Raw genomic sequence first — 72,089 nt, forward strand, 5'->3', positions numbered from 1 at the left:
TACTTGTTGCAACTTACTTAACTGTCATGACCTGTCAAATGTCAATTATTCTATATATTACCCATCCAACTACCACAGTTCACGTACCTTGCTTAACTATCAATTAACCTAAATACATATATTTAACTATCGCCCATCCAACTTCTATCATTGATTCTATCATACATAACTTTAATAGTCCGAGAAATATTATATAACCTACATTCATATATTTATAAATTTAATCGTCTTTTCAACTACTATCACACTACTATGCAACACGTTTAAATCTGTTAAACGTCAAATCCGCTATATTTATATCAATCCCTGATATAAATGACTTAACTGTCTTGACCTGTCAAATGTCAATGTTATGTCACCCATTGCAACTACTATAGTTAATGCACCTTGCTTAACTTGTATGAGCTGTCAAACGTCCTTGTTTATATTAAAAGTCAAATACTATCAATCCCTGACACAACTGACTTAACTGTCATGACCTGTCAAAAACATCAAATAACCTATATTAACCAACAATTATTAAATTAAATTTGCCAACGATAATAATATTTGCGTTTAATCTAATTGCCTTAGAAAATATTGCATCAATATTTGTACAAGAATATTGCATATTGACGCAGGGATTAGGCGCACTTAAGATCGGTTTACGGGCATTCCATTGAGGTATTTTCTTTTTAGATACTCGAGGTCGTATGTATATATACACACATACACACACACGGAACGAGATTAAGAAAGATTCCCAGTATTTGTTTATATTTTTGCAACAATTCGACCGACGCAAATCCAAATATTTATTTTCCTTCGTCACCTTTTTTTTATTAATCGCACCGGCCGTAAATTCTGTACATATTGCACGAAATTCCCATCACGGATTAACGAGAAAACCAGATAAAGCATCGGTTTTGGATTAGCTTCCTGAACATGGATTTTCCAATTCTCAATTTTGTTATGTAAAAAAAAAAGACTTAATATTTACCAAGTCAATTAACCTACATACATATTTTGAATCATTGTACACATCCACCTAACTTCTATTCTTGATGGAACTTAACTCTCAAAAGCTGTCAAATTCACTATATGCATATATTACCTAACACAAGTGACTTAACTGTCATGACCTGTCAAATGTCAATTATCCTATAGATATCAATGCATTTTTCATAACTTTCATAAGCTGTCAAACGTCAATTAACATACATAAACATATTGAATTATCACCTACCGAACTTATACTTGATTCATACTCAATGACGCAACTTGCTTAACTCTCATAAGCTGTCAAAATCACTATATCTATATATTACATGACACAACTGACTTAACTGTCATGACTTGTCAAATGTCAATTATCCCATAGATATCAATGCAATTTTCATAAGCTGTCAAACGTCAATTAACATACATAAACATATTGAATTATTACCTACCGAACTTCTATACTTGATACAACATACTCAATGACGCAACTTACTTAACTCTCATAAGCTGTCAAAATTACTATATCTATATATTACATTGCACAACTGACTTAACTGCTATGACCTGTCAAATGTCAATTATTCTATAGATATCAATGCAATTTTCATAACTTTCATAAGCTGTCAACCTCAATTTACATTCATAAACATACTGAATTATTACCTATCTAACTTCTATCCTTGATACAACATACTCTATAACGCAACTTACTTAAGTCTCATTAGCTGTCAAAATCTCTATATCCATATATTACATGACACAACTGACTTAATTGTCATGACCTATCAAATGTCAATTATCCTATAGATATGAATACAATTTTGATAATTTCATAAGCTGTCAAATGTCAATTAACATACATAAACATACTGAATTATTACCCACCCAACTTTTTTCCTGGATACAACATACTCAATGATGCAATTGCTTAACTCTCATAAGCTGTCAAAATCACTATATCCAAATATTACATGACACAACTGACTTAACTGTCATGACCTGTCAAATGTCAATTATCCTATAGTTATCAATGCAATTTTCATAACTTTCATAAGCTGTCAAACGTCAATTAACATACATAAACATACTGAATTATTACCCACCCAACTTCAATCCTTGATACAACATACTCAATGATTTAACTTGCTTAACTCTCATTAGCTATCAAAATCACTATATCCATATATTACATGACACAACTGACTTAACTGTCATGACTTGTCAAATGTCAATTATCCCATAGATATCAATGCAATTTTCATAAGCTGTCAAACGTCAATTAACATACATAAACATATTGAATTATTACCCACCCAACTTCTATACTTGATACAACATACTCAAATTTTCATAATTTCATAAGCTGTCAAACGTCAATTAACATACATAAACATATTGAATTATTACCCACCCAACTTTTATCCTTGATACAACATACTCAATTATGCAATTGCTTAACTCTCATAAGCTGTCAAAATCACTATATCCATATATTACATGACACAACTGACTTAACTGTCATGAGCTGTCAAATTTCAATTATCCTACATATATATATATCTTCATAGATTACCCATTCAACCACCGTAGTTAAGGCACCTTGCATAACTTTTATAAGCTCTTAAACTATATACATTATATAATTTCTTAATTATTTAACATAATTAGATTATTTCTACAATAAATTGTTATTATAATAGCATAGAATGTGAAAAAAAATTGAAAATTAACTATTAATATTTTAACGATCAATAGATCTTGCTCGGTGTCAACGAAGAGTGATTGAGTTATGTGACTGCAATGCACATAATTCAGTTTTAATCAATTTCGGAGAAACTATAAAGTGCAATAATAATAATTCATGAACTGAATTATTCCTTATTTCAAGCATCCGTTATTGTCGTGCAAGTCCGTTCATGTATCACTGATATATATTATTAATGAAATAGGTTTATCTCAACTAATGCGTTTAGATTACAGCGTCTCATCTCTACTAAATAAATTAAACGAAAACAAAATGACAAAAAAAAACGAAATCCGTTAGCAATTGAAGAGCAGTTTAATTGCAGTCAATAAGTACATAAAAGAGATAAATTATGTAATCTAATTAATTAGTTCATAAAAGATGTTTACAGTAAGCAGCAGCAATAAAAAAAACGATGAGTTTTATAATTGCAGCTAATTTTTAAAGACAAATAATTAAATAAATTTGTTTGCAATTTTTTTTCTAAATTAATTAATATTTTAGATAGAAAATAGTTCAAAATATATTAGAATTGATGGGACAAACCAATAATATATTAATTTTAATTAATTTCGTTTAAAACTGAAGTATTAACTTTGTGGTTTAGGAAAGTTAATTCAGACTAAAAAATAATGGTTTATTTAGAATTGGTTGTTTAGATTAACTAAATCCATTATAGATTATAAAAAGTAACTAATTTAAAAAAAAATTGGTATTGGGAATTTGGCACTTAGATATTCTTGAATTTGTCGTTTAGATAACATAATTCATCGGTGAGACAATAGGAATTTATTAATTTTGAAGAGGTTTTACAACAAAAAAATATATAAAATGTTAGGAATTTCGCTCTTAAATACTCTTTAGATAACATAATCCATCTTGACTGAAGATGTTCCAACAACAACAAAAAAAAGAAGAGAGAAATATGTGTGTATGATGAGAAGAGAATTGATGTTCGTCGAATATTTGCGTAGTGATGCAACCGGGCAAAGTGCACCGAAGACAGCAGAGGAAGGTGTTATGCAAGAAAGAGATTATAAAGCAGAAACGGATGCAGGGAACGAGCGTCAAGGGCAAAGAACCAATAAAAAAGAATGAGAGTAAGATTTGGCGAGAATCCGTGTCCCGGAATTGGAGCAGTGGCGGCTCGTGATTTACTTTTTTAACTTTAACAAATAAAAACAATGTGAGGTTTCTCGACACAAATATTAATCCAATATGTTTATATTTTTTTCTAAAGAAATTCTCAGACTGTGCACAAAAATTGAAGAAAAACTATAATTAAATGAAATTGATCAATGTTCTGAAAAATTCGGATATATTAAGGGCAAAAACCGAAAAACTTTGGGAACTCCTGATTTATTGTATAAACTGTGGATATTAAAGCCGTTATTGATGATCCGCCGCTGTATTCAAGCTGTGAGTTTGCTGTGGTTTTAGTGACATCTCTTTGGATGTTTGTGATAATGGTTGAAAAAGGTTGATGATTCCGGTTTTCTTATTGGGAGATGATGGATCAATCATCGCGAGTGGAGGACACGGTGTTATCTCTTGTCGTCGCTGCGAGCCATTAAACAAAATCGTAGACGAAAACAAGCGTCGTCACATTTGACCTTTTTCCACGCATTAACAATAATAACATGTAATAATATTTCCGTAAGAAGAGGCAAAGAAAGATGATTCTCACTCGAAAAAATTCTACCTGAACACAGAGAATGCGAGAGTCATCATCGTCGTCGTCGTCGTCTAATCAGATTTCCGGAAAACATGAATTACCACCTACCACCCTAATTCCTGTGCAATTGAAAGTCAATTAGCCGGGTGGCGCCAACAGGTATATTAAGGGCACATTTCTTGTTTCACAAGCCGCTTCTCTACGACTTTTCTAACCGTTTTTCTCTCTCTCTCTCTTTGTTGCTTAATGCTTTGACAACGGTCGCCTTGGAAACAGAATGCAGCAGCAGCAGCAGCAGCGGAGCAGTTCGATAAAGGATGAAATTATCTGCGTCCGTTCGAACAATCGCCGCCGTTTTACGAACACAACTTTGAACCTAACGTATTTTCGAAAAAAACCCGAACCGATTCATTGATACACTGGAATTTAATATAATCGGTTACTGTAAACAACGTATTTGGTAAACGCTTCTCTATCTCTTATTCATTCATACAAGGACACAATCTGGATCACCACTGAAATATCATTATGAAATATGAAAAATAAAATGATATTGGTTATTTATATCAAAATAAATTGTCCTCAATAAACAACATAAATTAGATTAAGATTGAACTTTAATTAATTTAATTTATTCGAAATGAATTGAGTCAATGATCTAATTACATTTTCAGTAGGAAATTTCAGTCAATAAATGTACTGAAAACTTTCGAATATTATAATTTTGAATACTGTTGGGTTTTGAAATATTGCAATTCAAATTTACTTTACTTTCATTTGGTTTTATTTATTTCAATTTAGTTTTCTCTTGTTTCAATTTCCTTCAACTTCCTTCAATTTATAATTACCATTTCATAAGTTACAAATACATTTTTTTAATAACTACTTTAGCAAAGTTACTCATTTTTTTATACTCATTTTATGTTAATCGCTCCAAATAAATAGAATTAAAATTCATTCTATTTCTATTTCATTCCTTCAATTTCCTTTAGATTCCTTCAATTCCCATTTGTTTCCTTCAATATTCGTTAGATTATTTCAAGTTCTATTTGTTTACTTAAAGTTTCCTTTATTTTCCATCAATTATCTTTAGATTCTTTCAATTTATATTTGTTTGCTTCAATTCATTTGAATTCCTAAAATTTCCATTTGATTCCTTCAATTTGCTTCAGTTTCATCCAATTTCCTTTAAATTCCTTCAATTTCCATTTGTTTCCTTCAATTTTATTTAGTTTCCTTTAATTTATATTTGTTTGCTTCAATTTTCCATCAATGCTTATTTTTCAATTCTCTTGAAATTCCTTCAATTTATATTTGTTTCCTTCAATTTGCATTTCATTCCTTCAATGCAAGGAACCTAAACCTTCAATTCCCATGTGTTTCCTTCAATTTCCATTTGTTTTCTTCAATTTTCTTTAGATTATTTCAATTTCTATTTATTTACTTCAATTTATATTTGTTTTCTTCACTTTCCTTTAGATTCCTTCAATTTCCATTTGTTTACTTAAATTTCTATTTTGTTGCGTAAATTTCCATTTGTTTCCTTTAGTTTCCTTCAATTTTCTTTAGATTCTTTCAATTTATATTTCTTTGCTTCAATTTTCATTTGCTCTTCTACAATTTCCATTCGTTCAATTTGCTTTGGATTCCATCAATGCTTACTTTTCTTTTCAATTTCCATTTGTTTCCTTCAACTTTTATTTGTTTGGTTCAATTTCCATTATTTCCTCAAATTTTCTTTAGTTTCCTTTAATTTTCGTTAGATTCTTTCAATTTCTATTTGTTTAGTTTATTCTCCTTTATTTTCCTTCAATTTTATTTAAATTCCTTCAATTTCTATTTGTTTGCTTAAATTTCCTTTAGTTTCCTTCAATTTCCTTTAGTTTCATCCAATTTTCTTTAATTTCCTTTGGTTTCCTTCAATTTCCTTTAGTTTCATCCAATTTCCTTTAGATTCCTTCAAGTTCCATTTGTTTCCTTCAATTTATACTTGTTTGCTTCAATTTCCATTTGTTTCTTTCATTTTCCTTACGTTTCTTTCAATTTTCTTTAGATTTCTTCAATTTCTATTTATTTGGTTCAATTTCCATTGATTTCCTTCAATTTTATTGAAATTCCTTCAATTTTTATTTGTTTCCTTCTATATCCTTTAGTTTTTTCAATTTCCTTCAATGTTCGTTAGATTCTTTCAATTTCAATTGTTTGCTTCAATTTCTTTAAGTTTCATCCAATTACCTTTGGTTTCATTAAATTTCCTTTAGTTTCCTTCAACTTCATTCAGTTTCTTTAAATTTTCTTTAGTTTCCTTCAACTTTCTGCAGTTTCATCCAATTTCCTTTAAATTCCTTCAATTTCCATTTGTTTCAATCAATTTCCTATGGTTTCCTTTAATTTCCTTTAGTTTCATCCAATTTTCTTTCATTTCCTTTGGTTTCCTTCAATTTCGTTTAGTTTCGTCCAATTTTCTTTAATTTCCTTCAGTTTTCTTCAACTTCCTTTAGTTTAATCCAATTCCCTTTAGATTCCTTCAATTTCCATTTGTTTCCTTCAATTTTCCTTAGTTTCCTCCAATTAATTGTTTATAATTTCCATTTGATAATTCTTAAAAAACATTTTTTAGTAACAACTTTAGCAAAGTTACTTCCACATTTTTTTTTTGTACTAATATTATGTAAAAATAGAATTAATTAAGTAAGTAAAAGAAAAAAACGAAAAGTGAGGCGGACAATTTCGTTTAATAACGTATCATTTCCGATTAATTATTATTTCTAATGCTAATTGCACGGCTCGCACTAATTAGCATACGTAATTCGAGTCGCCGCAATCTTTAATCCATTTGAAAATACAGTAAGGAATTGCAAGTTTTTTTTATTTATTTGCTTATTTTTATTATTTGTTGATTTGTTGGTCTTTCAGATTGAACGAGTTACGGAAAGTAAAAAAAAAAATTGGGAAACGTGATGTATGGAATGGTAGCATTCGATACGGCGTTACGTAACGCGATATTCGCGGTAAAAATAACGTCAATACAAACAAACACACGCACACACACTTGGGTTTTATCTTGTTAGGCGTTTAGTGCACTGCAGGTGCAAGAGACAACATTCTATTATCAAGCACTTGATGAGGGTGTGGTCGAGTGCAGAACAACAAAAATTAAAATAAATACACTCGAAACGAATGGCAACAAACGAAATGGGATTTGCTAACGAATTTCATGTATACATTATTTCATTTTTTCATTAAACTGTTTAAATAGTAAATATTTATTGCGTTCATTGATAGCAATATTTTCTTAGAATCTTCAATGCTTCATCGAAATGAATGTAAATACGTTACTCGAACCGATCACCCATCCATGCAATGTCCTTAGTCACGCACGTTGCTTATCTTGCGTAACCTGTCAAACATCTATTACACACGACCCGTCTTTTAGTTACATAAGATAAGTTCAATTTATTATCCTTTAACTTCATTACTCATACGCTGCAATTACCCATTTTTTGTTAATGAACAGTTGAAAATCAAAAGTAACTGATAAGTATGTAACCAACGTTACGTTTATGTAAAACGTAAGTCAAAAATAATTTACCAATTGAAACATCAAGTTAACCTTGTTTATGTAAGATTACGCCATCTTAGAATTGTTGTCAATTGAAACGTCAAATTTAACTGTCAAAGTTCTTTAAGATACATGACATCATTTTGTAAGCGATGTTTGAAAATTCAAATTAATCTGTCGATGAAATTTATATTACGTGTATGTATTATAGAACGTACGTTAAGTGAACTCTAAATGTAGAATCTTAATATTAATTTGAAGGTTTTACTTTGTTTATGTAATGTTGCACCATCTTAGAGATAATATATTACAACTTCATAATTAATGTCAATTGAAACGTCAAATTTAGCTGTCAAAGTTCTTTAAGTTAAATGACATTATTTTGTAAGCGATGTGTGAAATTTCAAATTAATCTGTTCACGAAATTCATGTTACGTGTATGTATTATCGAACGTACGTTGAGTGAACTTTAACTATATAATCTTAAAATTAATTTGAAGGTTTTACTTTGTTTATGTAATGTGGCAATCTTATGGTAATCTTAGAAATGATGTGTTATAACTTCATAATTGTTGTCAATTGAGGCGTCAAATTTAACTGTCAAAGTTTTTTAAGTTAATTGACAACATTTTGTAAGCGAAATGTGATTACTTCTATGTTTTCAAGAAAATTCAAATTAATTTACGAACATAGTTTATGTTACGTGTGTGTATTTTCTAACGTACGTTAAGTGAACTCTAACTGTATCTTTTCAAGAAACGTCAAAGTAAACTGTCAACATAGTTCATATAACAACATTTTTATATCAACTGAAACATCAAATTAAATTGTCAAAGTTTTTTAAGTGATTATTTATATTGCTTTCAAAAAAATTCAAATGAATGTGTCAACGTTGTACATGTTACCTGTATGTATTTTCAAACGTACATTAACGTTGTTTATATCCATCTTAGAGATAAAATGGTACAACCTCATAATTGTTGTCAATTGATACGCCAAAGTTGTTTAAGTTTCAAGACACCACTTTATAAGCGTAGTGTAGTAACTTCTTTTGTTTTCAAGAAACTTCAAAGTAAAGTGTCAACTTAGTTCATACCATAGAGACGATATGTAACAGCTAATTAATATCTGTCAAGTAAAACGTCATATAAAACTATCAAAGTGTAACATAAATCAAATTAACCAGTCAACGTTTATTTTTTATTTAAGTGACGAAGTGTAACAACTTCTATTGTTTTCAAATTAAATTAAATTGTCAATGTTGTTTAAGTTATATTTCTTGATCTTACAAACTAAGTGAAACAACATGAAAATGTATTAACAGAAACGTCAAATTAAACTGTCAACGTCGTTTCAATTACGTGGCGCTGTCTTAGAGATGAGATAAAACAACATTATAATATCTGTCAACTGAAGCGTCAAATAAAACTGTCAAATTTTTTGAAACTTATTCAAACTTAAAAAAAAACACGTCAATTCTAGTAAGAAATAAATAACAATTATATATTTAGTACAAATGATAATAATAATAATAATTAAAAAATATTAGTAATAGTAATGAGTAATTCTAAATGTGACTAAGACAAAAAAAATTCTTAATAAAGTGACAGTATTTGTGGTTTTGCACTTGTTTTTAGAAGATTAGATTTCATTAAAATATTTGATTTATTAGTAATTGACCTCTAATACATTATATTTGCAAAAAATAGAAATATTTATGAATTGAACAGGTTATTTAGATCTTCATCACTATGTGCGTTACTCACCCACGCAGTTTATTATATTTTTTTTTTGTCAATATTCGGTTTGAAGAAGTTCCAGGAAATTTTTGATTTTTTATGGAATTATATGTTTTTTTCTAATAATTTTATAATTCTTGTAAAACATTTAATAAATGGTATTTTTTAATATCTAATAGTTAACTTGAACAGATAGACTAATACATCGATCCCAGTGTCATCATTGTACGTCTATTCGCATGTTTGTACGTTAGTTTGATCGCAGTGACGTCGTGTACGTATTATTGAAAGTACGTTAATCGAACGCTAATGTGTAATCTAAAAGCAGATCAAATCCTTTTCTATTATTTGTACGTTAGACAGAGAAGCATCATGTATTATCGTATTTACGTTAAGTGAACTCTAACTGTATAATCTTAAAAAAGAACAAATTTTGCATACTTACTTCTACCTTAGTTTGGTGCATCATACATACAATATCGAATGTACGTTAAGTGAACACTAACTGTATAATCTTAAATAAGAACAAATTTCGCAAACATACTTCTACGTTAGTTGTGCATTATATATGTATTGTCAAACGTACGTAAAGTGAACTCTAACTGTATAATCTTAAAGTACATCAAATTTTTCATACATACGTTACTTCGGTTCATCATGTTTACAATATCGAATGTACTTTAAATGAACACTAACTGTTTAATATCTTAAAGCAGATCAAATTCCATGCATCAGGTAATTGTTATTCTGCATTCCGTCTGGGATTACGCAATGTCGTTTTGTTGTTGCCTTCGAAGAGGCAAAGAAAGAATTCGCGTTCGGCGTGCGCTACCAAAAAAAAAATCAGAGATAAAAAGAAAAGAGTTGCCTGTGAAGAAGAAGAAGAAGAAGTTGAGGAGTAGAACGAAGAAGAGGAGGAGCATATTTGCAGGCCATTAAGAGCAATTATGCAAATTGGCCGCACGGCGTATAATCGATTACGCAATCGCTCGCCCGTGAACGAAGAAGGGCCTTAAGTGATCCGAACGGAAAACCCTCCTCTATCTTAAGATAGACACGAGAATCAATGTGCTTATTTTGTTTGTTTTTTATTTTTATATATATATAATTATACAAGAGTGGAATCCGCGCTTGAACTTTAACCAAACTCATAACTCGCAAACCGGATCACCGGTCGACAAAAAATTGAAAGTACCGCATATTTTTCTTATGTCACAAGTATTTTTATGATACAAGATTAATCGCGTTCACACATTTTCCATGTAGATGGAGGAACAATATGCACGTAGATCGAGAGTGCGATACATCATAATGGTTTTTTTCGTTCTGTAATTGTTTTCGAGCGGCTTTCCCCTCGGATACATCATGGGCGTCGGGTTCAAAACGCAATTTATCTTTTGCCGCATATTTGGCTATCCTGTTCCAACATCAATACCATTACGCATTATGAATAGTGCCTACGATCCAACCTACGCTCCAAATCTGACCAATCTAAATATAATTAACTTACACAAAAGTTTATGAAAATCGTTTAAAATAATTGAACTCGCAACTAGGCGAGCTGCGAACTAAAATCATAGCGTCCATTCGAAAATCTGACCATTTTTAGCTGATTTTTGTGGGTCTATATCGCAAGCCCGACAACCGAAATCCCGTCTATTGAAATCCCGACGTTCGAGATCCCGAGTGTATCGAAATCCCGACGTTCGAAATCCCGGCTGTATTAAAATCCCGACTATGTCAAAATCCCGACAATCTAATCCTACCTATATCGAAATCCCGACTAGCATAATCCCGACAATCAAAATCCCGACTGTATCGAAATTCCAACTACCATAAAAATGTTATTCTAGAAATTTATAATAATTTTTTATAAAACACTGTCGGGATTTTGTTGTAGTCGGGATTTTGATTGTCGGGATTATGGTAGTCGGGATTTCTATTTAGTTGAAATTTCAAACGTCGGGATTTTGAGGCAGCCAGGATTTCGAACGTCGGGATTGCGCTTGCCACCGGATTTTTGTAAATACCTTGATAGGTAATCATGAAAAAAAAATTAACGTGAAGAGGTTGCATTTTCAGCAACGACACATTTGTCAGCTCGTAACAGACGAATGGTTGACAACAGAAAGCTATCGGTATACTCGTTGGAAAGCTTAGACTTTCAGCTTTAATTGGAGTATTCAATGATCTAATTCGTATACGCGTTTGTCGAGTAATTCACTGTAAATGGAAGACATGAATAATTTTTAAAACCTAAATATCGATATTCGAATTGTTTCAGCGAGTTAATACGAAAGGTGACAGTCTCCAGTTTACGATTCTTATTGAATTATACAATTATCCTGCGGTGTTATCCTGAAATTAATGAATATGCTCCTTTTCAGCAACGAAACTTTTGACAGCTCATAGCAGACAAAAGAATGGTAGAAGACTGACAATGGTCTCATTAGTTAGGTGAGATTTTCAGTTTCAATTTAAGTGTAATATGACCTTTTAAAATAATTGAAAAGTCCTAATTGTGAAAACTAAAATCAGTGCGACCATTCGAAAAGTGGCTGTTTTCAATATACATTTTTAGCTGATTTGTGTAAATGACTTGATTGGTAATCCTGAAGAAAAAATGAAGGTGAAGAGGTTGCATTCTCAGCAACGACACATTTGCCAGCTTGTAACAGACGAATGGTTGACATCAGAAAGCTATCAGTATACTCGTTGGAAAGCTTAGACTTTCAGCTTTAATTTGAGTATTCAATGATCTAATTAGTATACGCATTTGTCGAGTAATTCACTATAAATGATAGACATGGAAAATTTTCAAAATCTAAATATCGACGTTCGAATTGTTTCAGCGAGTTAATACAAAAGGCGACAGTCTCCAATTTACTATACTTATTGAATTATGCAATTATCCTGCGTGGTTGTCCAGAAATTAATGAATATGCTCCTTTTCAGCAACGACACTTTTGACAGCTCATAGCAGACATACGGATGGTAGAAGACTGACAATGGTCTCATTAGATAGGTGAGATTTTCAGTTTTAATTTAAGTGTAATATGACCGTTTAAAATAATTGAAAAGTCCTAATTGTGAAAACTAAAATCAGTGCGACCATTCGAAAAGTGGCTGTTTTCAATATACATTTTTAGCTGATTTGTGTAAATGACTTGATTGGTAATCCTGAAAAAAAAATGAACGTGAAGAGGTTGCATTCTCAGCAACGACACATTTGCCAGCTTGTAACAGACGAATGGTTGACATCAAAAAGATATCAGTATACTCGTTGGAAAGCTTAGACTTTCAGCTTTAATTGGAGTATTCAATGATCTAATTAGTATACGCATTTGTCGAGTAATTCACTATAAATGAGAGACATGGAAAATTTTCAAAATCTAAATATTGATGTTCGAATTGTTTGAGCGAGTTAATACAAAAGGCGACAGTCTCCAATTTACAATTCTTATTGAATTTTGCAATTATCCTGCGTGGTTATCCAGAAATTAATGAATATGCTCCTTTTCAGCAACGACACTTTCGACAGCTCATAGCAGACATACGGATGGTAGAAGACTGACAATGGTCTCATTAGATAGGTGAGATTTTCAGTTTTAATTTAAGTATAATATGATGAAATTAGTATTCGTAGTTATCTAGAAATTCACTAAAAACTGAAGACATCGCAAATCGATGTAACGTTTCTTACATAATAAATTGCGAAATGGTGGCGCCCTTCTTATGCAGCAGTTAAAATGCTAAATAGTTACATAACTTTCAAGAAATCAATAAAAAAAAACTGAAAATGAAACTCGTATTATAAAAAACAAATTATATTTATAATGTATTTTGTGTACATCTAGAAAACTTATATAGAAATATACTACATTTCTTAAAATAAATCAATTTCCTTATCGATGGAAGAGAGAAAAAACTATATATGTAATGAGAGTGAAGTGGTTTAATGAATGAATTGTGGTGTGAGGTTTTTGTTGTTGTTGTTGTTCGGTAATTGCACGTTCTCGCAAGAAGCTAGAATCCAGGGCAGGAAACAATGCCATATAAATTATACACGCTGATAGCAATTATCATCGGCGCGGAGAGGAAAGTAAAAATTCCAAAGCCATAGAGAAGCCAACTGACAACAGGAAACATAAACCATGCGATGCAGGAGCAGCAACAGCAACCTTGGAGCGAAACCTGCTGCGAAACTTCCGAATGGAAGAGAGCAGAGAGACAATGAGCGTCTCTCTTAAGATCGCGCTCTCTTCTTTGGTTTGGTCTTTCATTGATTGAAAACTGCACGCACGGAAGAGGAATACTAATGTAGCTGGAGAATTAGAAGGATCAGAAGGACGACGATCATTGAGGATGAAACGAACTTTGTGGTGGCTCCGTTGAAGATCTCGATTCTGATAGTTCTTATAGAATGTTGATTAGATGCAAAAGGTTTTGGAGTAGTCGAAGATTTTCGTTGTACCTCTGTAGTTGGTATCGTGGTAGTCGTAAAGACAGCGTCACCTTTAACTAATGTAACTTCATCCTTCGACAAGAAAACTTCAAGTTTACCGGATTCCTTCAAAACGGAGCTTTTATTGTTCACAAGGAAAGGCACCTTGTACAACTTTTTATTCACCTAAAACATAATTTTATTATTGAAAAATTCATTAATTACTTAATTGTGTGTATACTTCAATTTGAAGAATGTATTGTCCAGGCAATAAGATTCTCCAAAATTCACCGAATTCTGAAGTCCTGAATCCGATATTTCTACCCTCGATCTTCAATTTAGCTTTAGTTTTGCTGTTACCATCGACGATGATCCTTCCTTTGATCCCATTATGCACTTGCAGGCAGAAATCAATCAAAGGCTGCAAGAAGACCATCAATCCAAGCACAAAATATTTAGTTTTTTATAAAGTACTTCTTTATTCTTCATCCAGAGATCTTCTAAATCTTTGGTCATTGGTGTCTTGCAGCAGGACAACTCCAAGGTCAACTCCATGCAGCCGTGATCCACGTAATTGTAATCTTGCATTCCGCCTGGAATTACGCAACATTGTTTGTATATCTTTCGGTGTGTGAAGCAAATTTATTGAAATAATTGTTTACCCGTGAAGGAATACCATTCAGCTCCGTTCGTGATGCCGTCTTTGAAGACTTTCTCAGTGTTATCTTTGTACTGACAACCTTTGACCATGGTGGAATGTTTTCGGGCGTAGCTCAACGACAAGTGTCTGAAGACGTCGTCGTCCGGCGTCAATGAAGGCTTGTTTTCTTATACAAACACAGAAGATAAGTTTAACAAAACATTAATTTCATGTTTGAAAAGAAACAGTTTAGTACAAAGCATTCAAAAAGATGGCGTTGCTAGAAACAAACTAGTTGAATTTTGACACAAAGATGGCACCATGTGTAAACATTTTAAAAAGCTGTAGAATTTGACTTTACTAACATCGTATCATCGGTTTGGAGGAGAAGGAAGAAGAGAAAAAACTGTTTTTTTTTTCTTCATCAGATTTACTGGTTTTTCATATATTTTTCTTTTAACCTGAAATTATGTTGTTTTTTCTAGGTTAACTTTGAACTGACGTGAATAATGTTTATATTGAAAGTACAGTTATGCAACCAACGTTGATTGTAAATAATTAATTGCCTAGTTTTGACTTTAATACAAAACAATTCTTATGGGTTGTCAAAAGTTATATTTAACCCATCCAATTATTTTCTTTATAACATGTTGCTTAACTTTTTTAAACTATTAAACATTAACTTAAATATTAAATTGATTATCGAATTTCAACGTTAATATTTATGTTTCACAATTTTTATTTGATAAATTGATAATACTCACTTTCCGTTGACGTGTCGTAAGGGTAATTAACGACGAGGGCGCCACTATGCAAACTCGCAGATAGAACAAAGGTGTTGTTCTGGAGCCAAGCTCGAACTGCTTCCGTTTCCGGTTGCTTAGTCTCGTTTCCCGTCCAACTGAAATCTCTATTCAAATCGACATTTCTTCCGTTCAACCTACCGTTTTCCCCTTCGCAAATACCAACACTGAATGGTCTATAACCATCCGGATTCATAGTAGGCATCACATGTATAACAGTATTATCCAAAAGCCATCCTATCGTAGAATTAGTCTTGTAATTTTCACCCAAATACTGCAAAAAATACTTATAAAAAAAAACACTTTTCTATCAACTTTAAGAACCTCAATGAATTGCAGCAAAATCTCCCTTCCAATAGCCTCGTTTCCATGGATATTTCCAATAAGTTTCACGTGTGGCTTCAACGTTCCCACGTTCTTTGTTAATCTCAGCACGAGAAGATCCACACCTGAAAACTGGATTGAACCAAAATCGCAAAGCGAATTTTCTTAAAAATCACCTTCGTTGGATTTTCCGATTGAGTATAAAGTGGAGATGTCTTTGTGCACTTCGGTGAAGTTCTTCAAGTAACTGGCGATTTGCTCGTTGTTATGGTAAACTAATGGTAAACAATTGAAAAGCCCAATTGAAACAGGAGCAGCAGCACGTACAACGCGTACATCGTCCGATCAAGAACAACTGTTACTTAGGGAATACTCAACAATAAAACAAAAGCTTTCAATGCCAATTAATCATATCAAGCGTTGAAACCGCAGAAAATTATAACAATTGATAAGATTATCTAAAGCTTAGTTACAAAAGATTCGTTTTAAATTACGACTTTCATTATATTCGATGCTATTCATTTCGAGTACAAATACAAATTTCAAAACGCGATTTTTATAATCAAAATAATGTAATTTTACAATATAATTCAATATCTCCAAACCTCCAAATAAGAATCATCGACCGCAGGACAAAAAAACCACAAAGATTAGTCATCATAATTATCAAAATGTTAGATAATTGTTATCAAAAAATATGAATTTGTTAATTTTTTTTTATGTAAACAATTAATTTTGTACTAATAATGTTTGTTGTAATATTTATAAAAAAAAAGTAAACAAAAATATTTGTATCAAGAAAACAAACGTCAAACAAATTAAATGTCAAGAAGTGTCAAATGGATTGCTGGAAGGAAACGGTGCTGCTCTCTCTGCAGCAGGATCTGAGTGAAATAACTGCAGTTATTTGGGAAATGCTTGACGTCGTTCCCAATGCCAACTTCAATTCTTGGCTCTTCCCAACGAAATTTTGTAGAGATTTGCTGAGCATCCAAATGAGGAACAGCGCTGATTACACCCATCACCTAGAGCACATCTTGGATCGGTATAGTTTGTATGAAAAATACTGAAGAAGTTTTGTAAAATTTCAACATTTCAGTATCTACTACGTCTTCAACATCCTCTTAATCCATCTGCAAGAAGATACAAGTAATGCGAAGAAAGGCATCTCGAGACCTATAAAGGTGACATTGGGAAAATGCGTATTGTCAGTATGGAAAGCCGTAGCTGTTTTGGTATCAAAGGTATTTTTTTCTGATTACTTGTCAAGTAACTTGGATTATTGTTTAATTACTTTTTATAAGTAAGTGTACTTGTTATAAAATAAGTTACTTGACAAGTATTGCGTACGCTCATTGGTTAAGTTTGACATTGACATTAAGTAAAATACGTTTCCTGTTGTTCCAATAGATGGCGTCTCAATTAAATTTGTTTATTGAGTTTAAATAATTCAATACTGTTTTTCTTCACAGAATAAAAGCAAAGATAAACGTTTACAATCAGAATTGGAATTATGTCATTGTAGTTCGCAAACTGATTACGTTAATTCGGGGAATTGCGATAGCTGCGACGTAGCGCTCGTTTGCTTGAAAAGTGTATCGGATTCGCTGGAAAGGAATCTAAGCTCTTCGCGAACTTCTCGGGCCAGGTGAGTTCACTGAAAACAAATTGTTTGTTTTGTATCAATTTGTCTTTCTTTCAGGGAATCTCTGCAAGCGAACGCGTTTCGCGTGAATTTGAGCAATTGCATGCACAGCATCTGCGAAGCTATAGAAGATGATGTGATGAGAATGGCGAAGGAGAATTATGCACACTATGAACAACTTTCAAGGATGTCTGGGGAGTTGTCGGAGGCAAGGGAAAAGTTGGCGAGCGAAGGAATTGCTGCGATGGAGAATCGTGAGGAGATTCGGAAGTTGAAGGATTTTTTAGCAAAAGGTACAGTAGTTAAGATACTTAAGTTTATGAGGACTGAAAGAAAAGTTATTTTGAATTTATATTTGTAATAAAATTAGTTAGATTTTCATATGCTGAAATTCCTCAAATCAAACAAAGATAACTAGCTTATTGAAAGTATCTAACCTAGTATAACCTAACCTATAACCTAAAAAAAAATCTTGTGTTGCTAACTTGATCCAAGAAACATATAACTTAACCTAACCTAAAGTATCTAACCTATCTTAAACGTTGTCCAAATGAAGTATACTTTTTTTTAGTAAATAAATATGTGATAATTAAATAATATGTAATACTAGATGTTTATGTTAAGAGAAATTCGGGAAGCAGAGTCTGCACTTGATGAACGAAGCTTTGAGCCGCGAAAAGAATAAGTTGAAGGAGGAAGTCAACTTGTTGCAGGAGAAAATCCAAAGATTGGAAAAGTCTTCAGAGCATCTAGAGATGGACAAATTTCGAACGGAAAATGAAAATGAAATGTTGAGAAAAGAAAATTGCGATTCGAAGCGAAGAGAAATGTTATTGGAAGAGGAATTGGATGGATTGAAGATGAAATATAGTGCTTTGCAGAGCGAAAATACAGATTTGAAACTACTCAACTCTGAGTGTCGTGTTCAGGTGAAATCTTTGAAAGAAACGATGGATAATTTCGATTCGACTTTGGGACGACTTCGAGGGAAGTTTGAGGACAACTTTGAGGTTTCGTTACGGTCGATGATCAAACAGGAAACGAGCTTGAGCAACATTGAGGTAATGTGCTGAAAAATTGTGGTTTTATCGTTTCAATTTTTTCGTTTTCGTTTCAGGATAAAATTGCAGATTTTTTGACGATGAGTAACCGGGGAACGGAATGCGCCGAAAATTTGCAACGACTCGCAGGTAATTTTTCTTCCTATTCTATTCCCGTCGTTTTGGAAACGTAAAAATAGCGCAAATCCAATGTAAAAATACTAGAATACGTAAGTTTAGAAATAAGTTGCTTAATTTATCACGTTTGTGAAAGAATGCGCGAATCGGATGATAATAAATCGCGGGATTTACAAGTTTTCGTTCAAATTGTGTACAAACATTCAATCAAAAAGCGCGAATTTATTGTGGCCCCACGTATCTCACTCACTGTTTGCTTTAGTTTAGTTTAGAACCTCTCAAAAGAGATCTTTTTTTAAATTTTTTTGGTAGACGAATCGTTATAAAAACTATTTCGGGAAAGGCGCGGGTTTTCCCGGATCCCACGGAAAATCCGATCGTAAAACTTATCGTAAAACGAGATTTTTTTTTCTGTTTGTTACGCTGATTAGATTGGTTGAGAATAATTGCAAATGTTGGATGTAAACTACGAGGAAAATGCGCTTCAATTTTTTGAGATTTGTGATTTGAAGGAATTTCCTAATGGATATGATCACAAAGTTTTGTTTAAACCCAATAATTTGCAAACTTTCTGAAAATCAATACTGAAAATATTAAGATTTTAAGATTTTAGTATTTTATGAAAATTTCATTTTCTATCCTCCATTTCAGACAACTAGATTATATCGTATACTATACAATGACCAATCTAATGTCAAGTACTTGTCAAGTACAAAGTAGTGTGTCGCGTAAATTTTCATTAAACCGGTTTTGTAAAAAAGTTGAGATTCGAAAACCGGTTCTTTCAAAAAGTTTGTTTTAGTATAAATCCTAATTTGAAGTTGCAACTGAAATTATTTCAGCACTTTCAAGTAAAAGTTTTAGGAAATCCATTGTTTGTTACGCTGACTCGATTGGTTCAGAATAATTGCAAATGTTGGATGTAAACTACGAGGAAAATACGTTTCAATTTTTAGAGATTTGAAGGAATTTCCTAATGAATATGATCACAAAGTTTTGTTTAAACCCAATAATTTGCAAACTTTCTGAAAATCAATACTGAAGATATTAAGAAAGATTTCAGTATTTTATGATTCATCCATTTCAGACAACTAGATTATATCGTAAACTATACAATGACCAATCTAATGTCAAGTACTTGTCATGTACAAAGTAGTAATTTGAAGTTGCAATTGAAATTATTTCAGCACTTTAAAGTTAAAGTTTTTAAAATTAAATTGTAATGACTTATGACTGTTTTTCCTGTGAATTTTAGCTTGTTTTCTTTGTTTTTAACGTCTAAATGATCTAAAAATAAATTAGAATACGAATTTTAAAATTATCCAAAGCAATTGATAAAAAATGTCCATGGTAAATCTAATTTCAACACTTTATGAAAATTCAATCTTATATTTCTTCAAAGTTTTAAGAATTAAAAACGTGCATTTAATAATGACTTATGACTGTTTTTCCTGTGAATTTTAGCTTGTTTTTCTTTATTTTTAACATCTAAATGATATAACAATAAATTAAAATAGTAATTTTAGCATTTTATAAAGAAATTGATGAAAATTTTCCATGGAAAATCTATAATCTTTCAGATTTTTTGTAGTTTATCAACAATTATCGTACTAATCATAACGAATACTGCTATTTATAGCTTTTTTTCTCGTTGTATCAAAACAGGAAGCGGTTATGTAATAAAACAATTAAACAACGTACGCACAATTTACATAATGTGCGTATTACGAATAATTACCGTTACTTTACAAGCATTTACTCGAGTCCGGTATTTTTATTACTTGCCAAGTATCGTGTAATGGCATAAAATGTTTAAGTACAATATAGCAACAGTTTCTAAGTAGCTTATCAAGTGTTGCTTTGTGCACTTTGCATGCACGAAATCTCCATGACTACGACCTTCCCAAGTATTTTGTTCGAAAACGATCTTACAGTTTTTACATGACTAATCCAATGTCAAGTAATTGTCAAATACAAATTCTTTGCGCACTTTGTAAATACTTGTTAATTGTCAAATATTGCGTATTAAGAAAGATTTATTCAAAGTTCAAATTATAGCCGCACGTATCTAAATAAAAATCTTGGTTCAATCACCTGAGATGTTCCAGAAAGACCTTATTTTTCCATCAAATCTTAAGAAGAAATGGTGCAAAATGAAGCACTTTTCTATTATGTATTGTACAGTTTGTGTGGCTTTAATTGCACGGAAAATTGTGGTGCGTTCCTCATTGTCATAGGTCGCTAACGAGTGTACAAATAAGACGGTTAAGTCGCATCGTCTAGCGAGGAAAATGAGAAGAGAGAGATTACGCATTCCGATTGCGTAATCTCGGTTTTTCGAATTCGGGATCCGGACTGGATTTTATTTTCTTGTTCCTCGTGATTTCGTTTCGTGTGAATCAAATATTTACTCGACGAATACCGCTCGATGTCGTTAGTCTTTCCAATAGAAAAAAAAGCAGACGTTTTCGATAGTTTTTTTTTGCATACATTCTTGTTTAAATAGTTAACTTGTCAAGATCAAGGTTTCTCTTATAAGTCATGAAGTATTTTATATGTATTGAATGTTTTCGAAATATAGAATGATCAATTTTCTAAAATTATGTTTGTGTTATTATGATTTCGATTTCGATTAATCAATTCATCCAACTAACATTGCTTAACTTTAAGATTCTTTGAAAGTGCAATTTTTCATATCAATTCTCTAAATGTTTAGGATTTAGGAAATTTTTAGTAATTTTCAGGAATAAAATATTATTTATTTTGTTTTTGGTTTATAGGAAATCCATTAGAAGATATGACTCGTCAGATGGAGCTGAATAGCAGTAAAATCGAGAAGTTAATGGCAGAGAATGACTCCTTGTCGATTGTAATAAATAAATTGAAATTAATAAAACATCAGTAGATTTCAAATTATTTTGTATTATATGCAACTGACTATACAAGAATTTATAAAAATAACCAATTTTTCAATAATTATATGAACAAAACGCTTATTTTTCAAATTATTAAATATTTTGCTTAATTTATAGGTATGTTTAACTTTACAGAATGGTCTGCAAATTCGTATTTCCAATAAGATCTGTTTGTTATAGGCAACTTATAATACTTACTTGTATGTCTTTTCACATGATTTTCTCGGAAATTATAAAAGATTTAATGGATTCAAAAGAAGCTTAAGAAAGCTGAATGTTTGGGGAATCTAATGTGTATTCATACAATGCTGTAGTTTTATCAATTTGACTGTAATTCGCGTTGATATTTCTGCAGTTACGTAATGACAATAAATGACAGACAAATTATTTGAATGTCTTTATCTTTTTAATACGTGTTTATTTGGTTGCAATATTAAACAAATTATTTAAAATTTTCGTTTGAATGTCTTCACTAATTATTTAATTAAATCTTTAAACATGCAAATTATAGAAATAATGCTATTTATAGCTTTTTTTTTCTTGTTGTATCAAAACAGGAAGCTGTTATGTAATAAAGCAATTAAATAAGGTACGCACAATTTACATAATTTGCGTATTACGAATAATTACCGTTACTTTACAAGCATTTACTCGAGTCCGGTTTTCTTATTACTTGCCAAATATCGTGTAATGGCATAAAATGTTTAAGTACAATTTAGCAACAGTTTCTAAGTAACTTGTCAATTATTGCTTTGTTCACTTTGCACGCACGAAATCTCCATGACTACCATAGATAAACAAGCATTTGTTCATCACGGCACACCCAAGTATTTTGTTCGAATTTTGTTTTCATAATCAACTTCATTACCATTGTAAACTATACAGTTATTACATGACTAATCCAATGTCAAGTAATTGTCAAATACAAATTCTTTGCGCACTTCGTAAGTACTTGTTAATTGTCAAATATTGCGATTTAAGAAATATTTATTCCAAGTTCAAATTATAGCTGCACGTATCTGAATAAAAATGTTTAACTTTACAGAATGTTTAGCTTTAACAGAATAATTAACTTTACAGAATAATCTGCAAATTCGTATTTCCAATAAGATCTGTTTGTTATAGGCAACTTATAATACTTACTTGTATATCTTTTCACATGATTTTCTTGGAAATTATAAAATATTCAATGGATTAAAAAGATGCATATGAAAGCTGAATTTTTGGGGAATCTAATGTGTATTCATACAATGCTGATATTTCTGCAGTTACGTAATGATAATAAATGACAGAGAAAATGATTTGAATGTCTTTATCTTTTATTTCATTACCCAACAACTACACAATCCAATTAAATCAAATTTCTAATGTTCGTAGTTTGTTTGGTATAAGCTTTCAAGATTGAGCAATAACAAAGTAATTAATACGTGTATATTTGGTTGCAATATTAAACAAATTATTTAAAATTTTCGTTTGAATGTCTTCACTAATTATTTAATGAAATCTTTAAACATGCAAATTAAAGAAAAATGATCTTTTCAAAAAGCCTAAATACATATTAATTTTATATTCTGAAAGTCTGTTATAAACTGTCAAAGTTGAAAATGTTGCGTCTTCACGTTTTACTAAATTATTCAATAACCACATAAACTAATTACATCATTGAATAAGAGTATAAAAGATAAAAGTACAAGTTTTCATAATCAAACAACTAAATTTTCAATTATTGTCGACTTTCTTGAAATTTTCAATTAATTAACTAAATATTTCATGATTACTTACTTACCTTCGTTGCTATGGTCACTATATCAAATCATTTTTTGAATCAACAGTTTGTTGTTTCTCCAACAAATATCGATTTACGCGTTTTACAAAAAAAAACTTGGGGTTGTTAAAAAGTTTGTAATATATAATTATTGTTAATTATGTTTTTTGTTGTTGTTGTTGTAACTTGAGACAGTTCGAATAACTTGGCTACCCTAAAACTTTATTTACACAAATGTCTTGTCCCGTTACAAAACTCGAGATTGTGAATGAGCACGTGAAAAAAAAAAGAAAGGAGGAGAGAGAGAGAGAATTGTACAATTAACTTAATTGATGCATGCTCAAATATTTAATGTGATGAAAAGTTAATCGTTGAATTGATTCTTATTGGATTTAGTGCGGAGCATCGAGTAAACGCTTACATCAACTGAAAAACTGACAGGTATCTAAGTAGAATTAACTAACAAACAATAAAGAAACAAATCATCTCCTCCCAATCTCCCAATCATCAATCATCGCTACTTAAGTAAACTTAAAATTAAGTATTTACAATTATCTAAAGACGCCATCACAGGTCTCTAGCTTCAAGGAAAGAAAATAAAGTTAAAAGTAAAGAAGTGCATTTGACTTGTGTGGGTGAGGGGATTCTTGTTACAGGGATTCATATAATATTCACGACAACCACAACGAAAGTATGTTTACTTAATTAAAATTAATGTTAAGGGTTTTCTCTTCGTTTTGCAAAAAATCAAAACAGTTAAATTGAAGAGAAATCGAAAGAAATCTACTTAAATTAAACTAAACGCTTATTTCATAACAAATCTTTCGATTCTATTTATTTCGTTTAAACACATAAACTGGAAATAATAAATGAATAAATAAGTGAGCTTCTTGTTTTTTTTTTTTTTAAATTATTATTAATTGTTTGTTGTTAAATTTATCGTATTACCTAGCAACGGCTCAAAAGACACGAATCTTACAAGAATTATTTTGAGGGTCATCGAATTAATTTGAATTGTCTTTTTAACGGGGGAATTTTCGTTTTTATTAAACTAGTTTTGATTTTTTTTGTAACTTTTCTTAATTGATTTGTATTGCTGTGGATGAGTTTTTGGAGATGAGCGCGCGTTCCCGGGAAACCGAGAACACGTCCACTCCGGATGAGTCTCTTGAGTCACTGTTGTTGATGGATGATATTGTTGTTGCTGGTACGATTTTTGGTGCTTTTTTTTCTTACTTTCTGATTTCGACGACGGGCGTAACTGTTGACAGAAGATACAGATTTTCGTTAAGAAAGTTGTCTTTTTTTTTGTAAACAAAAGTTGTTTTGTCAATAAGTGTAAACTATGTTGTACGCTACTTACCGGATGAATGATGGCAACTTGAAGACTTTCTTTCGATCACACTGAACTCATGCATTTCACTTTCGTATTATTTTCTTTGCATGTTTGTTAATTCTAAAGCAGAGCGCTGTTCTTGTTGTTAATCGCAAAAAAACACACAAATTCGTATCGATTTGTTGTTGTTGTTTCTTGTTTGTAGATTAATATAAGCAAATAAAAAAAAACACAAGTATTATAGAAAATATATGCACGAAGGTTAAAGAGTGATAAATTCTATGACCAAATCATCACTCTTCCAAAAAAAGGATTTGTAATTCCCTCAAATCCCCGATTTTTTTTTTGTAATTCTGTTAAAAAAAATTAAGTTGTGAAATTGTTCGTTGCTAAGGTTCCTTATAAACCACACCTTTTACTCAATTAAATTCCTCCCACAAAATTCTTTTTTTTACTTGACTGCAAAATTCTATATGAATTCTTTATAATATCTCTAGATTTTGAATAATCGTGAAACGTCAAGAAAACGAATTTGAATTTGTAGCCACGCCCATCAAACGCCTACAAACAAATGCAGACGATAATTTGATTGGTCCAAAATCGATAAGCCACTCCCGCAATTTGTCTATCTTAATTTGTCTATCATACGTCGTAGATGATTGGTGGATTTACCAAAAACGAATTTGAATTTGTGGCCACGCCCATCGAACGCCTATAAAGAAGTGCAGACGATAATTTGATTGGTCCAAAATCGATGCCACTCCCGCAATTTGTCTATCATACGTCGTAGATGATTGGTGGATTTAACAAAAACGAATTTGAATTTGTGGCCACGCCCATCGAACGCCTACAAACGAGTGCAGACGATAATTTCATTGGTTCAAAATCGATAAGCCACTCCCTCAATTTGTCTATCATACGTCGTAGATGATTGGTGGATATACCAAAAACAATAATAATTTGCTAATTAAAAATACTGCAATACTGTAAAATTCTATATGAATTCTTTATAATATCTCTAGATTTCGAAGTCTTTTAATTTATTCGTTTGAATTCACAGTGCAGCGCTATCAAATAATGTCGCATGTTTTCAAATGCGGCTTATCGAATTTGAATTTGTAGCCACGCCCATCGAACGCCTATAAACAAATGCAGACGACAATTTGATTGGTCCAAAATCGATAAGCCACTCCCTCAATTTGTCTATCTTAATAATTTGCTAATTAAAAAATACTGCAATACTGTAAAGTTCTATATGAATTTTATATAATATATCTAGATTCTTTTATTTTTTTCTTTAAATTCACAGATCAGTGCATGTATATGAAATAATGTCGCATGTATTCAAATATTTATCATTAGTCGCAGATGATTGGTGGATTTACAAAAAACCACGCCTCTAATAAAACATTGATTAAGTTCCAAGTAAGCCATCATTTTTGCTTAATTTTAAATATCAAAGTATATTTGGACTTTGTGTACTCGATAAGTTCGCCAAATATTGCGGAATGTACATATTCTCTGTTGAAAAGAAGTACTGTCAACGTCATCTGTCAAGAAAACGATTTTGAATGTGTAGCCACGCCCATCAAACGCCCACAAACAAATGCAGACGATAATTTGATTGGTCCAAAATCAATAAGCCACTCCCTCAATTTGTCTATCTTAATAATTTGCTAATTACAAAAGTTGAAGCTAATAATTTAAAAAAAATACTGTTTTTAATAAAATAAATACTTTCTTCGCTCTAGCAATTATTTTTTTTTGATTAGTTTAATTAAATTCTATATTTCAACAAGTATCATTGAAATTATTGCTTTTTTGTGGTTAGAAAACAAGATAGTTTTCTTAAATTCGGGTAATGATACACTTGGAAACAGATTGTAGAAAACACGAAAGTATAGAGACAACAAAAAAACATTTAGATAGAGAAGAGAATAAGAGTACAAAACAAAATAAAAAAAAAAGAGTATACTCACAACATCTACAATTCGTCAATGGAACTAAAAGCCATCCGTTTATTTTGTTTTTATTAATTTAAACATTTCTCCCGTTACAAACATTATTTAATATTTATGTACATTGGAATTAATTAATTTAATTTAATAAAAAAATTAGGTATGTATATATCTGTGTGTATAATGTATGTATATAATATATTACTCAAAACACCCACAAATAGTCTCCAAGTAAAAATTCGCTAGATATATTTATATATGTATAATTTAAAAAAAACACACACATACGAGGGGACTGGACACGAAAAGACGAGAGAAAGAATTGAAGACAGGATCGACTGAGAATGGGGTGGAAAAAGTATTTGGCCATTTCGCTTTTTCACCCATTGAAAAACGAATTGTTAATGAACGAAATCAGGGATTTTATTATATTTTTTTTTGAGCTGTAGTCTCACCCCAAATCAGTTGTATTCCGTGTCTCCGTTTTTCATTACAACTATATATCGTTATAACTACGCTTCGTCTCTAATCAATTATTAAGTACACCACTCGGAACGAATTGAAAATTTAAATAAAAAAGAAAACGAGACAAGACGAAGGAAAATCATCATCATCATCAACATCTACACATGCATAGATATAGTATACCCAATTAAACAGAAACGAGAACATGTACACAAAAGAAATGGTTCAAGAATTGCTAAATTAATTTACTAACACTTTAATTATAATAATAATAATCAATATAAAATATAAAAAGAGCGGAATCCTATCCAAAAAGTAGTAATTAATTCCCGTTTGCTGCACCTAATCAATTATTCGTTCAAATCAGTTGTACAAGAACAAAATACATTCGACCAATTTTTTGTTCCATTTTTTTGGATAGAATCGACAAATTTCAAGAATAGTAGAAAGATTATATAGAGAGAGAAGAAAAGAAGAAAAAAAAATAGTAGTAGTAATAATAATCAATCGATCTATTTAATTAGTTAATAATTCCTATTGTATTCAATATATTTGAGCCAGTGTGTATTGTGTGTCAGTCTTTTAGCACTTTCTGAATATATTTCATTCTCATTCTTTACTTTCATTTTTTCCATATACGTTCTTCTTCATTTTTTTTTCCTTCAATTTTTCTGCATTCGCGTGCGCGAAAAACAGAAGAAATCGTTTAATAATAATAATTTACTAAATCACAACATTTTTAGTCCTTCCTTCGAAACGAAACGGAAAAAAAAACCAAAGTCATGAAGAAAAAAAAAATCCTCAATACACTATAAATATATATAAATATGACAAAAAAAAAACATAATTGAGGGGGGAGGAAAAAAAAAACAACAAAGGGATTTAAAAAAAAAACCACACACACGGATGTCAAACGAAATCGTCGGGGGAGAGGGTCGGGTTGGAGGCGTTTCTTTTTAGGAGAGGGCGGAGCTTATTTTTTTTTTGTTTGATTGTTGATTGGGGATGAAAAACAAAACAACTTGCCTGCCTTTTTCGGGGGATGTTGTTGGTCGATGAACAACGCCATCCTCGATCCTTATTTTTTTTGTGTCGTGTACATATACAAATCGGTTTGTTCCTAGTTTTTGTTTTTGTTTGTTTTTTGTATAAACGTAGCTCCGATTGCACACAGAGAATAAGTATGTTTCTCTCATCGCATCGATTAGGATTAAATTAACAACAAAAAAATAATAGAAAACACAAGAAAATTGAGAAAAAAAAAACAATAAAACGTCAAACTAGTTAATAATATATGTACAAATAATAAAGGAGTTAAATTCAGATTTAAAGCTGCTGATATCATCCACTCATGTAGGGACCATGGACGACACCGCACCTCGTGTTGGGGGTTGTTTCATATCATTTCTTTCTTTTTTTTTAATATAGCCCAGCTATCATCATCGAAAAAAAAAATTAAGGGAAAATAGCAACAACTATCCTCGATTTAGGGAGGCAGTCTGTTGTTTGTCTGTTTGGTGTTCTATTTCTCTGGGTTTTAATATTTTGCTCTCGATTTTGATTAATATTTTTAAAAATCTCGTATGCCGTTGCTGCTGTTGGTGTTTTTTTTGTTTGCTTGTTGTTTGTTTATATATATTGTTGTTGTTGTAAAAAAAATGTTTTTTTTTGGCTGTTGTTGTTTTTTTTTGTTGTTGTTGGGGGGTGGTGTTAATAAATTAGAACGGTCCATAAAGTAGGAGACCGAAAAACACAGCCCACATGAGCACTATGCCCCACACAGTGTACAGCGGATTCTCACCGTCTGCGATCTTTCTGGCGGTGAACTTCAGCGTTTCGTCCAAAAGCACGACTGGAATCGAGAACTTCATGACCGTCAGCCATTCGTCTCCGTTCAATGGTGTTACTTGGAAGATGGTCTGAAAGTAGGAAACGAAGATGTCATTAATTACAATGTACTTTTAGTGTAGTTGCGGAGATGTCTTCGGGCGGTTGCACTTACAGAGAGTACTTCAACGTAGAGGATGACGAAATGGAGACCGAATGAGAGAGCCATGGAGCCCATCAACCACCAGTTGGACCATGGAGGCATGGCAATCAAAGATTGATTTTCAGACAAGCTGCAATGTAACGAGAACAAGTGATTAGTCAATCAATATTTTTTTTTATATAAAAATACTAAGTTTACCTGTTCATGGCGTTCAACATTTCAATGGTTACGAGTACGGAAAGAGCCATGGTCATTGGATGAGGATCGGTGAAGACCTTGCAGTCAACGTTCTTGAATTCGTCTCCTTCGCCAATGCAAGCCAAATGGTGAGTCTTTAAATAAAAAGGAAACGTAAGAAATGCATACAGTTCGAAGATTGTGATCTATTTACCAATTGGTAGTAGTTCAATTGTGGTCCTTCTGGGGAGTACATGAACCACCAAGCGGCAGCACCGACGGTGGCAGCGCCTACGTATCCACCAATAGCCATATACCTGAAGAACAACCATCCGGAGATGAGACCTTCGTCGGCTTTACGTGGGGGCTTCTGCATGATGTCCAAGTCTGGTGGGTTGAAGCCGAGAGCGGTGGCTGGGAGACCGTCAGTGACCAAGTTGACCCACAAGAGTTGTACTGGGATGAGAGCTTCTGGGAGACCGAGAGCGGCGGTCAAGAAGATGGAGACGACTTCACCGATGTTGGAGGAGATGAGGTAACGGATGAACTGCTTCATGTTGTTGTAGATGGCACGACCTTCCTCGACGGCGGCGACGATGGATGAGAAGTTGTCATCGGCCAAGACCATCTCGGAGGCGGATTTGGCGACGGCGGTACCGGATCCCATGGCAATACCAATTTCGGCCTTCTTCAGGGCTGGGGCGTCGTTGACACCATCACCAGTCTATTAATTTATTATTAAGATTAACAATTGATTGATTATATGGATTTTTAATGATAAACTTACCATGGCAGAGATTTCGTTCATGCTTTGCAAGTATTCAACGATCTTGGACTTGTGGGCAGGTTCTACGCGGGAGAAGAGCCTGGCACGGGCGCAAGCGGCCTTTTGTTCGGAGATTGGGAGGTCATCGAATTCGCGACCAGAGTAGGATTTGCCGGTGGTATCTTCGTCTTCGGTGAAGACTCCGATACGTCTGCAGATGGCTTCGGCGGTGGCCTTGTTGTCTCCGGTGATGACGATAACGCGGATACCGGCGGCGCGGCACCTGACAATAGAGTCGAAGACTTCCTTACGTGGGGGATCCAACATACCAACGACACCAACGAAAGTAAGGTTGACTTCGTAGGTGTAGAATTTGTTGGAGTCTCCAAGATCCATCTCTTCGGGTTTCATTGGGGCATCGGCGGTGGCGAGAGCCAAACAACGGAGGGTGTCGCGGCCGGTACCGTATTGCCTGGTCACTTCCAAAATGCGGTTCTTCAAAGTGTTGGTGAGTGGGACCTTCTGGTTTCCAACGCGAGCGTGTGTGCACCTTTCCAAGACACCTTCTGGGGCTCCCTTAACGAAGAGTTTAGGTCCGTTTCCAAGGCGGGATGGCTTAAGAGGTACGCAGTAGGAGGACATGGATTTACGATCGCGGGAGAATTCGAGGGTGAATTCCTTCTTCCACTTGGTCTCGATGTCTTGTCTGACGACGATGGCGGCGGCGCGACGATCTCCGGACTTGGCAACGTTGAAGGGGTTCATCTTCTCGGCGAGGACGATCAAAGCGGTTTCGGTGGCTTCGCCGACCTTCTCGAAGGCCTGCTTGAACTCGTTGAAATCAATGGCGGAATCGTTGCACATGATGCAGACGGTTCCCAATTCGTGGAGACCTTCGTATTCGGAAGCCTTGACCCTCTGTCCCTTCAAGAATACTTCACCGATTGGTTCGTAGGTGGATCCGCTGATTTCGAATTCATGGAAAGAGCTGTCATTGCCTTCGACCTTCTCGAAGATGAACATGCGGGAGACGGACATCTGGTTGGTGGTCAAGGTACCGGTCTTGTCGGAGCAGATGACGGAGGTGCAACCAAGGGTTTCGACGGATGGCAGAGAGCGGACGATGGCGTTCTTCTTGGCCATACGACGGGTACCCAAAGCGAGACAAGTGGTGATTACAGCTGGAAGACCTTCTGGGATGGCGGCGACGGCGAGAGCGACGGCGATTTTGAAGTAGTAGACGGCACCCTTGATCCAGGATCCACCGTGAGCGGGATCGTTGAAGTGACCAATGTTGATGGCCCAGACGGCGACGCAGATGACAGAGATAACCTTGGACAATTGTTCACCGAACTCGTCCAGTTTCTGTTGCAGTGGGGTCTTGATTTCTTCAGTTTCGGACATCTCGGTACGGATTTTACCGATGGCGGTGTTAAGACCGGTGCCGATGACGATACCACGGGCTTTGCCGGCGGCGACGTTGGTTCCGGAGAAGAGGATGTTCTTCTTGTCCTGGTTGACGGCGCGTGGGTCTGGAATAGGATCGGTGTGCTTGATGACGGAAACGGATTCTCCGGTCAAGATGGATTGATCGATACGCAGGGTGGTGGAGAAGATCTTGATCAGACGGATATCGGCTGGGATCTTGTCACCGACGGACACCTCAACGATATCACCGGGAATGATTTCTTTGGCACGGATCTTCTGGATACCGGACTTGTCGCCACGGACGACCTTGCCCATCTCTGGTTCATATTCTTTCAGAGCCTCGATGGCGGATTCAGCGTTCCTTTCTTGCCAGACACCGACGACTGCGTTGGCGATGAGGATGAGCAGGATGACGAATGGTTCTACGAAAGCGGTGAAAGCGTCCTCATGATCCTCGAACAAGGCGAGAACCTATAACAAATATATCATCTTTAGAAAACAGAAAAATTCAAAACAACAACTTCACAAGTATGTGCCTACAACTCGGCGAAAGTACTTGTAGTATTAAGTAAAAAAATTACAAATACACTAAACACAATTTTACGACTGAGCAAATACAAATAAAGTGTAAGTTTCTTTTTTTTTTTTTTGTTAGCGAGTCAATAAATCCGAAATACAACCGCAACAGGAGCGGACAAGAAAAAGAAAAAAAAAGATTGAAATTGGCAAATTGTTATTGCAACACGGATCCTTTTATCGGTCGTAAATTGAAAATTATAATGTCGAAAATAAAATAGAGCTCCGGAATAATGTGCCGACTTTAAAAATATATTTTTATAGACTGGCTCCGACAGCCTCAAACACTAAAGTTCTATTTCAATGCGCACGTGGCCTTTATAAACTAAAACCGGCGAAAAGATAAGCAACCCAACAACGGACCAGCCGAAACGCACAGGGAGAAAACGATTTAAAATAAAATAAAAAAAGAAGAAAATTAAATACACACGCGTATGGTCTGCACGTTTTATGAAACAAGGATTTAGAAGGATCAGAGTTACACGATTCGCAGCATTCCGAACCGATTTTGGATGTACACGCACACACATTATTTCTAAGAATCGATCTAAAAATATATATATACTTACGAATGAAATAATAGCGGCTAATAACAAAATCTTGACTAGAAGATCGTCGAATTGTTCTAAAACTAACTGCCATATTGATTTGCCTGAAAAATAAAACAAAACATATGAATTTTATGTTAACACTTATATACATTTAAAGTTGAAATTGATTCACAAACTTATAAAACAAATAGAAGTAAACCATAGAAGACAACAAATCCTAATACAACAAAATAAGAATTTAAAAAAAACGTCATGGCTAATAGCCAAATAAAATCAAAACTTCCCAACAAATTAATAGATTCCCAGTTTCACAAAATAATCTAAAAATCAACACTTAAAAAACAGAGCTTCTAAAGTAAATACAATTATTACTTTTATGAGCAAGTTACAAACACTGAATGTTTATTTTTCTTACTGAGAATTACCAAGAATTTAATTACAAACAACATTGGATATACCCAGATGAAAATGAAATGAGTTTCCTTCGCATTCCCAAAAGTTCAAGACTTTTGATTGCTAAAATTGTAAGTATTTACAAACAATAATGGGACAAAGTGTGTAAAAAAAATCATAAATTAACTTAATTTATTTATGAATTTTCCTATACCAGTGATATAACTGAATTCTAATCGGGCATTTAAATAAATGGAATATAAACATAATGGGTTTTCAGTCAAAACAAGAAACAAAAACAGATGTGATAGAATAATTTCAAAAGTGGTTTAATCAGAATAAGAAATCCATCAGCGTTGAACGCGATAAACCTACGAACCCAAAGTCCATCTCTCGTCTAAAATCAATGTTTTTGGTCCGAAAATTTCACACAGAAATAAACGTAATTAAAGAGAATTTACGTTAAAAAAACAATGATTTGCAGAAGAATTTTGATTTAGAACTAAATGAAGATGAAATTTTTATAAATCTTATTGCAAAGACAAGATATTTAACTGTAAACTAGGTAAAAAGTAGTTATAAAGATCATTCATTTACGTAAAAAAAACAATGATTTACAGAAGAATTTTGATTTAGAACTGAAATGAAGAATAGAAATGAAGATGAAATTTGGATAAATCTTATTGGAAAGACAAGATATTTAATTGAAAACTAGGTAAAAAGAAGTTCTAAAGATCATTCATTTACGTGTAAAAAATCAATAATTTGCAGAAGAATTTTGATTTAGAACTAAATGAAGATGAAATTTGGATAAATCTTATTGCAAAGACAAGATATTTATCTAAAAACAAGGTAAAAAGAAGTTATATATAAGATCATTTTTCAAGAAACAAGTCAATATTTACTTGATAAACTCTTGAATAAACAAAAATAATGAAAACTTATGAGATGCAACAAATAAAAATCAAATAAAAGAGAGCTTGACAGTTTTCCAAAGCAACGAAATATCACATTCAACTATAGTAATAATAAAAAAAACTGTGAATATATCGTGCATGAAAGGAGCAGAAACTCCTCGTGCGGAAAAAGGATTCTAAAAGGGTGCTCGAGCAAAATATTTCGCGAAATACCAAAAGCAATAGAGGGAAAGGAAGAAAAAACGACAATTGTATTTCGAGCACCTTGAGAAAACAAATAAGTTTTACTAGAAGATATAATAATAAAGAAGTCAGCTCGAAATAGATTCGCAGAAATCAAAATAAAATTACGACGCATCGATTTTTCATTTCATCTTTGCTTATTGCAACCTGGAAAAACATGAATTTCCATGAAGTGGATGCAAACTCAATACTCAAGTCGTAATCCGGTGAAATGTATAAGAAAAAGCTTCATTGCTCAAGAAATCGAATCAATTCAAACGAAAACAAATCTCATTTGATGCTTCTATTGGAAGCTTCCTTTTGGCATTTATTTTTTATACCAATTGAACGTGTAACTTAATTATGATTAACGATTTCCTTTGTTTCTTTATCGAATAATGCACTTCCCACATGTATCAAAAAATAATCATTAAAAAAAACGTTCCAATTTTAGCCTTCAATCAAACAATTACACATTTTCTTAATTGATTATGAAAAGATTTTTCGTTCAAACTTACAATTTCTTTTTTCTCAATTGATTATTACAGATTTGTTAACAACTATTTCATATATCATTAAAAAAAACTTCTAATTTTAGCTCGAATCAAATGATTTCTTCAGTGATTTTTTTTTGCTTAAATTTTCATAGACTTTGGTATTTACTAAATTCTAACTATACCAATTGGCACAGATAAAGAATGTAAAAATACATAAACCTCTTTGACTTCCATCCAAACATTAAATATCTAATTTTAACTCTGGCTCTTTTGTAATCATCTAAAATAACGTATTTTAAATAACAAAAAAAAAACTTCTTTACATTAATAGATTAATAAGAATATTTAATTACACCAAATAAACTACTGAAATCTGCTATTTAATTATAAGAATGAGTATTTCCAAATTTTCATTGTTTAATTGTTGTTCCAATTATCAACGTTTTCTAAACTATCTCTAAACAATGGTTTTCATACAAAAAAAAAATGTAACTTTGGATCAAAAACATCCCAAAACTTTCTTTTTCTTTACACTTAGAGAAATGTCGTTTGAAAAATACCATTTTGTACTTTGTATTTTTAGATTGATTCAAAAAGTACTACAATTTTCAAAGTAGTTCAAAATATACTTTCTTTCAAATGATTCAAAAACTTACAACATTACAGTTGAAATAATTGATGAAAAAGGTTGGATTACAATTAAATAATGACTGATTTCTACGTGTAAATAATATCCACCCACGTAAATGGAAAAGCGTCTGGAAAAACTCCAAACCAATAGGATTTCTAACAAAATTCGTGAAACGTTCCAGAAACCAAGTATAAAATGAAATATCCATTAGCATTTCCCAGCGTCAATCAATCAATCAATCTTTGGAGGAAAATTAACATGCACGAAGGAAATGCTCAGAGAGAGAAAAAAAAACATCATGATCACACGAGCTATGACCCATATAATATATAGCACGAACGTGTGCACATGTTTTTTTCAGCTCCGCCACCACCGACGCCTGGAATACGAATACAGAATTCCAGGCCACATCATTCAAAAACCCAACATCATCATTACACAATCGATACACGGCGGAATCAGAAAGAGAAGATACACAGCTGTGAGTGCGCGGTGGGAAAAAAAACATCTCTTTCTCTCTCACGGTTTCGCGGAGAAACAACGCTCAAAGAGAAAAAAATATATTCATTCCCCCGGAAAGCGGTGAAGTTAAACCGCACAGGAAACGACGAATTTAAACCAATAGAAGTCAAGGAAAACACTACAAATAGGAAGTAGCATCAAATCGATGGTTGCAGTACGTACCTTCTTCAGCAGGCAATTCTGAAACAGACAAGAAAAACAATGGATTAATCATACAATTTTTATTAGGTGTAAAATTAAATTTAGCTTTCGATTTCGTCCAGAAATCATTTTACTTCAAACGTTTTGTTATTATCAAAATCGTCTTCTATTTAACACGTATATAATTCAACTGTTTATTTTGAGAATCAGCTGCATTTAGCACGATGTCGATAGGTGAATTCAACAAAGAACTTTTTTCAAACGGAGAGGAACGAATTGAGTCGCATTACATTACTCAGCAGAGCAACAGAACGCGATCTCCTGTCGAACGAATGACGTTTTTCATTACGTCAATGGCGAAATGACGTGGCACCATGTACATTCCGCTCTCTTTCCTCAAGCGGAGGCCAGCAAAATCTAAGTTCGCTTTTGTCTCCCAGAGACAGCAGAGCACGCTTAGTTTATGGACATTTGAAAGAGCAACCGTTACTTCACCAACAACAACAACAACAAAAATAGTCAAATTCGATCAAGTTCTTTCTTTGGTTCTTCGCGCTTTACGCAACGCCGCTTCGCTCCGGTTTGTTTGCAAATGGGAATTAAGATTAGATTAGAAAATACTCCGAGCCGCATGGTTTTCCTTATCCTCCCGCCTCATGTGTAAATACACAACGATTATTTGGTAACAATAAATAGTCGGAACGGTTTACTACAAAACGGCTGTTTAGACCTGTGCTATTATTTCACTTCGACTTTAATTGCTGCTCGAGAAAAACTAAATGAGAGAAACCGGAGAAGCTACAGTAAACATTAACGGAGGAAATTTCTAACTACAAATTACTTTAATCGCCGTTTTTCGTGCAGAGACATCTTTATACTACTTTAATCTCGTTATAGCACAAGGATTTTCTTAAAGATAATAATCACAACGAAGATTACATAAATCTTCATTCTTACTTGTTTGTAATTATTTCACAAACAATAAACATTTCAGTTATAATTACATCTTTTTTTTTTAATTATTTTTGTATAGAAAAAATTTCCTCAAATAAGTTTTGAAAACATTACTTGATTAGTAATTAATTATTATCATATTTGATCATCGAATTTCTTAAGTATAACTGAAAAAAAAAGTGAAATTTTTTATATACTTCAAAATTGCAAACAATTCAAGTTGTTTTCTATAATTTGTACAAACAGTTCAAATTCAGAATTAGATTTAATTATTTGTAAATTAAACAAACAGAATTTAAAATAGTTCAAAACTTGTGTTCATATGTCAAACAAAAAAATTCTTATCTACAAACGTTGGCTTATACAAAAACCACAATGTTTTTAAAAATTTACTTCGAATTTTTTTTTATATAATTCTAATAATTAACACAATCTTTAATTGTGTTTCTTTTGTTATATAACAATTGTTAAGTAATGTTAATTAATTGTTATCGTCACGCCTTTATCAAACCACTCATGAAACCAATTACATAATCGAGTATACGATTTGAACTATTTTAGAAACATTACATCAAAGAGTTGTTTAAAATGCATGTGAAACTCGTTTCATTATCACGTATAATTCCTGAGAGCAATTAATGAACATTATCTCTAATCCGAAAACGCACAGAAACAGATAATGCAGCTCTTAAACCTGTAGGAATCACGCATTAATAATAAAGAGCTTTGAAACTACTTGAAAACTTGATAACGATGCAAATTAACCTGGATTCATTCACTGTTTCAATTTCCATTGAAAACTTTGGAAATTCATTGATTTATTGTTAAGACTTTAGAAGTTTCAAACACCGTTTATATTATTCTATTCAATGAAGACAAATTTGTGTACTCTTAAAGACTTAATAGTTACGTAACTGATGGAACAAAAATAAACGTTTGCAATTGTCAAAAGTGAAGTTTAAAAATTGAAATTAATTAATCATTTGCGGACAACAACAAAAAAAAAACTTGGCATCGCACAAATTGGCACAAATCTCGAATTCCGATTGCGCAAAAAAAATAAAGAAAAACCGTACATTTCTACCAAAATTATTTATGTCTACGGTAAAACACAAATTTTAAACAGCATTTATTGCATCCACGCTGAAAAATTCGGTGATTTGTCTTGAACGTAATTCATTTAACCGCGCAGTTTGTAAATAAATAAAACGGAATAACATATTTTTTTTGTGTATAAATACATACGGCAGAGACAATAAGTTTATTACATGCAAATTGATTGACGTACAGTGCATATAATTAACAAGTATAGAACGTATAAATAAATGTAACCGTAGTTATGAAATGAGTCGAGAAAAGGTAGTTATTTTTGGATAAAATGAAGTTGTTTATGCAACAGATTAAAGTAATGTCCGTTGGCAGAAAAAGTGTCGTGATCTTGGCTACTTTTGCTTACGAATCAGAATAGAAAGGACGACGCGACTGCATCCGACGTTACGGTCGACTTGAATGACGTACTTTTTCGAAAATTGCCAACATTTGCTTGTCCACTACATGAAATAAAGTATAAAGCACTGCTTTATGATTTTGATGTAAAGCCAACTGTTGCTTGATCGATATTAAACTATTAACAACGCTGGTGAAGGGAAACCCTTTGAGGTTTGCTTTGCTTGTTATTGTTCGATAAATCTATGGGGCGGATAGAGCTAATCCCGTAACCAACTAAACTTGCTGCTCGTTGCAGCTTCCTGCTTGACCTATATACAAATTATACGTGAATATTCCTGAATGGAACAGCTGCAGTTTACTTGAACTACTCACTTCCTCACTGCACAATCTACAAATTAACATCAAAGATCCCAAAATAACAAATACATCATAATTAAACTAATGATGGAACGAAAAGGAAGCCATAGCTTACAAACAATGGTAACATTCAAATTATTTTTTTTTAACAAAATATTGTTTTTTTCATCCAATTCTATTAATCATTTATAGAAATCCCATAGCAATGATTCATGTGGTTTTTAATTCATACTCCTTCGTTTTTGTTCGCAATTCTTATTACAATAAATGTTGTTGTTCATTTCAATATGAATTATTTACCATAAAAAACATCAATTTCATCAAATTTTTAGTTTATTGCAATTTTGTAAATTCATCATTGAAATATTGATTTTCAACATCAATTCATCAATTTAAACTATTATAATATAAAAAAATATAAATGTTTCATCATTAATAAAAAAATTAAACTTATTTAAGAAAATTTGTAGCAATTTGTTGAGTTTAACTTTCTGGTGCGACGAATACCGTTCCAGCTCTGAACTTAAAATTATACCGAATGCAATTAACTGCTGTAATTAAGCTTCGAGTGTCGTTTGCAAAGACACCGAGGAATCCAATCTTAATCTAGATTCAGTTTTAAAAGTAGATAATCTCCACGAACGAAACTTTTTATTTACTGTAGCAAAAAAAAACTCGTTAATTCTTATATAATTCCCTCAAGAAGATTAATTAAACGAGTTATAAATCAATCAAATATGAATAAAATTAACTCTACTAAAATTATTACTACTTGTACAAAAAAAATATCTCTTTTAATTTAATCTGAAGTATAAGTCAATATTCACAACTGCAATTTATATAATGAATTTCGTTATGGAATTCAAGTAAATTCTGTAAATTTTAGTTTATACTAAAAAAGTATTAAGTAGTTTGAAAAATTATTCATAGATGGCGTGTTGGAAATTTATTTGTTCTTTACAGAAAAGTAACTTGTTTTTATTATATAATTTCTTTGATATTAATAGTTTTGTTTTGAAGCTGTTAATAATTATTTAAAGATAATTTGAACTGTCAATCACAGATGGAATCAAGTCTACTAATTTTATTACTACTTGTACAAAAAAATATCTCTTTTAATATAATATGAAGTATAAGTCAATATTCACAACTGCAATTTTCATTTGAGCAATGTTTACCTTAGTAATTGGATCATCCTTTTAAGCTTAAAGCCAAAGTAAATCAAAAACTTCTTCAAGAAAACTCTTTTAAAGAAATTGTAAACAACTACCGACGTTTCCTCTTTAAATCAATACTTGCAAATATTTTTTTGTATAAGAAAAACAACTACTAATTTAGGCTTAATCAAACATTTTTTTTAGATGAATTAATCAGCGTAGTAATAACAAATCTCTTTAAAAAGCTTGATTAAAACGAAACAAAGTGTCTCATGTTTGTCCGACTGTGAAAGCCATAATTTTCATGTCCGTTAATGAAAGAAGAGAGGAGGGACAAACACCCCTGGTTCCCGTTTTCATCACCCTCTTTTAATTCAACATGTCCGCACGGATTTCTCTCAATTTTTTTCCAGAAGATGCTTACCATTAGGTCCGTATTTCTCCTGATTCCTCTTGACTTGCTCAGGCGACAAGCCCCGCTCCGGATCAGCGTTGAAGTGGTTTAGGCACTCCTCCACGCTTCTACTGTGGGCGTCCTCCATGGTTAACTCTCAGTTCTGCAATCACAAAGAAGAAAACAATACATCAGTACACATAGAATAAATAAATCAAGCTTAGATTAAAGAAATAATCGAATTCGATGGTAGCGCCATCTAGGAACATACACGAAAGCAAATTTCACATTATCGACAGATATTCAACCGCAATTATTGATTGACGTAAGTAGAAGATTAAAGTACACCTGATACGGTGATTACTGAATTGAAGCACGGCAAGGCCGAACGTATTAACGGAGGATTATAAAAAGAAACAGCAAGATTTGCAATTGGATCGACAATTGAGATTTTTTATGAATGGCCAATTAGACCCAATATAGTTAGTTGAGGAAATGACGTGTTTTATTTTGCACGTCGAATAACTAGTAAAACTCATACAGGTGGTGATAGTGGTTTCGAAACGCAGCGACAAACAAAGGCCAGGATGAAAATACGCAATTTGCTCGTGTTTTCGCCTCAGAGTATTGATAAATTTACGATGTAAATTTCCTTTACGGATAAATCACGAACAAAAGTAGTTGTAGTATAAACGCACAGTTCAATTTTCGCGTGTACAGGAAGTAATAACCGAACGGAAATTTAGATTGTTTATATATCTTGATAGCGGTTTTAATTTCTTTTTCCGAAAATTCGAAATTTGTACCTAAACTTTCGACTTTGTTTTCTTTTTCTTCGTACCTGCAGCAAAGGGAAATGATATTGAGTAAACTGTGGAAGGAAGAAGAGCGTTGGTCGTAAAACGGCGTGCAGGAAAAGCAAACACGTGCGTCTGTTTTGCAACTGGAAAAGAAGTGGTGAAGCAGTTGCATTTTTGTTTGTTTTCCTGTTCTCCGTCGATTTCGGCGCGTCTCATATGCAAATAGAAAGGAAAACTTTCCCAGTCGATTGCTTCTCCTCCTCTCTGACGAGCGAAAGGGAAAATAAATTTAGCCTTCCATTAGTGAGTCACGAGCAGTCAACGTTAGAAGAATGAGAGAGAAAATTGAGGGTAACGAAATGAATCCTGAAACAAGAAACCGCTTTCCTTTCAGCAGAAACCAATTTCGGAATCGAATCCAGACGTGCACTCTAGTAATTTTAGACACGCCATCTGTGATTGACAGTTCAAATTATCTTTAAATAATTATTAACAGCTTCAAAACAAAACTATTAATATCAAACAAATTATATAATAAAAACAAGTTACTTTTCTGTATAGAACAAATAAATTTCCAACACGCCATCTATGAATAATTTTTCAAACTACTTAATACTTTTTTAGTATTAACTAAAATTTACTTTGATTCCATAACGAAATTCATTATATAAATTAAAATTAATTAACATTTTTGCATTTTAAATTTCGACCCGCATGTTCACGCTCTACCAATTTCTGCATGCAAAAACGTATATTTAAATTCTCGATTCGAGACAAACTAAAAAAGCTCCATTTCCGGGTTCGTAGCTGCGAGCTTTATTAGCATTTTAAATGCCAATTAACTCGATCCGACGATGAGAAGAACAAAAAAAAATAACTCCAACAGACAAGAGAATTGATTATAAATTAATAATTACAAAAATGTTATTAAATTCATGAAAATATTACTGAAAAAATGTAATTTTCCATTGATTAGTGAGAGATAAATTCACAATTATCATTAATTTGTTCAAATCCGAGTGAAACGGGAAAAATAAAGCTGTTGTTGTTATGCAGTCAATGTAAATAAACTAAATATTCAATGAAAACGAGGCGATGAAAACATGTTTTCAATTTAATTGAATGATTCAATATTTTCAATCACATCATAGATGTCGTTGTTTTTTTTTCAGTTACATTACTCCAAGAAAGAAATTTTTACAACTGTCATTTTTAATAAACGTCAAACTACACAAATGTCACAATTCAAATAAACGTCAAACTAAATAAATGTCAAATAGAATAAACGTCAAACAAATGTCAATGATAGATGTCGTTGTTTCTCAGTTGAAACAAATTTTGTAACTTGTTTTAACTGTCATTTTTAATAAACGTCAAACTGCACAAATATCATAATTCAAATAAATGTCAAATAGAATAAACGTCAAACTAAATAAATGTCAAATAGAATAGATGTCAAACATAATAAATGTGAATCATAGATGTTGTTGTTTTTCAGTTGTTGAAACAAATTTTGTAACTAGTTTTAACTGTCATTTTCAATAAACGTCAAACTGCACAAATATCACAATTCAAATAAATGTCAAATAGAATAAACGTCAAACTAAATAAATGTCAAACAGAATAGATGTCAAACTTTATAAATGTGAATCAAAGATGTTGTTGTTTTTCAGTTGTTGAAACAAATTTTGTAAGTAGTTTTAACTGTCATTTTTAATAAACGTCAAACTGCACAAATATCACAATTTAAATAAATGTCAAATAGAATAAACGTAAAACTAAATAAATGTCAAATAGAATAGATGTCAAACTGAATAAATGTGAATCATAGATGTTGTTGTTTTTCAGTTGTTGAAACAAATTTTGTAACTAGTTTTAACTGTCATTTCTAATGAACGTCAAATTACATAAATGTCACAATTGAAATAAACGTCAAACTAAATAAATGTCAAATTGAATAAATGTCAAACTGATTTGAATTTGCATTTGATTAATCGAGTTATTCGCTCGATTCAAACTGTGCGTGTTGATGACGGCAGAAATTGCTACACGATTTTGGTGGAGAGAAATATTACAATATGGAAATGTGTACGTCAAGCGCACACAACACACCAAGGACGATCGCGTTTCAATTGCTACAGTTTAAATTCGCATATTTCCCCCGAGTGGAAATCGAGCTGAAATTAAACTGAAAAGAACATAGTTTCCCACGCAATGAAAAATATTATAAAATTTTAAACGTTGATCTTGTTCATTTTCGACGTCAACGAACGTGTCGAATTGAAGAATAAGAACCAGAATACAACAACAAAAAAATATGTTGCAAGAGAAATTTTAATGAAATTCGCAACAAAGGCGGAAATGATGGTCGTGTCACGGTCGACGACCTTGCGAACATTAGGATTTAACGGCAACCAAGGATGGTTCTTGAACTGCCGATGAATTCGGTATGAGGCTTGTATTTCGGAGAGCGCACACCTTTTTTTCCCCAAATTAACACCGAATCCAATTGCATTTTTATGGCAATCGGGATTTATTGATCCAAATCCAATTTCAATGCTTCAATACATGAAACAAGCATATGCAAATCGTGTATGATTTACAACAATTAAAGCTACAATTAGAAAAGTTTAAAATCTTATGTATCAACCATATACAAGAAAGGTAAAGCTCTAAAGCACAAGCGAAGACAGATGTAAGCTCTTTCAGGACAGGACCTACCACAAAAAGATGGAGAAACTTCTCAGGCAACAATGCTCCTCACTCTCCCCAACAGGTATTAAACCTTCAGGTAAATATTAAAGGGCGAAGGACCAATTTGGGACCATCTGTCTTCCGCTCACAAAGCCATGAATATTCTAAGAGAATCCATTGTGTGTTTCTACCCCATTGTATTCATTCCTTCCATCCAACCCAACACAAAATACATTTATATCAACTGCAATAGCGGAAACTTTTCCTCCGGCGAAGTTTCATTAAAAAAAAACTTTAATTAATCCGGTTTAAATTAAACTCGAGCGAACAAAATATAATATTTCGAGCGAAAACTAATTACTCCACATATAAAGCTGGAAAATTCCTTTATTCTCACGTGCAATCAACGCAGATTTCCTCCAAAAAGTCACATAATAATAATCTCCTCACAACTACTTACAAATCAAATAGAAAAAGCACTTATCTCGTAATAATCAAACAAATTTTGTAAGAAATGTGTGTTTTGGAATATAGGTTGAGAATTCTTTATGAAAGAAACACGACACGATTCCATCGATTTTCGAAGATTGACATCAAGAATTTAAATAAATAAAAGAAAAGTTTTTACATCACGAAATAATGACGTGGAAACATCTTCTTGGAAGTAATTACGACAAATTGAATATGAAACGTCGTAATTGTTTAATTTATATAATTCAACGTGGGAGTATCTCCTTCATAATTCATCACATAATGATAGTATTAAGAAAAAATTGATTTTTTTCTACATAGTAAACGTAACTAAACTTATTCTGTATATCCACTTTATAACTTATAGTTTTAGTTACATTTTAATTGCCCGACAAATACAAACAGAAACAACCATTTTTGTAAAATGTAATAAATTCCTTTCAAACACATTTTTTTCTCTTAATGAATAATTCATGCACGTAAAATTCCGAAAAATAATGCAGATCGTAATCATGATTAGCTGTGGTCATGAGACTTCAACTCGCTTAATTTACTTAACTGTATAAGAAATGAAATAAAAAAAAACAGTGATTTTTCCTTATTTTCTCGTGTTCTTGTACTACTTCCAGCATCGAAGCAATTAATTAGCTGAAAATACTTTTAAAGAAAATGCCACAATTATAGTACAAAACGCTTTAATTGATTTGCTTCGTGCTCGCATTTTATGTAATTAAAGTGCATTGTTATTACTTAATTAGATGTTTCTTGTATTTTTGTTTAAACTCTGGAAAACATTAAATTGTAATTATTGAGAAAATATTGACTGAAATTAAATAGAAATCAAATACATTTCTTTCCACAAATAATTAAATTTAAGTTATTTATAAATTGAAGATAATTGTACTAGTTTTAAATTTTTTTGACGTTTATTCAATTTGACATTTACAATTAGTTTGACGTTTTGTTTAGTTTGACGTTTTTGAATATTGTCAAATTAGGTAATTATTAATAATTGAGAAATTGAATGATTGAAACTCTTCTTAAATAATTGCTCAATCAATTAATGTAAAAATATTGCTACTCATTGCATTGGTAAATGTATGAAATTAAAAGTAAATAAATAAAAGCGATAAATCATGGAAATTAAACTTACAATTAAGAACATATGGAAATATGTAAGTGTTTGATAATTAAATAAAAATATTTGTTCGCAAGGAAAAACATGATTTACTTGATATTTCCTTATGTAAAGCAATATTGAACATTCCATTAATTCCAAGGACAATCTTATATGCACACACACACACGTAATTTACTATAATTTTGTCCCTTTCCACACAATTAATTTATATTATAACATTTACTTGTAAACGCACACAAATTAACACATTCAATCAGATAATACAAAAATTGAAATATTTTTTAATACATTCTGTTGAAAATATTAAATTTTTGAGCTGATTAGATTTAAATTATATTTAATAATAATTGCAAAATATTATCTAAATAACAATGCAAAAATCTTGACAAGTTACTAAACAATAATTGCTGTTGTTCTGGAATTTTCTAAATATTGAAAACATTACGTACGCAAATGAAAAAAAAAAATAGTTGAAAATACGTCAGAACTTAATACAAACATGATGAAAGTGAATACAATTTTTAAAATAAGTCACAATTAGAAAATGTAATATTGTTTAAGTTGTAACGATTATTGTGAAATATTTCTTAATGAATTTTGTCAATTTTATAAAAAATTTACACAATTGTCTTAATTGTCTCAAGTTCATTGAATCTATGATACACGTGGCTTAACCTTTGTAAACTGTAGTTTATACAATTATTTTCTCTTGAAACAAACGATTGTAACTAAAGTTTTATGTTATTATCACAATGGTTTATAGAAGCGATGCGTATTTAAACAACGGATTGCAGCCTTGATTTAATTATGAAAATCCCGAGGAATAATTCATTAGACACACAACATAGCAATTGAATATTCAAAGCAAAAAAAAAAGGAGGACAACGTCCAAAACATCAATTAGTACCCGAAAATCCTGGCCGTTTTCCACACACACAAACACACCAAAAACCACTCAGAAGAGAGCTCCTCCGCACGAGCCGCTCAAATTATAAACGGTCTATAAATAAACCGGCAATTATTGTGAATGCAATAATGCATATATTCATGTGCGATTTCGAAAACTGGATAGAGGAAAAAAAAGCATATATAATAGTTAATAACACCGCTAGAGTCTGTACACGTCACAGTCGACGACGTCAGGAATGGAGGAGAGAATTAGAGAGAAAAAAAAAGGATCTTGGTGAGGCTATGCCTCTCGCTCCTCCTACTATTACAGCTCCTTCCTCGCCCTTCGCAGCCGGCAAACAACAACAGCGCGTAACGGATACGTGGATGGAATCAGCTGAAGGGGAGACAGCTTCTTTAGCGAATGGAATTTACGTGCGTTCGAGAGAGAGAAAGATCAAGATTAAGGAGTCACGACTTTTGTAGTGAGGTTATGTTGTTGCACGGAAATTGCGTGCACGGGCGAAAGTTGCCGGAAATACGAACAGAGGGGAAAACGCTTCTGTTTTTATTATTATTATTATTATTCGATTTTGAGGTTGTGGAAATTTGGTCAGGTGATCGTCTGGGGGGAAAAGTTGCCTCGTAATCATCGAAGCAGGCGATCGCTGCAAGTGACGTTGACACTTGAGACACGCTCCACAAGTTCTGCACGAAGAAGCATGCCTACCCGAAATAAGGGTTTTTGTACTACTACTATTACTACTATTATAGTTGGCTGAATGCAACTTATCCAACTTATAAACCATCCTTCTCACCTCTTCTGGATGTCTTCAGGACTTCTTATAGTTTTACTAAGCGATGACACCTATCTATGAAGATTAAGCGACACTAACTTCTTCGACGACGGAAGCACACTTCTCTCTTGTGGACTCGGTGCACTTTTTCATCAAACGACCGACATTTTACGACTGACAGACTCTTGACTACTATTTTTACACACTACTGCTTGCGCGCAACTCGCGAGCACACCAAGCTCGACACCTGTCAAAAGATCTTTACTACCGCAGCGCCCTCATCCACGTTGCCAAACCTCCTCCGAACCTATCCCCGTCCATCTACAAACCACCCAAATCCATCCACAATCAACCCTAATCCAAACGAAAACCCTTTCCACCATAAACCAACATAAAGCAGCGCTTTCCACAGACCAATCACCGCCCAAACCCTTCAAATAACCTAAAGACATTAGGCAACGACGCTCCTCAACCCTTCAAAATAACTTAATCCCCAACGAGATAACCCAATCAAACCACCAATTACCAACATTAATCCCCAACAAAACACTAATTTAAATAAAAAACCCCGATTTCACCAATCGCACCTTCCAGAATTTCATGTGGAACCTTCCCATTGGTCACTCCGAATTACCGCGTAAAATTCAAAACTTCAATTCAAATTTAAAAACTTAAAAACAATCTAATTATTAATGAATAATAAAAGAAATGTCTTTAAAATAATATTTATTTCATTCATGATTTACTAAAGTGTAATAAAAATTTAACATTGAAAATATTAATGTTTTTTGTTTTTTAATACGTGGTGTGTAAGTTTCATTGTAATGCAAAGTGCTAATGCGTTCCAGTCCGAAAATACGAACAACAATAACATTTGTTGTGTAATTCGTTTGTTTTTCTTTTGTTTCTCTTTTTTGAGAGCGCCGTGCCAAGTGAGTCAAGTGAGCCGAGGCACAAATTGGAATGGGAATGAGCTCAAAAAAAACAGATTCTTTATTTACATGCAACGATTTAAGTTTTTCGTTAATTTGTTGACAAAGAAAAAAGGAAACGTTGTTACTACTTATGCAACTTATGTGACACGTGTGTAAATCCATTAATCTTTGATTATCATTAATAAAAGTATTTTTTTTTTTCTAAATAATTATGAAATTATTACTAATTAGTACTGTTAATTAGTCTTGCAATAATGGTAATCATTGTAATTCAATTATTGTTAACATTTGAAATTGTTTTTTTTTTGTAATACAAAGTTGGTAATTTTTTAAGAAATATTGACAACTCTTAGTAACAATATTACAATGTTAGTTCTAATTTTGTTAATTAGAACTACTTTTAAAATAAAAGGAAAAAAAGATGAAAAGTTCGTAAATGAAACGAATATTTTAAATATAAAAATTACATCTTATTTTATAAAATGTTCATTTCTTTATATAAAACTTAAGAAAAAAAATTATCTGTTTATGCGATTGATGAGTCAAACAATTATTATAAAGGTAATAAATCAAAATGGACCAATGGGATTTCAATAATTCGAAACGTCATAGTGAATCAGCCAATCAAAATACAGATTTTCCAAAATGAAAAATAATATATAGAAAAACGTGATTCATATACGAAAATATCCAAAGAAATAATAAATAAATATGTGCATTAATCAGAATGTGGAATCCCTGTGATTTCTTACGGCAATAAACTTTTGGACTTTATGAGGCGACGCCGCCTCCGGATCGATTATTTACATAGAAAAAAAAAACATAGAGGAATAGAACTTGAAAAGAAGAAAAAAATGGAAAGATATTATTTACGCATTGAAAATCGTTCGGGTTGCCAGGAAATTTTCAGCAGAGCCTGAAACGACTTCATAGTAAAACGTTTCACTATTTCAATTTTTTTTTTCTTCTTTTCGCGATGAGTTTGATTTGAAACTAAGGATTTTATGTTGTTTATTTCGATACGCTTTTTGATCATGCAACTGCGTTTTCTTAAACGACAATTTTAAAATAACGGTTTTATTCTGGTTGTAAAATTTGTCTTTATGGTCGACGATCCATTGAACGCGAATCATCTTTTACTCGTTTATGTAACTACCGCGTATTCTCCAATTGTTTTCCAGCGTACTTTACGAGCATCTTGCAAACTGGTTTCGGAATCTTACTTTATTGGCCGCAGCTTTCCCATTGCTTCGTTTCCTTATGATTTAGTTTTACTGAGTTTATTCTAAGAGTACTTAAATTTAACTTATATTCAATGGACGTTTAACTTCTATAGAACATATGATAACTTTGAAATTGAAAATTGACTTTAAAATTCTTTAATGTACATTACATAAAGATGACAGTTGACAGCAAGATTGACAGTAGAATTGTCAAAAATTAGAAATGACAGCTTCGCTATGGTAAAATGATTAATTTTAGCTTATAATATTTATGACAGTTAAAAAGTAATTAACATAAATCCTTATTTAGTTGTCAAATGTCAAATATTTTAGGTTAAAATTGATAAAACAGCACGTAATTATTCAGCAAATAGTCAAATGATTAAACAAAATCTAAAAAAAGTACAGACTTATCATAAATAAGTAAATAAGTCTCATGTAATTAAATTAAGTTTCAGTTAAAAAAAAAACCGAGTATAAATATTCTTCAATTAAATGAAAGTATTAAGTATTTTATTTATTGAAATGTTCAATGTGTAAATAAATTCGAAAGTTTTATTGCTCCAAGGAAACGCTTTAACTACGTGACAAGAGGATTAACGGTGAGTTATCTGCAGTAAATAAGGATGCGTTTCCTTCTTGCGAATGTTTCTATTAACATCGGATGCAACAGGTGCTCGAAAACTCGCAACATAATAGAAGAATCATCACAGCAGCAGCAGCAATATATATATATTTTAATTTTCTCGAGGTTCGGACCTTTTTATATATTTAGTTTCGAGCAATAACTCGTTTTTGGCACGGGCCGCCCGGTATTTCGTTATCCGGGTTAATTTTAATAGCGAAACTCTAGCGCCATCTCACGGTCACTTCTCATACTACATTTTATATAGTTCATATTTTTAAAAAAGTTCTTTTTATTACTATAAGTATATAGAATGGATGATAGAAAAATATAAATAAATTGAGTCTTAGTTGTTTATGGAAGATATATGATTGAAAAAGTGGAGTTTTTTTTACATTACTACAAATATGTAATTATGATTTTTTTGAAAGTTTTTCAAGAGTTGCTATAAGTATATAGAATTAATGCATAAATGATAGAAAAGAGACAAGTTTTTTTACATTGTCTTTTACAAACGTCTAATGATGAAAAATACAAAGAATGTTTAGAATACTTTTGTTTTGCTATAAGTTTGTACGATAGGAAAAGAAAGTAGTTTGTAGCAAATATCAATGAATTGAGACTTAATTTTCTATAGTGCAGAACGGACACTTTTAGCATTAACTTTTGAATACTTCTTTTTTAAGTGTTTTACAATGTATAAAGGTTACAGATGGAAAATAAAGTTTTGGTACACTAGTACAAGCATATAAGATTGACGTGTGAAGATGTAAATACTTTTTTTCTTGATAGAAAATTTTGAGTAAATTTACTTGAATAAAGACCAATATTTTCATAACGCCATCTAACGGTCAATTTTGCAGTTTTTTAAGTTTTGCAAAGTTTTACTTAAGTATATCAGTGTGTAAGATGGATGGATTAAGATGGCAAAAGATGTAAATATAAATAAATAACTAAAGACGTGGATTTAAATGTTGCAGCGCCATCTGACTGTCGATTTTGGTATTAGATTTTTGAATGGTTCTTTTTTTCAAAGTTTTGAAGAGTTTTACATGAGAATGAGTGTGTGGGATGCGAGGACAAAGATGTGATAGTTGAGGTGAGGTAGAGAGAAGTTTGAGCAAATATATGTGTACGTGTATATACATATATATAAATAAATAGAGAAGAGGGAAGACGTAGGAATATCGAAAAGTGCGTCATCGCGGATTTATTTTTAGGGACCCGTTCGGGTCCCGGGTCCGGGCTCATTGCCAGCCCACTCAGCGGATGTTTTTAGACCAGATCTCTATCCCGTTTGATTATTTTGGCAGAGGGTGATATTTTCTAAGCCCAGGACGACGAAGAAGATGATGATGAACGAAAGAAAATTTTTTGTTGCAAAAAAAAAAAATTAAACTCGCAAGGTTGTTGAGAATCCGCGCTCGTTACGTAATTTAACAAATTCACGATTGTTTTACTAAAAGTTTTTTTTTTTTGGTTTTTATAAAGTTTGTAAACTATAAGACTTACCCCTTTTAGGTATCACAAAGGTTTCTTTGCGAATGTTCTCGTTAGATTTGGTGGTCCCAAATGTTCCTCCTCTGTTGCTTATATCGTCGTCGTCAGTCACTAACAGCACAAAAATTAAGTTAATTCTTCTCGGTTACAAAAATTAAAAACAGTTTACACGAGGCTTAGGCCCCATGTGCTGGTTTTTGCGTTGCGAACGGCTGGACTAAGCTGCAGATCGGAACGGGCAGTGGATCGAGTGCGCTTTTGGCTTTTATAATCTCGGTAGATACCTGTAGGTGACGGGCGTCGTGCCAAAATCCGGGGACGAAACTCTCAGGGCAAATCCCTCGATTCGGGATTGCGCCGTTATTTTTCCCGACACACGCACGAATCCCGCACACTTTCATACCTCCAAGTATATGTATTATACATACACGGACACACATGTACAAGCTCGGCGGTGAAGGAAACGGACGACTTTATGAACTTTGCGAGCTCGTAAAACGTAGAGGTAAATGAAGAGAATAATAATAAGACTTTTTATTTATTTATGCTTTAGTTTATTATTTGTTGTTGTTTTGTTTTGTTACTTATTTGTTTTGTTTAGTATCATTAAATGATTGTTGATGAAGATTCAGTTAATGGCATCGTCGAAGTTTACAATATAAAATTCGTGTTTGTTTGATTTGAGCAAGAAAAAACGTTAAAGTAATTTAAAAGTTTGCACATTCAATAAAAAGAAAACCTAATTTTATAAAGATATCAATTGTGAACTTAACTATAGTTAAGCATATTTTTCAAATATTCTCTTCTTCTCTTCTAATTTAGTGTTTTTTTCTTTTATATTTATATTAATTACTTAACTTTTAGGTTATTTAAAGATTTCATTAAATTCTTAGCAAAATTATTTAAAAAAATAGTTTTGTCATAAACAATGAAAACAATTATTTTTTTTATATTTATTGAATTTTTTTTCTTCACTTTGCGATTTTGAGGTTAAATACTTATTATGAAAATAACTTTATTTATTTTTATTTTCATTTAACTTACAAGTTGGCTTTATTTCTGTTCTATTCTAATTCAGTTTTATTTTCTATATTTATAATCATTACTTAATCACTTTGAAGTTACATACAATTCCAATAATTTGACATTAATGACATCAATAAAAAAAATAACAATTAACTTTTATTTTTACATTCATTTACTGTGTGATTTTGAGGTTATATAATGATTTTTATTAATGTGGTAAACGAATCAATACTTTGTTGTTAACATTTCTCAACTTCGTGATTTTGTGGTTATTTGATCATTTTATTAATGTAGTAATAGGCAAGTTTTATATTAAATCGAAGCTTTGTTTTTATATAAAAAAAATGTTATGTTATTTCGTTTATTTTTATTCATATTTCATAAATTGTACGTTTTAATTAATATTTATCAAATAAAGTGTTAACAAAATTTATTTTTGACGTTTTATTTTAAATTTTGATAAATTTGTATATTTTAAGGTTAAATTTGTTTTATTTGACATCAAATTTATTTTTTAAACAAAAACAAAAATTACAGTTTGCCTTTTATTTCTGGACTCGTTTAATTTTTACAACAATTCTTATTTTTTTGTGTAAATTATTGATTAATATTTGAGAATTTCTTCAATCTAATTTTGTAGGTTAAGTTATTAAAGTTTTCTTTTATTTTTTAAATTTTTATATTAGAATTCATCTACAAATCTAGATTTTTTTAATTTATAGGTTATAATTTGTGTATGAAATAAATCTTTAATGAAATAAATGGAAAAAATATATCTGAAAATGCAAGTTTTATTTTAATTTTAAACTTAAGTAATAATCAATTTCTAACCTAAAAAAAACTTAACCTAAAATTGAGACCTGTCTTTTATATACTTTTTTATGGTCATATAGAATTTGTAAAATGAAGTGGATTCGCCGGGTATTCACAAATATGAAAAAGTTCATCAACATTTTTTGTTCATTCTTTCTTATTATTTTATTTTTGTTTCATTCTTCATGAACAATAAAATAATCTTTTTTTTATTGAGAATTGAATATTAAAACTATTATTTCTTACAAAATGCAAATTTCAGTAATAAAAAGTCTTATAAAAATAATATTTTGCATATTATATAGTATTTTTTTTATAATTTAAAGTCGTTTTATAAAGCTGCAAAGAAAATCTAAAAAAAAATCATCAATTCAAAATTTTGAAACAAAAGATATAAATTTAACTCATCTATTTAAAAACTTTTTTTTTGTACACGACATGAATCATTTCGAACATCAACTTAATGACTCAAAACCGCCAAATTACATAATTGTAATTAATGAAGCGACATGTATCTCACATCTCATTCATAAATTACTTTAAAGTATAATTTTAAGTTTAGAAGACAAAAAAAATATGTAAATGTTAAAAGTACAGCGAAGAAAAGAAAACGTAATTACTCGAAAAACCATTTATAAACATTGACACTTTTCTTACCATCTGCGTTATTTCGTTATTTTTGCGTCCGTTATGCTGCTGTGATTCAACCAGAAAGCGAAAATAAAATCTCGACAACTTTAAAAATAATTCGCATTTTGAATAATTGTGTTTTGATTTCGCCTCTGCAAAAAGTATTAAAATAAATAAGTAAATAAATAAAACACGATACTAAATGGATAAATATACTCAAACATTAGATGCAATTCGTCAATGTTGTAATAAAATTTTGAATGATTATGTAATTTTCGAAGCAAAGTTTGCGTTATGTAAGATTGATTGAATCTAGGATGTGTTGTTTGTAATTGAGCGGGAAAACGTTTACTTTCGCTGTGCTTATGTAAGAATGAAGAAGAAAAAAAGGAGGTTTACTGTGCAAATGATGATTAATCGATGCGGCGTGGGTGGAAACGACTTGGGTCGATAACCTTAGTATTATTATAACTTTTTTTTATTTAGAAAAAAGTAAAAAAAATATTAACATTGAATACAAAAATTATAGAATTTTGTAATTGTAAACGTCTGAAACTGAAAAAGAGATAAAGATACGTAAATATGGGTGCAGTAAAAAAAATCGCAGACAAAAAAGCGCGCACGACAAAAGCGCGCAATAAACAAAGACAGTAAAACAACCACGTCAAATGCAAGTGAATTCCTATGGATTTTTAAATTAAAAATCCTATCCAACTGTTAGTAATCTAGGGCTCTTAGTAAAAAGGCTGGGAAGCACTGATCTAAGGCACTAGAGTGAATATGGAAATACTCATATATGGAAATACTCATGTCAAATTTGACATGGTTGTTTTACTGTGCGATTTTGTCCAACGTGTTTGTTGCTTCGCGCTTTTGTTCTGCGCGCTTTTGTCATAGGCGCTGTTGTCGGGTCACCGTAAAGATGAGCTAAAATGAAACATCGTAAAGATTACGAACAGACGGAAACAGCTGTTGTTTCTGTATTTTTTACGCATTTTTTTTTACGTAATTAACTGCAAGTGTTCGAGTTAAGTGGACCAAAGCTTTGTCATTAAACGAGAATGTCGTAAATCCTTATTCTAACGTTTTTATTTTATTTCCATCCTTTCATCATCTTTCTTTTGCGTGTGTGTGTGTATAAATTTTTATGTTGCTGCACCTAGATTATTGTTTTGCAGAAATATGCGGAATCCGTTCGTTTTCGTTGGCAATCGCCGATGCAGATGTTTGGAGAAACTTGTCCGAATGATACAAATTTACGATCACTCCTTTATTGCCCGAAATCTGATACAAAAATCGGTTTTTGTAATTGCTGTTTTTCATCTTTGATTTGCCGCAGCTGCTGCTGCCCGGTTTTTCGGTCTCGTTGCGTCATCGGAATGTTTGTCTATTGTCCTTTCATTATCCTAGGAGTGCAAAAAATTGGTTCCAGTAATTTGAAAATTTCCGGATTTTCAATTTATCATCTTCGAAAACAGCGTGAATCATTTGTAATAATGGGTTTCTTGGTTTATCTAAATTCTACAGTAATTTTAGTTCATTTTCAAATATTTTTATACAGACTAATCACAAATATTGATACATCAATTTAAATACCATTTACATAACAAAACTTACAAGTAAACACAATAATTTACATATTTTTTTAAGTTTAAATTAGTATTTTTGTGTCTTTATTTTAAATTTAAAGAAAAATTATTACGAATATTGAAAATTTTAAGATAAATCATGGAAATTGATTGTAGCGCCATCTAAATTAATGAAGTATTAATTACTAGCAATTATTTTTTTAATTGTATTGACGCATATTGTACACAGTTTAGAGGTTATGAAATAAACAAAATATTATTTTATAACCTAAAAAAAATGATTTTTTTTTATTAAATTGAATCAATCATAAAAGTGTATATAGTGTGTTGTTACCTTTATTTGAAATTAGTTTAGTGTGGTTTAAGTGTGCACGTGTAGGCGTGTGAAAGAAAAATATAATCCGTCCAAGCTTGTTAATTATTAAATACTGACGGAGGAAAAAAAGTGTCGGAGATCGAAACAATCCAAGGATGAAAAGAGAAGAGACAAAAAATATATATAGAGAAAGAAAAATAACATAAAATAGAAAGGAGGAGAAGATGTGTAATATAAATAATATATAGCTAGAATGTTTCGCATGCTGTTGCCACCACTCGGTTTTTGTTGGTCTATTTTAATTTTGTCGGACTGAAAGGATTTTTGGCAAACAATAACATTATAGTTTATTACAATTTAGTAAGAAAACGCCGAAAATTTTTCACTTCAATTAACTTTTTTTTACTTTCAAACCTTTACCAGAATCTATCCGAGCATAAATATTTACGAAGATCCATTCAAGAAAGAAAATTTTGTTGGAGAGACAAGAGAAAAAAAAACGAGAATTAAAGACGATGTAATAAAACAAACGCACACGCAACTCGATTTTGTTCCGAAGTGACACCTGTCACTGTCAATTTGGATATTTCGTTGCATTTATGAGGTTGAAAATACATGAGTTTTTAAAGATATATAGATACCAGGTAAATGTCATTTTTTTTAAATTTGACAACTTTAATTTATTGATTCACCTTAAAGCGAGTAAAACAAATTATTGGTAGTCCAAAGACAATAAAAAGTGCAGACACCTGTCAATGTCACCAGGTAAATGTGATTTTTTCGACATTTGACATTTTGCAACTATTGATTCAACTTAATGAAATTGTTGATAGTCATGGAATTAAATGACAATAAAATGTATAAGTGAGAACACATTGATGTATAAGTGCAACTCTTGATTCATTATTGGTAGTCGTGGAAACAAAAGACAATAAAATGAATTAACATCTGTCACTGTCATTTTAGATATTTCGTTGCATTTGTGAGACTGAAAATACATGAATTTTGATTGAAATATATAGGTGCGTCCATACTCATTGGTAATGTCAATTTTTTTAAACATGGCAACTTGTAACTGATTGATTCAACTTAATTCGGGTAAAATAATGTTGGTAGTCATGGAAACCAGTGACAGTAAAAAGACATTTGTCACTATCAATTTGGATATATCGTTGCATTTATGAGACTGAAAGTACATGAGTAAATGTCATTTTTTTTTAAATTTGACAACTGGAAACTATTGATTCACCTTAAAGCGAGTAAAACAAATTATTGGAAGTCATTGGAACCAAAAACAATAAAAAGTACTGACATCTGTCAATGTCACCAGGTAAATGTGATTTTTTAGACAATTGACATCTTGCAACTATTGATTCAACTTAATGAAATTGTTGGTAGTCATGGAAATAAATGACAATAAAAATAAAATGTATAAGTGCGTACACATTGATGTATAAGTGCAACTCTTGATTCATTATTGGTAGTCGTGGAAACAAAAGACAATAAAATGAATTGACACCTGTCACTGTCAATTTGCATATTTTGTTGCATTTGTGAGACTGAAAATACATGAATTTTGATTGAAATATATAGGTTATGCTTGGTAAATGTCAATTTTTTTAAATATGACAACTTGTAACTGATTGATTCAACTTAATTCGGGTAAAATTATGTTAGTAGTCATGGAAACCAATGACAGTAAAAAGACATCTGTCACTGTCAATTTAGTTATTTCGTTGCATTTATGAGACTCAAAATGCATGAGTAAATGTCATTTTTTTTAATTTGACAACTTGAAACTTTTGATTCACCTTAAAGCGAGTAAAACAAATTATTGGTAGTCATTGGAACCAAAGACAATAAAAAGTACTGACACCTGCCAATGTCACCAGGTAAATGTGCTTTTTTTAGACATTTGACATCTTGCAACTATTGATTCAACTTAATGAAATTGATGGTAGTCGTGAAAATAAATGACAATAAAATGAATTGACACCTGTCACTGTCAATTTGGATATTTCGTTGCATTTGTGAGACTAAAAAAACATCAATTTTGATTGAAATATATAGGTGCGTACATACTGCTTGGTAAATGTCATTTTTTTTAAATATGACAACTTGAAACTGATTGATTCAACTTAATTCGGGAAAAAAATGTTGGTAATCATGGAAACCAATGACAGTAAAAAAGACACCTGTCACAGTCAATTTAGATATTTCGTGATTTTTTTTTTAATTTGACAACTTGAATTGTGTATACTTCAAATTAATCAAGTTTTTAATTAACATTAAAAAAAACTGTGTATTTGAATGTAGTAGTTGCAAAGCAAATCAGAAATAGGTTTGGATGTCGATTTTTGTCCACTTAATTGCCTGCACGAAAACAATGAGAGTGTGCCAAAAAATGTTAGCAATATTTTACGTTCCCGTTTGGCCCCGGTGTGTTTTCTTTTTGACACATTCATCCATATATATTAGCGTTTTATATCTTGCATCATTTCACTTCGAAAATAAATTGTAAATATAAACTGACCCACTGAGCGAAAGCCGAACCACATTGAAAAAATAACAAATAAATAGTATAAAGTGTATATAAAAAAAATATATATATAAATCGAACATTGAATGGTAGAAAACGTATAAACAATGTCAAATAATTTCTAAGATGTTAAAAGCATTATATACTTAATTATTACCTAAAATATTTGCATTTCATTTGTCCAAAAAATTTGTCGACTATAGTTTTTCATTAGTAATTTGAATGACTATAATTAATTGATTTAAGAAAATAACTTATTTTTTTTATATATAAAACAATGATCAATCTGGATTTTCGTTGAGTTTGTAGGTGAAGGGAAATGGTGAATTTTGTGTGCTAATTTCGCATTGAAATTCGTCGAGAAGATTAATTGGATTTTGAGAGAGAAGGCGGATGCGCCGGGTTCGAATCTACCCAGGATAAAGGCCCTAATGTATTCCAGCCGTTTCTGTGCACGAAATTGGATTAGCCTTCGTCTTCGTTCATTAGAACTATTCATCGTAAAGGTAACGCAGATTCTGGAAGGAAAATGGAAAAATATAGATATATAGAGAGAAAATGTCAAAGCTCAAAGATAAAGGCATTTCCATTTCACAAATTTAACAAAAGAATAGTAAATTGTAAAAGATCACTTGAAAATATTTTTGTTTTTTTAATTTATTTAACAATAATTAAAAAATTACAAAAAAAGGCGCGAAATTTAAATATTATTGGGACACCCTTCATATAACTTAATAAAAATATGCTTTTTTTATTGAAATCAAAGCAAAACTAAATAACACAGAAATTATTTCACAACTAAAACGTCAAATTGAACTGTCATTGAATTTTAAAATTTTCATTGTTTTTTTTATGGAAAAGAAGATGGAAACACTAAATGACGTACAAATTGATTGACTAGTAATTCGTCAAATTGAACTGTCATTGAATTTTACAATTTACAATTATTTTTTTATTGAAAACAATATGGAAACTCTAAATAACGCACACATTATTTAACAGTAAGTAAAACGTCAAATTGAATTGTCTTTGAATTTTAAAATTTACATTGTTTTTTTTATGAAAAAGAAGATGGAAACATAAAATGACGTACAAATTATTTGACAAGTGAAACGTCAAATTGAACTGTCAATTAATTTTACAATTTCAATTGTATTTTTTATGAAAAAGAAGATGGAAACACTAAATGACGTACAAATTATTTGACAAGTAAACGTCAAATTGAACTGTCAATGAATTTTAAAATGTACATTGTTTTTTATGGAAAAATAGAGTGAAACATTAAATGACGCACACATTATTTGACAGGAGAAATGTCAAATTGAACTGTCATTGAATTTTACAATTTACAATTATTTTTTTATTGAAAACAAGATGGAAACTCTAAATAACGCACAATTTATTTAACGGTAAGTAAAACGTCAAATTGAATTGTCATTGAATTTTAAAATTTACATTGTTTTTTTATGAAAAAGAAGATGTAAACATAAAATGACGCACAAATTATTTGACAAGTGAAACGTCAAATTGAACTGTCATTTAATTTTACAATTTGAATTGTTTTTTTATGAAAAAGAAGATGGAAACACTAAATGACGTACAAATTATTTGACAAGTAAACGTCAAATTAAACTGTCATTGAATTTTACTATATAGAATGCCTTTTCATAGAAAACATGATGGAAATACTAAATGATGTATAAATTGTTTGACTAGTGAAACGTCAAATTGAACTGTCATTCAATTTTACAATTTACATTTTTTTTATGAAAACGAAGATGGAAACACTAAATGACGTACAAATTATTTGACAAGTAAACGTCAAATTGAACTGTCATTAAATTTTACTATATAGAATGCTTTTTCATTGAAAACATGATGGAAATACTAAATGATGTACAAATTGATTGACAAGTGAAACGTCAAATCGAACTGTCATTGAATTTTACAATTTACATTGTTTTTTTTTTATGAAAAAGAAGATGGAAACACTATATGACGTACAAATTATTTGACAAGAAAACGTCAAATTGAACTGTCATTGAATTTTATTATATAGAATGCTTTTTCATAGAAAACATGATGGAAATACTAAATGATGTACAAATTGATTGACTAGTGAAACGTCAAATTGAACTGTTATTGAATTTTACAATTTACATTGTATTTTTTTATAAAAAAAGAAGATGAAAACACTAAATGACGTACAAATTATTTGACAAGTAAACGTCAAATTGAACTGCCATTGAATTTTACTATATACAATGCTTTTTCATTGAAAACATGATAAAAACACTAAATGATGTACAAATTGTTTGACAAGTGAAACGTCAAATTGAACTGTTATTGAATTTTAAAATTTACATTGTTTTTTTTATGGAAAAGAAGATGGAGACACTAAATGACGTACAAATTATTTGACAGGAGAAACGTCAAATTGAACTGTCATTGAATTTTATAATTTACATTGTATTTTTTTATGAAAAAAAAGATGGAAACACTATATCACGTACAAATTATTTGACAAGTAAACGTCAAATTGAACTGTTATTGAATTTTACTATATACAATGCTTTTTCATTGAAAACATGATAGAAACACTAAATGATGTACAAATTGTTTAACAAGTGAAACTTCAAATTGAACTGTCATTGAATTTTACAATTTACATTGTTTTTTTTATTAAAAGAAGATGGAAATATTATATGACGTACAAATTATTTGACAGGAGAAACGTCAAATTGAACTGTCATTGAATTTTCAATATTCAATCATTAATTTTGTACTTGTTCTAATAATATTATTAAACAAGAAGAAATGATAAATGTTTAAATAAATTAATTTCATTGATACACAAATGTCATTTTTGACAGATATTTTACATGATTTTTTTTCTTATAATTTTTCTTTAAATTTATCTTTAAACATTTACATACTTTCTTGAGCAAAAAAATAAAACTAAACTTAATTTATAAATCATTAAATTTCAATAAAATATTTATTATAAATAATAGTTTACAAATATATATTTGTTTGAAACTTATGACAACTGTCATATATGAATAAAACTGACATTTGTTATCATTGAAGTTTTACTTTCATTGGAAAAACTTCATAAGTTATGCAATGAAAATGTGTAAAATTCATTCATGAAAGTGGATCCGTTTGATGCGAAAGCTTCGTCTATATTAAAACCTCTCTTTTTGTGGAGCTGTCAGAAATGTCATTCGTGACGGAATGTTTGCATTCCGTTGCCGTACCTATTATCAGGATTTAAAAGTACGTTAATATTTTTAGAGAATCCGGAGCGAACGCGTATTTTGATTCCGTGTCAACACGAGACACACGGGATCGACGAGCGAAAGGAAGAGAAGAAGAAGAAGAAAAGAAAAAAAAATATGAAAGAAACACATACATAAATATAAATTCAAGGTTAGGTTTCTAGTGTGCGTGTGCGACCTTCCTCTAGATTTACACATAAAAAAAATATATTCATTCCAGTATTAGCGCTAGATTGGATATGAAGATGATTTAAAGGAGAAAAAAATGCTACCACCTTTGGATGAAGATTTGAGGATGATGCTGGTTGCAGCGGCAGGATGATGCCGTTAAAGAGTTGTAGCAAGGAGCGAGAGGGATTTCTAAAAATCTATTTAAAACCGAGCGCGAGGTCCAGAAAATCGCGAAATGCCCACGTAAAATATCCCCGTCGGTCTAAATTTAACACCAACTAAGCTAGACTATTGTATTGAAATCTGACTAAAAATACATCCGACAATTATATCAATGCTGCGGCGACCGCAACGCCGTAAACTAATTTCGAATTTTGACGGACGATGATTTCTCATCATCGAACATGATGCAACGCGTATAAAACGGATGATGATCACCAGTTTAGTTCCACCTTGGATGTAAGATGTCGCATTGATCGTTTCTTATTATGATTATAGGGGAAATGAACGAGGATGGCGATGATGATCAATGAGCAACAGTTTAGTTCCGCTTCGGATGTCAGATGTCGCAACAAACTATACTTATAATGATAGAGATAATAAGGAGAAGGATGGTCATAGAGATAGGAATATGACTCAAAGGGTATAGAAAAGATGACCATGATTATAGAGTATCACAAAATTAGTTCGGCATCGCATGTCAGATGTCGCAACAATCGTTTCTTATGCTGATTTAAAGCCATGATCATAGAGATAGGAAGATGTTGCAACAGGAAAAGAAAAGATGGTGATGATGATTGAACAACAGTTTAGTTCCGCTTTGCATGTCAGATGTCGCAACGAACTTTTCTTATGATGATGATGTTAAGGAGAACGATGATCATTGAAATCAATATCACAAGATTAGTTATGCTTCGCAACGATCGTTTCTTGTGATGATGATGAGGATGATCATCAAGGTAGGAAGATGATGAAACGGGTATAGAAAAGTTCCGCTTCGGACGTNNNNAAGGTAGGAAGATGATGCAACGGGTATAGAAAAGATGGTATGATGATTGAAAAACAGATTAGTTCCGCTTTGGAAACATGGTGATGATGAAAGAACAGCAGTTTAGTTGCATCAAACTTTACTCATGATGATGATGTTTAGGAGGATGATGTTCATTGAGAAAGAAATTTGACTCAAAGTCTATACATGATCATGATGATGTAGTATATCACCAGTCAAATTCAGCTCCGAATGTTAGATGTCGCAACGATCATTTCTTATTACGATGATGATAAGACTGATGATAATGGAGATAAAACAATAATACTAAGGATATAGAACGAATGATGATGGATCTCCAGTTTAGTAACGTTTCAGACGTTAGATGTCGCAACGATCATTTATTACAATGACGATGACTAGGAAGATGCTGCAACTGGATATAAAGATGATGAATCTCCAGTTTAATTCCATTTCAGAAGTCAGATGTCGTAATTATAGAGCAAGCCAGCAAACGGAGTGACGGACAGGACAGGACGGGACACATTGATTTACGTTTATTGGAAGTCGGATATTTGGCCCGAGCATTTCGCACATTGTTACTTGTTGTAGTTACGTTTCGGTTTTTGGCTCGTCGCATGAACCTTCGACGATCCTCGCAAGGAATTTCATTACCTTCAGGATTTTACGCGCGTCCCATAAATGCAGTGTTTCCAAAACTGGCCGAGTTCCATCATCGAATAGATTCGGATAGTCCAAAGGTCGACACACGCAGAATTGGATCTCGAATAAATAGGAAACTGTGTTTCGACCTTTTAATATATGTTTTTTGTTGTTGACGTCTGAGTTACAGCCTTTTCGGCATTGAAATTAAACTACGCGCCGCGACGTCCTTTGGATTCAGTCTACAAAAATTATTATAGGAGACACGTGATTTATATAAGCAAAATCAAAACTTGATACTTGGACTCAAACCAAACTTTTACACAACGTTACAACCTTCCTCAGTTTATTCAAAGTTAAATTAATTATAATTAATTTATTAATATTAAAATATAATTAAAATTTTCAATTTAATTTATTTATATGCAATTTTGGAAACAAAAATTAATAAAAATTTTCAGGAATTGTAATTTTTTTACTAGAAAATTGAAACAAAGTTTTCCTTCATTCATAAGACTATTATTAGTGTTGAACGTCTGTTCAGTAAATCGTAACAAATTTAAAGCAATTGTCTGCAATAAAAGTTAAACACTTTTGGCTCACAATCTTCTAACAATTATTGTGGTAAAAAAGACAGTTTTCTACACATATTTTGATAAATTATTTTACATTTCCAACATAATGTTCATAATTCTTAGTTTATGAGTTGAAACTTTTCTTAACAAATTATTATAAAATATTAATAATTGAAAAATTTCGCTTTTTTTTAAATTTCTGTATTTAATTATCAATTAGGTAATTCTTGTATAACAGTTAAACATTTTTGGCTCACAAACTTCTAACAGTTTTTGTATGATAAAAAAGACAGTTTTCTAAACATATTTTAACAAATTATTTTACATTTTCAACATAATCTTCATAATTCTTAGTTGAAACATTTCTTAACAAATTATTATAAAACATTAATAATTGAAAAATTTCGCAATTTTTGATGAAAATTTAGTAATTTTTTTTTAAAGAAAATTTGTTTTTTTGTTCAATTATTAATTAGGTAAATCTTGTTAACAGTCTATGAACTAAACTATAATAAACTTTTAATATATCGATAAACACGTCCTTTTTTATAGTTTTAACGCTTCGTAAATGGGCAATAATTCACTGGTAATATTGAGCAGAAGCTTTTCGCGCGCAAATTTTGAAAAAATTTCTCTCCGGTAGTAATTTATGTGGTAAACAGTCCGTCGCCGCGGACGGACGGACACGACGTTTCGCGCTAAAAATAATTTTAATTTAAAACTAAAAATAATTAAAGGAACAGGGGGAACTTAATTACGGCAACGGCAGCCTCGGTGAGACCGTCTCACAAATTAGCGCTCATCGTGGTCAGATCGGATTGCTGCTCCTGGGGGCCTTCTTTACAATCTATACTTCTGCACTAAATGAACCTACAGATTATTTTTAAAACTACAACGTCAGCTGCACTTTCCTCACTTCTTGACAATTTCATTATAATTCTGCTATTTTTACTTTGTATTGTCCTTATGCAAGTTTTATGTAAGAACTTTGTATGAATGCATTTTTAAGAGCTGTTCGAAAACCGAAACCATTTTTCCATAAGCATAATTGTGCATAAATGTACTTTTAACAATTGATAAATTTAAGAATTCAGTGAAAATGAACATAATTCATTTTTGCATTTTGTTCGTAAACCGAAACTAAAATGAACATAATTTATTTCTGAAGTTTGTTCGAAAACCGAAACTACAATAAAAATTATATGATGAAATTGAACATAATTCATTTCTAAACTTTCTTTGAAAACCGAAACCATTTTCCCCATGATAGTAATTAATATACTTTGCAAAATCAATTGAAATAAACTACATTAAAAGTTATATCATGAAATTGTGAATAATTCGTTTTTAAACTCTGTTCGAAAACCGAAACCATTTTCCCTATGAGAGTAATTATTGCACTTTGGAAAATAAATCAATAACTTTTATCAATTGGAAAAACTATAATGAATATTATGTGATGAAATTGTACATAATTTATTTATGCAGTCTGTTCGAAAACCGAAACCATTTTCACATAAGCATAATTAATGTACTTGAAAATTTCAAGAAATCAGTGAAAATAAACATAATTCATTTCTGCATTTTGTTCGTAAACCAAAACTAAAATGAAAAAGAACATAATTCGTTTCTGAAATTTGTTCGAAACCCGAAACTACAATACAAATTATATGATGAAATTGAACATTTCTAAACTTTGTTCGAAAACCGAAACCTTTGTTTCTATGTGAGTTATTAATATACTTTGCAAAATAAATCAATAAATTCTATGAAAATCTTATGATGAAGTTTTGTTCAACTTTGATTTTAAAGTCTGTTCGAAAACTGAAGCCATTTTCTCTTAATTATTGTAAATAAATCAATAATTTTTATCAATTGAAAAAACAAAACATAAAAATGAACACAATTTGTTTCTGAAGTTTGTTCGAAAACCGAAACCATTTTCCCAATGATAGTAATTAATATACTTTGCAAAATCAATTGAAAAAAAAAACTATATTGAAAGTTATATCATGAAATTGTGAATAATTCGTTTCTAAACTCTGTTTGAAAACCGAAACCATTTTCCTCATGAGAGTAATTATTGCACTTTTCAAAATAAATCAATAACTTCTATAAACTGGAAAAACATAATGAATATTATGTGATGAAATTGAATGTAATTTATTTCTGCAGTCTGTTCGAAAACCGAAACCATTTTTCTCATAATAGAAATTTTTGTACTTGGCAAAATAAATTTCTCAAAGTTGAGTTTTATAACAACGTTGAGAAACAAATGTGGAGCAATAAAATCTATATTAAATTAGATATAAATGTCATTCAGGTTTCATTTAACAATTTACAATATTACAAAATTTCGTTTCAGTCTTATATAATTGAAGATTAGGCAATCAAATCTATATTAAATTAGCTGGGATAATGCGATAACAATAGACGACGTCTGTTGATTACATTTAACTAAACAATTTGAGTGTCAAGTTGGCAGGACTGCCGGCACCTGTTGGTATTAAACTATATGTTTTGTTCGTGTTCTCGCCCTACGACTTTTATATTTGCGCGCCGTTTATTTTAAATACGACAAACTGATATAAAACGAAATAAAACAGATTGAAAGGTAATAAAATTAAAACGTTTTTCACGCGCCGCCGCCGCTTCCACCGCCACAGCCGCCTCTAATTCATTTAAAAATAAACGCGCGCGAAAATAAATTCCATCCATGTGGAGAGACAACATCCAGAGAGAAAGAGAAATTTGACAATTTTAAGAACTTTGACAACGTATTGCATGAGATTGGTAATGCCTACAAATTTGCAAGGGCATGATTTTATCTTTGATTATCATAAATGATGGTCTAATTAGCTTATATAATTAACGAGTAATTAACTAAAATCTAAATACATTGCATTTTCAACTTTGACAGTCGATTGCAAAATAACGGTAAATGTCTCAAATCTGGCTTTAGGGTCATTAGAAAGGTAATAGTTTTGTCTTTAATTCACATATTCGATAATGCAATTCGCGTACGTAGTTATCAAGTAATTAAATAAAATGTTTATTAACAAATTTGACAGTATTTAAATAAAATCTAAAAACATCCAGAGAGATGATGATTTAAATTTGACAATTTTAAAATTTTTGATAACTTATTGCAATAGATTGGTAAAAGCTACAAATTTGCAATTAAGCTCATTTGAAAGGGCATGGTTTTTTCTTTGATTATCATTAAAGATGGTATAATTAGCTTATATAATTAACGAGTAATTAACTAAAATCTAAATACATTGCATTTTCAACTTTGACAGTTTATTGCAAAATAACGGTAAATGTCTCATATCAGGCAGTGGGGTTATTAGAAAGTAAGTAGTTTTATCTTTCATTTACATATTTGATGATACAATTAGCATGCATAGTTATCGAGTAATTAAACAAAATGTTTGTTAACAAATTTGACAGTAATTAAATAAAATCTAAAAACATTGTATTTTCAACTTTGACAGTTGATTACAAAATAACGGTAAATGTCTCAAACCTTGCAGTGGGGTTATTTGAAAGGCAATAGTTTTGTCTTTCATTTACCTATTCGATTATGTAATTGGCTAGCGTGGTTATCGAGTAATTAAACAAAATCTAAAAACAATGCTTTTCAAATTTAACAATTGATTACAAAATAACGGTAAATTTCTCAAATCTGTAAGTGGGGTTATTGGAAAGGTAATAGTTTTGTCTTTAATTTACATTTTCGATTATCTAATTGGCACGCGTGGTTGTCGAGTAATTAAATAAAATGTTGGTAACAAATTTGACAGTTGAAAATTATCAACTGTATATGGATAGGAAGAAGTTCGTATTACTTAAAAAACACGACTTCACAATTCCAATTATGTAAAATCATTATTATTTAAAGACCGGTTCGAGGCTAGCCAAAAGCAGATAGAGAATAAATATATAGAAGAAGTTGAAAATAAAAAAGAAAAAGGAGAAACTAAAACCGTTTGCTAAAAACTTCTACTACTACTACAAAAACGTTCCCGTTTTGTGTGTATACATGAGTGTGAGTGTATACGTTGTGTGTTTTTTTTTCAATGGAATTTCGATGGACTTCAAGAGTAGTGACTGGTGCTGACTGGTCGTTACGTCGGGAGGCGGGAAAATTTAAAATTAACCCAGATTGCCGCATCGAGTGACCTCGACCTCGAGCGGATCGCAAAAAAAAAATGAATCCGAAATTAAATTTGAAACAATGCTAACACGTAAGGATAACTAAAAACAAAACAAAAATAATAATATGATAATGATTAATGAAGTTGGCTTTGGAATTAGAAGCTAATCTATATAAAGAATACTTACAACATTTACGTGTCGTTTATAAATATTAATGGAAGGATGTTTAGTGAAACCGAGGGTAAATCGGATCGTTGCGCGAATAATAATGAGTTTGTTAATTACGTAACGCGTTGATGTGAATGTGAAATAAATGTAAATGAATATAGATGAAAAGTTGATGAAAATTACTGAAAACTGAGAAGGTTATGAAATGAAACTGGAAGATTTTTTGTTTTCCTACATTTTTTAGTTTGAGGAATACAATTAAGTTATGATAATTGGAAGACATGATATGCTAAGAATATATAGGAAAAAGGTAAAAATTGTAAGTTACAAATAGGAAAATTAAATGATAATAAGACTGAAAGTTATGAAAATTTAAAGATAAATAAATAAGGAAATTTTAACATAAGACATAAAAATATAATAATTTAAAGATATTTTCTCTTTCACTTTTTAAATTATTGACTAAAAAAGAAAAGAAACATTGAAGAAGACAGAAAGATTAGATGGCTGATAAATATGAAAATTTGAAGATAATTACATAAGATAATTATATTAATACAAAATATGAGGAGACTGAAAGATATGAAAATTGAAAGAGAAAAAAAAAGCTGAAATCAAAATTGAAAGACAGGAAGACTGAAAAAATATGGAAATTTTGATAAAGAAAATAGACGGACTGAAAAATGAAGAAAGCTGAAATCAAAATTGAGTAATTGAAAGACTGAAAAGTATGAAAATTCAGGAAGAAAATAGACAGAGTGAAAAATGAAAAAGCTGCAAATAAAATTGGGAAATTGAAAGACAGGAAGATTGAAAAATATGGAAATTTGTTAAAGAAAATAGACGGACTGAAAAATGAAGAAAGCTGAAATCAAAATTGGGAAATTGAAGAACAGGAAGATTGAAAAATATGAAAATTTATTAAAGAAAATAGACGGACTGAAGAATGAAGAAAGCTGAAATCAAAAGTGGAAAATTGAAAGACTGAAAAGTATGAAAATTGAGAAAGAAAATAGACAGAGTGAAAAATGAAAAAAGCTGAAATTAAAAGTGGGAAATTGAAAGGTAGTAATACTGAAAAATATGTAAATTGATAAAGAAAATAGGTGGATTTGATCAAAGAAGAAAGCTGAAAACAAAATTGGGAAATTGAAAGACAGGAAAATTGAGAAATATGAAAATTTAAAAAAGAAAATAGACGGAGTGAAAAATGAAGAAAGCTGAAATCAAAATTGGGAAATTGAAAAACACGAAGATTGAAAAATATGAAAATTTGAGAAAGAAAATAGACGGACTGAAAAATGTAGAAAGCTGAAATCAAAATTGGGAAATTGAAAGACTAAAAAGTGTATGAAAATTGAGAAAAAAAATAGACAGAGTGAAAAATGAAGAAAGCTGAAATCTAAATTGGGAAATTGAAAGGCCGAAAAGTATAAAAATTCAAGAAGCATATAGACGGAGTGAAAAATGAAGGAAGTTGAAATCAAAATTGGGAAATTGAAAGGTAGTAATACTGAAAAATATGAAAATTGATAAAGAAAATAATCAAAACTAGTGAAAAATGTAGAAAACTTAAATCTAAAATAGGCGGATTGATCAAAGATGAAAATTTAAAGATAAGTAATTTAGAAAATTATAATATAAAATGTGAAAAAGAAGAAATCTGAAAACCAAATTAAATAATTGAATGATAGGTAATTTATTTTGTTAATTTAAATATAGGAAGACAGAAGAATATGAATATATAAAGATATAAGAATTGAAAGAGAAAATAAGCAGACTGAAAAAGAAGAAAGCTGATAAAAACAAATTGGTGAACTGATAGATTGGAAGAAACCAAATTGGAAAATTGAATCATAGGTAAACTGAGAAATTTGAAAATTGAAAAATAAAATAATCGGACTGAAAAAAATAAGAAAGTTGAAAACTAAATTGGAAAAGTGAAAGGTACGAAAATTGAAAAATATGAAAATTGTAATACAAAAATATGGAAATAAAAGGATAACTTGAAAGAATATGTGAAATCTATAGGAAAATAACGAGAGGAAAGAAAAAAGGAAGATAAAAAGTTATAAAAATGTAAAAAGACAATAAAATAGTTAGATTTTCTTTATAAACTAATAAACTTAATAAAATGAAAGTTGTAAAATAAACAACATAGAAAAGAAAAAAAGAAAATAAAAACAGAATTCCTCAAATAATTTGCAATTTCAAACAAATACAGAGCTTTTTATTACCGACGCCTTTCGTGCCTTTCCAAAATTCTAGTTCAAATAGTCGTCTATTTTTTTTTTGCTTCTTAACTTCTCTTTTCCATCTTCATCTCGATTCTTAAATAAACCGCCTACGAAACATGTATATTTACTTCGCGAATGTAAAATATCGTAAAACGTAACGTAATATCGGCGAGGCAATCATCGGTCGACATATAGTAAAATCGTAAAGTTTTACTAAAATTCATTAACATTTCTGCACGATCACTATTTCCATCTATTCCGTATTAGAAAAAAACCCTACAAAAACATATAAAAATCATTTAATAACGTGAAAAATATATTTTAGTTTTTAAGATAATTCTTATGACAATTTCATAAAATCTGCTACAATCATCTTCTGATATAAAATTTTGTCTTCTTTCGTAAACGTAATAAGAAACGCACTTTACATTCAATTGATGGTAAAATTCAACGCATTTTCAAATTGGATTTATGTGTTATTTGTATAACACGTGCATGCAATAAACATACAAAACAAACAACAACTTCTTACGTAGGTGATTGCAATTAATGTATCGAATTGCTGCGGTTAAATGTAACAACAATGCGTATATGAAAAAAAACGAGATAAATCTGTTATGTAAACCGAACACGTGTTACGCAACGGGTCTATATTGCAAGCCCGACAACCGAAGGACCGTCTATTGAAATCCTGACGATCAAAATCCCGACTACCATAATCCCGATTATATCGAAATCCCGACTACCATAAACATGTTATTGTATACATTTATAATAATAAAAGACACTGTCGGTATTTTGATATAGTCGGGATTTTGATTGTCGGGATTGTAGTAGTTGGGATTTTGACATAGGCTTGCGATTGCCACCGTTACGCAACGAATGTAGTAAATAAGGAACGATTAAAATATTTGAATATATAGGCAACACAATTTACACCCATTATCATTTAAATTGTTATTGATTGTCATTGAACATTAACATATTTTAGTTATATTATTGATTAACGTGTAAATTTAGATACAATTTTGTTTTTTTTTTCACTTAAATATTTTTGTATGTCAAAAATTATTTGTATTAATAACTGAAATAATTTAATTTTGTTTATTTTTTGTTGTTGTTGTCATGGTTATGTAAAAACTAGTGTAGTGTCAACCATGGAAATCTAAGGTAACTATAGAATATTTAGACCGAGATTTCAGGTATTTGAAGCAACTTTTTCAAAATTTTCAGAAAATGAAAAAAAAAACAAAATTATAATTATTAAATTAATTTATTTATTAAATATATTTACAATAAATACAAAATACACAAATTAATACAAACAACTTTAATTGAATCCAAAAAACGTTATCATTAACTTTGTTATTATCAACTCAAGTATTTTGAATTCACTTATTCAATCTTTGAACTTCGATAGACGTTTTTCTGCTTTGCTGAAAGATAATTTTCATGCATCCTCATTTATCGCAAATATCCACAATCATTGAATTAAACTATAATTGAAAATAACATTACAGAGTTTGTTTATTCAAAACATATAATTACTGCACTGAAAGTTC

The 72,089-nt window shown here is 31.2% G+C and overlaps 4 protein-coding genes across 5 annotated transcripts; 2 read left to right on the plus strand and 2 right to left on the minus strand.

The window, feature by feature from the left end:
* Positions 1–13,680: 13,680 nt before the first annotated feature.
* On the minus strand, positions 13,681–16,257 carry LOC108564819 (carboxypeptidase D-like; the record flags this gene model as incomplete). The annotated part of the gene is made up of 7 exons (XM_017923967.1): positions 13,681–14,331; positions 14,387–14,566; positions 14,620–14,738; positions 14,808–14,972; positions 15,550–15,862; positions 15,913–16,037; positions 16,089–16,257. Coding segments are annotated over 7 exons (1,386 nt in total), but the record flags the coding sequence as incomplete, so codon positions are not given.
* Positions 16,258–16,751: 494 nt separating this feature from the next.
* LOC108564817 lies at positions 16,752–18,312 on the plus strand. The gene is made up of 5 exons (XM_017923965.1): positions 16,752–16,957; positions 17,012–17,156; positions 17,385–17,560; positions 17,615–17,850; positions 18,168–18,312. The coding sequence occupies exons 1-5, from the start codon at positions 16,752–16,754 to the stop codon at positions 18,209–18,211; spliced, it is 807 nt and encodes a 268-aa protein (XP_017779454.1). The 3' UTR covers positions 18,212–18,312.
* Positions 18,211–21,830, plus strand: LOC108564818. The gene is made up of 4 exons (XM_017923966.1): positions 18,211–18,618; positions 18,675–18,747; positions 21,516–21,604; positions 21,768–21,830. The coding sequence occupies exons 1-4, from the start codon at positions 18,211–18,213 to the stop codon at positions 21,828–21,830; spliced, it is 633 nt and encodes a 210-aa protein (XP_017779455.1).
* Positions 21,831–24,324: 2,494 nt separating this feature from the next.
* Positions 24,325–51,590, minus strand: LOC108564820 (calcium-transporting ATPase sarcoplasmic/endoplasmic reticulum type). 2 transcript variants are annotated; one of them, XM_017923970.1, is made up of 10 exons: positions 47,109–47,261; positions 40,327–40,459; positions 36,007–36,024; positions 32,681–32,763; positions 30,129–32,006; positions 29,556–30,065; positions 29,363–29,496; positions 29,177–29,294; positions 28,976–29,093; positions 24,325–24,676 (listed from the first exon to the last, which is right to left on the minus strand). In XM_017923970.1, the coding sequence occupies exons 2-10, from the start codon at positions 40,442–40,444 to the stop codon at positions 24,648–24,650; spliced, it is 3,006 nt and encodes a 1,001-aa protein (XP_017779459.1). In that variant the 5' UTR covers positions 40,445–40,459; positions 47,109–47,261; the 3' UTR covers positions 24,325–24,647. The 2 variants fall into 2 exon arrangements, with proteins under 2 accessions (XP_017779459.1, XP_017779458.1); XM_017923969.1 differs by lacking the exon at positions 47,109–47,261 and adding an exon at positions 51,383–51,590 and having other exon boundaries at positions 24,337–24,676.
* Positions 51,591–72,089: the final 20,499 nt, after the last annotated feature.

Source organism: Nicrophorus vespilloides, unplaced genomic scaffold (genome assembly GCF_001412225.1).
Source record: "Nicrophorus vespilloides isolate i.1.1-1 unplaced genomic scaffold, Nicve_v1.0, whole genome shotgun sequence".
In the NCBI taxonomy this organism is placed as follows: Eukaryota; Metazoa; Arthropoda; class Insecta; order Coleoptera; family Silphidae; genus Nicrophorus; species Nicrophorus vespilloides.

Excerpts from the sequence above, each read along its gene's own strand:
- LOC108564817 (XM_017923965.1), top strand. The coding sequence starts at position 16,752 with ATGGATTGCTGGAAGGAAACGGTGCTGCTCTCTCTGCAGCAGGATCTG. Across the intron at positions 16,958-17,011 it reads CTAGAGCACATCTTGGATCG|TATCTACTACGTCTTCAACA; the intron begins GTATAGTTTGTA and ends TCAACATTTCAG. Across the intron at positions 17,561-17,614 it reads TCGCGAACTTCTCGGGCCAG|GGAATCTCTGCAAGCGAACG; the intron begins GTGAGTTCACTG and ends TCTTTCTTTCAG.
- LOC108564818 (XM_017923966.1), top strand. The coding sequence starts at position 18,211 with ATGAACGAAGCTTTGAGCCGCGAAAAGAATAAGTTGAAGGAGGAAGTC. Across the intron at positions 18,619-18,674 it reads CGAGCTTGAGCAACATTGAG|GATAAAATTGCAGATTTTTT; the intron begins GTAATGTGCTGA and ends TTTTCGTTTCAG. Across the intron at positions 18,748-21,515 it reads AAATTTGCAACGACTCGCAG|GAAATCCATTAGAAGATATG; the intron begins GTAATTTTTCTT and ends TTTGGTTTATAG.
- LOC108564820 (XM_017923970.1), bottom strand. The coding sequence starts at position 40,444 with ATGGAGGACGCCCACAGTAGAAGCGTGGAGGAGTGCCTAAACCACTTC. Across the intron at positions 29,094-29,176 it reads TCTACGTTGAAGTACTCTCT|ACCATCTTCCAAGTAACACC; the intron begins GTAAGTGCAACC and ends TCCTACTTTCAG. Across the intron at positions 24,677-28,975 it reads CGCCAGAAAGATCGCAGACG|TTACGCCCGTCGTCGAAATC; the intron begins GTGAGAATCCGC and ends TTCTGTCAACAG.